At 37.3% G+C, this 72089-nt stretch overlaps 2 protein-coding genes across 3 annotated transcripts in view; both read left to right on the top strand.

Moving 5' to 3' along the window:
• DEPDC1 (DEP domain containing 1) overlaps positions 1-9213 on the top strand; it is a 21669-nt gene extending 12456 nt beyond the window's left edge. Inside the window, exons 8-12 of one of the 2 annotated variants that reach the window (XM_002924660.4) lie at positions 225-1073; positions 1530-1702; positions 3453-3629; positions 4980-5165; positions 6068-9212. In XM_002924660.4, the coding sequence (XP_002924706.1) occupies positions 225-1073; positions 1530-1702; positions 3453-3629; positions 4980-5165; positions 6068-6208 (1526 nt within the window). In that variant the 3' untranslated portion in view covers positions 6209-9212. Of the gene's footprint in view, positions 1-224; positions 1074-1529; positions 1703-3452; positions 3630-4979; positions 5166-6067 lie in introns of both variants that reach the window. The other variant, XM_034653673.1, reaches the window with a different exon arrangement.
• Positions 9214-42039: 32826 nt separating this feature from the next.
• On the top strand, positions 42040-61844 carry RPE65 (retinoid isomerohydrolase RPE65). Its single transcript, XM_002924661.4, has 14 exons — positions 42040-42085; positions 43169-43251; positions 44899-45049; positions 46588-46695; positions 46798-46939; positions 49476-49623; positions 50841-50922; positions 51149-51281; positions 51389-51528; positions 52077-52206; positions 59336-59450; positions 59531-59625; positions 59733-59844; positions 60977-61844. The coding sequence occupies exons 1-14, from the start codon at positions 42075-42077 to the stop codon at positions 61126-61128; spliced, it is 1602 nt and encodes a 533-aa protein (XP_002924707.1). The 5' UTR covers positions 42040-42074; the 3' UTR covers positions 61129-61844.
• The last annotated feature ends 10245 nt before the right edge of the window (positions 61845-72089 follow it).

Below are 72089 nucleotides of genomic sequence, written 5' to 3'. Positions count from 1 at the left end.
AAGTTATTTATATCACAAGTTGGAAAACCTCTAGTCTTGCACTTTGTAACAATGTTGCATGTGTCCTATTTAAGTGGCTTCTGAATTAAGCAACTGCTATTTGTACTATACTAACAGTATATACTATAGTGATGCTTTATTTTTTTAACTTTACTATTGTTTTTGTTTTATTTTTGCCCACTGTCACACAGTTGCATCTTAATTGTTGTTTCATTTCCTGGTAGTTGTTTGTGGCTACGTCACAGTTTCAGATAGACCCAGTGGGATACATAAAATCCAAGATGATCCACAGTCTTCAAAAATCCTTCGCTTAAACAATTTGAATTCCTTCAAATCAACTGAGTGTCTTCTTCTCAGTCTGCTTCATAAAGACAAAAACAAAGAAGAATCAGATACTACTAAGAGACTGCAGATAAGTGATCAAGGATTTCAAGAAAAATGTGCTAAGAAAATGCAGCTAGTTAATTTGAAAAATAGAAGAGCCAGTGCTAATGACATAATGGGAGGAAGCTGTCATAATTTAATAGGCTTAGGTAGTATGCATGTTCTATCCTCTAACATCAAACCAAGGTGCTATTCTTTAGAAGGAATTATAGACTTACCAGGGAGTTCAAGTAAAGAGGTCTTCAATGTCTTCCATCAATCTGTTCTGAATAAAGAAGGACAAAATAATCAGTTTTTAGAGTCTAAGACCAAACAGGAATCCCTAATGAATCTTCATTCAGAGGAAAGTAATCAAAAGTCACTCTGTGCTGGTTTTAAGAGAACCTCTACTTTGACTGTTCAAGACCAAGAGGAGTTATGTAATGGGAAATGCAAGTCAAAACAGCTTTGTAGATCTCAGAGTTTACTTTTAAGAAGTAGTACAAGAAGGAATAGTTATATCAATATGCCAGTGGCTGAAATTATCATGAAACCAAATCTTGGACAAGGCAGCACAAGTGTGCAAACAGCTATGGAAAGTGAACTTGGAGAGTCTAGTACCACAATCAATAAAAGATTCTGCAAAAGTACAATAGAACTTTCAGAAAATTCTTTACCTCCAGCTTCTTCTGTGTTGACTGGCACACAAAGTAAGGTTGATGCTTTCAATGCATGTAATATTAACTTTTAGTGTTTACTAACTGTGTTTTGTTTACCTGTCTTTTCTTCTCTGAAACTGCTTTATATTTTTCCTCCAAAAGGAAAGGTTTTTATTGTAAAAGACTTTTTCATGGCATAACCAAGATTTATTCTACTTACCTAAAACACTTATTTTCTTTTACCTCATTTTAACTTATTCTGAGTCACTTTATTTGTAGTAGGTTAAGGATATTAATACTAAAATAGGTTATGAAGAAAGTAATGAGAATCTACCATGCTTTTGAGGAATGTGGAAATTTCTATGGACAGTTAAAAGAGATTAGTACTAAAATATTATTTTAGTATTTATATAACTATTCTTTATGTAATTGTATATGCTCATAGTGTGAAAGCAACTAGTGTCATTGATGATTTTTTCGGGGATGGGGTGTAATTTTGCCTTCTAGGTTTGCTGCAACCTCATTTAGAGAGGGTTGCCATCGATGCACTACAGTTATGTTGTTTGTTACTTCCCCCACCAAATCGTAGAAAGCTTCAACTTTTAATGCGCATGATTTCCCGAATGAGTCAAAATGTTGATATGCCCCAACTTCATGATGCAATGGGTACAAGATCACTGGTAAGTTGATTTCTTAAGGAAAGAATAAGCCCTGGTTCATAAACTTTAAAAAAAAAAAAAAAAAAAAAAAGGCAAATCATCCAAAAGTACTACTTGAGTGATATTGTGGTCTCGAAATCCTAGATTCTTGGGATAGAAAGGCTCTTAAAAGTATCTTTCCTAGTAGCAGAATATTGGTGCATTAATCCTTTGTGCCCAGTATGATAAACTTCCATATCCTGATCTTTATGTTGTCTGAGCACTTTGCCTTTTCCCTCCTACCACATCATAGTGATTGACCTGGATTATCAGACCATACTCCATTGCCTTGTGCCAATTCTGTTCGGTGGGGAAGAAAGAGGAGCTATAGGCACAGTTAAAACCATAAGGACACTGTAACTTTGTAAGGGACAGAATTAATAGAAATATTGTGGTTGAGTGGGAAAGTTGTATTTGATGAAATACATGAATTAGGATACATATCATTGTGGGCAAGAAATTGGGACAAATTACTGTGAAGCAGTCTCAGACTCCATAAAAAGAAGAGGGTGGAAGCATTTTATGCAGATATTGATTGGAAATGAACTCTTAAAATAGTATCTAATCTCTCTCTCTTGCTCTCTCTTTTCAAGAGCTGCCACTTCCTCAGTGCAGCTTCAGATGATTTTCTTATAACAAGGAATCTGGAGCTGAGCTCTGTTCTTCCACTCATTAAGGACAGTTCTTTAGCAATGATAGACCCAATCTGAAGAGGAAGAATTATTCTTGAGTAATTGTGACACCATTAAAAAGCATAGGGAAGTTTGTAGAGGAATATATTTTGAGAAACATGAGTAGAAAGGAAATGAATTCAGTTTTATAGTTTTTGAGTTTGAGTTTATAGGACATCCAAGTGGAATTTATCCAACAGACTATTAGAAACATGAGCCTGGTGAAGAAAGATTAGGGCAGAAGGCAGATTATTTGGAGAGGTAGTAGTTGGAGCTTTGAGAATAAATGAGCTCTGCAAAGCTAAGAAGAATAAAAAGCCGAGGACTGAGTCTTGGAAGGCAAGAGGAAAACATGTCTGACATGTAGGAATAAAACCAAAAATATTTCAATTCAATAAATATGTTCCTTGTCTATTATGTGCTAAATATTTAAAATAGAATTCTGATAACTAATTATTTTAGAATGAAGTGTGTTTGTGTGTCTTATATTTAGTGGGTAATATGGATATGAATGAGAGTAAATGAGTTTTGAAGCACAAAATTTATTCCAGGATTTGAAGACTCCTTATGATGGAATTGAAAAATGTATGTATTAATTGTCTTTAAAGACTGACAGAATAAAGATTAAAAGCTGTTTTCCAGAATTTCAAAAGCTAAATGGTACCAGCCTCATAACCACTAATGTTTACATGTTATGAGTTCTCCTAGTTTATGTTTTATGGGGTTAATTTAATGTAATAAGTCATTGTTCTTTGATGTTCTTTAAGTGGCTTATCTCTATACTAATGGAACCCATTGTGTTTACCAATAAAATTGTGACAGAATTAAAGAAAAAGCTAAGCCCTTTATAATCCTTTGGAATTATATTAAGGAAATAGTAAGTACTTTAAAAAGAATAACATATTCTTACCTTTCGAATGTAATTAATTGTCCTCATTTTTAAGCTGAAGTCTGCTTATCACTTTATCTCAGTACTTCAGCATGATACCCAGAAATTACTGATACTCTTATTTATATAAAACCTTAGGTTTTTAAATTCACATCTTTTAATATGTTTCTAGATGATACACACTTTTTCTCGGTGTGTGCTATGCTGTGCTGAAGAAGTGGATCTTGATGAGCTTCTTGCTGCAAGATTAGTTTCTTTCTTAATGGATCATCACCAGGAAATTCTTCAAGTACCCTCTTACTTACAGACTGCAGTGGATAAACATCTTGACTACTTAAAAAAGGGCTATGTATGTATTGTAAATCTTAAAATTCTCTGCATTAGTCAGTTCCAAGTGGCAAATTCATCTCAAACTAGCCTAATTAAAAAGAAAGACTTTATTAGCTCATATAAATAACCTCTAAAAGTCAGGAATATAGAGAGAATCTGGGGACTCAAATAGCAATAAAACTGTTTCTATCTCTTCATCCTTTATTTCCATTTTGGTCCTATATTTAACAAATGGCTCCTTCACATGATTAGGAGGCATATAGCTGATTAAAGCTCCTAAGTCATAGACTTTCATTTTTAGTGCAAAGGAAAAAAAGAACTACCCCTTTACCTATCGATTTGAAAAGTTCTTCACATGGACTCTGATTGGCCCAGTCTATGCTAAATACACATCCTTTAGGTGGTTGAGGGTGAGTGCACTGGAGACAGGGCCATACTCTGGCTCTACACAGATTAGAGGAGAATCTGCTCTTCAAAAAAAGTGAGGACAGGGGTACCTGGGTGGCTCAGTCAGTTAGGCACCTACCTCTTAATTTTGGCTCAGGTTATGATCTCAGGGTCGATAGATCGAGTCCCCCATCAGGCTCCACACTCAGTGCAGTCTGCTTGTCCCATTTCCTCCGCTTCTCGCACTCTCTCTCTTTCTCAAATATATAAATAAATAAAATCTTTAAAAGGGGGGTTGGTGAAGATAGTGGAGCTGGAATGGGAAGCAACTATTACAAGAAGGAGGAAAGGAATACTGAGTAACCAAAAACAAGATATCTGTTATATTCAATATTTGGCTGCCCAGCACATGTATTTCACTGATAAAATTTCTTCCCATATATATGCCATTCTAATATTGCCCTGGCTTATCATAATTATCCTTACAGTTTCCTTCTGTTGTCAGCAGATGATACAGTATCTGCTCATGCTCCTACACCACAAAAACAGTAGATGAATACTATTACTATGTCAGAACATTAATGTTTTAAACTGAATTAAAACATCACTTTGATTTTTATTGTTTTGTAGTTAAAAGAATAAAATACATGGTTAAGGGCAATAATGATGATGGATGACTTTAATACTTATTCTGTGCTAAGCACTTTATATACATTATCTCATGTAATCCCCATTTTACAGATGAGGAAACAGATCAAGAGAAGTAAAATAACTTGCTGAAGGCTACAAAGCTAGTAGATTGTGGGTCTGGGATTTAGATTCTGGGATTTATCGCTACTCTACTGCATAAACACAGTTTTCTTAAAGTATTAAATGATTGATGGCAAATTAGTAGATACTAAATCCCATCAAAAGAACCCTTAGTAAATAGGAACATGAACAAAATTAATAGACTTGGACTATATCATTTTGTTCACAACAGATTAAAAATCCTGGAGATGGACTGATTGTTCCTTTGCCAACGTATTCATACTGTAAGCAAATTAGTGCTCAGGAGTTTGATGAACAAAAAGTCTCTACCTCACAAGCTGCAATTGCAGAACTTTTAGAGAATATTATTAAAAACAAGAGTTTGCCTCTAAAGGAGAAAAGGAAAAAACTAAAACAGGTAAGAGAATGAACAAGTTCTCAATCATGCAATATTTTTCAATATGCTGTTGCTGATTATTATTTAATAACATTTAGAATCTAATTTCTCATTTTAATATTTTGGATTTTAGATACTATATTATAGGCTATGTATATAGCCTACATTCCTGGCTTTACTCTTTATCCTGAAATTTAAATAATAAAAATAATAATAATAACAGATATTCTTTCTTTACTTCTTATGATTATAGTTTAGATTACCCTAGGAAAACAATAATAATACTTTGATTATAATACATAACTTTTACTAACTCATTAATTACCATTTAGAATTTTTATCTCCATCAAAATCCAGTAGCAACATAATTCTGACAAGTTTAATTCCAGGTCTGAGATACTCAAATATGAAATATACTAGATCATTATGACCCTCATAGGTGTTACAAATGGAAAAGAAGAAGATCTGGAATTTAGGAGAAGAATACATCAGCAGAGAATCCTAGAATATTAATGTTAACTTGTATCTAAGAAATCTTACATTAGGGGCGCCTGGGTATCGCGGTCGTTAAGCGTCTGCCTTCGGCTCAGGGCGTGATCCCGGCGTTATGGGATCGAGCCCCACATCAGGCTCCTCTGCTGGGAGCCTGCTTCTTCCTCTCGCACTCCCCTGCTGTGTTCCCTCTCTCGCTGGCTGTCTCTCTGTCACATAAATAAATAAAATCTTTAAAAAAAAAAAAGAAATCTTACATTATACCTTTCATATATGAGAAAGCAAAGGAAAGGCAAGGATAAATTGAAAGGATCCTCACTCCTGAAATACATGTTTGAGAAAGGCACTGAATTCTTATAAAATGTTGAACACTGGGTTCAGCTACGATAATAAATATAAAATACCCTCTAATTTCTCACCATGTTTTTAAGTTTCAGAAGGAATATCCCTTGATATATCAGAAAAGATTTCCAACCACGGAAAGTGAAGCAGTACTTTTTGGTGACAAACCTACAATCAAACAACCAATGCTAATTTTAAAAAAACCAAAGTTTCGTAGTCTAAGATACTAACTGAATTAGAAATTACAATGTAACACCTGTGGAACTTTGGTAAATGAAGCCGTATCTAAGAATCTAACTTCTAAAAAAGTCTATGTATTAATAAGGTTTTTCTAAATAAAACACATATGTAAAGAGATACCAAAGTAATTTTTTATCAGTGTAAGACTGCTAAGAAACTAATAAGTCTCAATTGAGAGGAAATAACAAAAGTACCAGATACTTCAACCAGAAACAATCTTTTTTTTTTTTAACATGACACCTGCAAACGCTATTATGGTGTGTGCTAAAATTTTACTTACTTGAATTTTGAAAACTGGTATGTTTATCACAATTAAGCTGTAATTCTGTTTTAAAAGAAATTAACTTTATCTGTACATGTGCTTATGAATATTAGCTAAAGTACTAGTTGTTTAGGGGTACTCTTATTTTTAAGTATAAGAATGTGAAGAATATTGGAAAACTCAGTGAATTCTCTGCTAAATGTTGCACTGTTTTGTATATTTTTTCTACTTTTGATCTATTTATATATGTATGTGTTTTTAAAATATGTACATGTAAGTCTTCAGTTTGCTTTAAACATTTATTGTCACTGCTTCAATCGTTCAATTTTTCAATAAATATCTTTTGCATTCTTATGTTCATGTATATACTAGAAGATAGTGGTGTAAAAGAAGTATAAGGCAATCATGCATTCATTCAAAAGATTTATTTAGCAACTACTAAGTGCCTTTTACTATTCCAGATATGGAGAGACAATGATGAATAAAATAGAAAATCTCTTCCTTTATTTATTTTCTAATAAAGGGAGATACACCTATCAGATACTTAAAATAACAGTATATCCCCTGATAATCAAGTCATGGGGCATCCTTCAGCTGAAGACTGACCTCCTTAGTTATGCAAGAGTTCTCTAAGCTAGTGTTCAAACTGTTGCATATTAGAATCACCTGGAAAGTTTTAAAATAATACATGTTCAAGCCCTACCTTATATCAATAGGGATCAGTATTTTTCAAACTCTCAAGGCAATTCCAATATTCAACCAACTTTAAGAATCAGTCCCTAAACCCTTTTTATAAGTATTTAAGTAAATGCCAAGCTGGTGGCACACACATTATTACTTCATTGGAAGAAAATGCAAATTATAAATGCTTCTCATCTTAATACAAGGTCATTCATATTTATGCTTTACTAAGTACAAACTTGAAGCAGTTTTTCTTCCATATTTTACTCCAAAATTGTTTCATATCTATTCTTTATGTGTAAAGATAAATACATAATGTCTGAGATGTAATAGACACTTATTATTCAATAACTTGATTTCTCAATGTAATGTACTATAAAATGACAACGTTTCATTTGAAATTACTATTTTTTATTAAAAACCTGGACAGAAAATGATAACTGTATCTTTTACCCTTAGCTATAAAATTATAAGACCAAATTAGATCTTTTCCCAAGGTTTCTGTATGCTAAAACTTTTCCTCTTTAAAGATGTCTAGTAGGGGCTCCTGTGTTTTCTCAATCAGTTAAGGGTCCAACTCTTGATTTTGACTCAGGTCATGATTTCAGGGCTGTGAGATCTACACCCACTTCAGGCTCTGCAATGGGTGTGAGGCCTGCTTGAGATGCTCTCTCTGCATCTCCCTCTGCTCCTCCACTGCCTTGCACTGTCCTCTCTCTCTCAAATAAATAAATAAGATCTTTTTTAAAAAGATGTGTAATAATGTGAATTCTGTTACATATTGAGATACAAATTATTGTGGGTTTTGTAACGATTTTGTTTTTGTATTTTTTGATATTAAGTATGTAAATATTATAAAGACATAGTAAACTTTCATCTGCAGTAGTGTGCATGCAATTGAGATTACAAAATTGTAACAATTTAATAACATGAATTGTGAAGTCAGGTTTGAATTTTACTGTGTTATTTACTATGTAACCTCAGACAAATTACTTAACTGTTCTAAGTTCTACTTTCCTTATCTATGCAATAAAGATTGTAATAGTATCTCTCTTTTAGGATTGTTGTGAGAATTAAATAGGATAATGCATGTAAGTGTTTAGCACAGTGTCTAGTCTAAAAACAGCACTCTATAAATACTAACAATTATTATTAGAATTACCTCGAATTATAGCACTACAAGAGATCTTAGCAAAAACATAGTCCTGTGTCTTCTCAGTTTCTTTAGGCAGGTATGAACCAAACAACTATTGATTCTTATTAAACTGCTGCTTAGTGATGAGATGAAAGTTCTGATTGTACACACTGGTTGAAAAATTTTAACCTAGTATGAAGGTTAAATTTGATGAAGTGTGAATATCTTCAGAAGCAATATTCTTGAGTATATAAAAACATGGACAGCAGTACACAGTAGAGGGCTTAGCCTTCTGCTAGAGCATGGACAGATTGTATACTTTCGATACTGTCGGAAAAAAGAGTATTTAAGTTCAAATATAGATAGGTCGATTGGTTGATTTGATGTTGATGGCTTATAGAAATTCTCTTCTAAATGCTTTTAGTTTCTTAGGAAATAAAAAAGTCAACTGCAAAGAGTAAAGCAGGATGGGGATGATGATACAGAGGTTATACCAAATCAAATGATGTCTGGTTATTTTATTAGCAGTAGCTTCTGCTAATGGTTGTGTTATAATGATCCACTCTGCCCACATATTGTCCAGACAGTTATGTAACATTCAGAAGTGGAAAGTATATGACATTTCCTACTGACTACATTCTGTCCTTGGGAAACTTAAACTCTGAGTTTCTTCATCTATAAAGTTTGAATAATAACGTACACCTAACCAAGCAGCTTTGGTAATCAAAACAGGCAGTATATTTAAATCTTGAACTGAGCCAAGCCCATGTTCAATTTCTCAGTCCTTTCCTCTTTCCTTATATTGAGCTTAACAAGATCTCTGCTAATTAAAACTCCTTTCCCACCAAATCTCTGCCTTTGCATTTCACAATATGTTTCTATTCTATCAATGGTAATAATTTTGACCTCATATTTAATGGAATTAAAGGTAGTTTGGAATTTTGTATCCTAGCAATCTGTTCCTCTCCAATGGATATGCCACCCTTTGATTCTGAAGATAGAAAATGTGTGTGTGTGTGTGTGTGTGTGTGTGTGTGTGTGTGTGTGTGTGTTATTGAAGCCTTTTAAGGACAGAAAATTAAGGATTGCTAGTTTTAATATTAAACTCTAAATCAAAAGAAATAAAGTCAGTTTCACTATAATAAACTTAACACCTCTGAATATAATCAAGTGTAATAACAAAGAATCTTTTATTACTCAAAATTAGCTTTTTTATTAACTCAGAATCTTATTTTCTAAGAACTGGGGGGGGGGGCGGGGAATGTACAGATTACCTGTTATCTCCTGAAAACTTCAGAATGTGCACTGAGGAAATGCAGAATTTATGAGACAAGTGGAAGTAGTGATGATTTTTCCTCATTATAAAAACAACTTTTGAAAAAAAAATTTGTATCAATGTGTGGGTTCACATATACTAGTTGATCTCTGAATTGTCCTTTCTTCCATAAGCAACTAAAAAATCAAAGTATATGAAACAGTTGTTTCTAGACATTGGACTGTAGGTAATATGGGACTATGATAACAGAAGAGGAAAACAAAGGTGATGAGCCTTATGATTGCCCCTAGATTACCACCTGGAGGCAGTTGCCAGGCCACAGTGAAGGGAGGGGGAACCAAAATAAAGCCCAGTGTCTCACTACATTTAGTAACTAGAGAGTTCAGGATGACTGAGGAAGCTGCAAAACAACAACAAAAAGCTCGAGAGATCTGTAGAGGAGTCTAAAGGACTTGTTGAGTATAACTGGCATGGTGAAGGGTAGAAGTTGGTTGAGTGCTATTCAAAAAGGCCAACAAAAGAATAACAGGAGGGGCAGCTGGGTGGGGCAGTCAGTTAAGCCTCTGACTCCTGGTTTCATCTCAGGTCTTGATCACAGTGTCCTGAGGTTGAGCCCCATGTCAGCTCTGCACTCAGCAAGGAGTCTGCTTGAGAGTCCCTCTGCCTTTCCTACTCTTGTTCTTTCTCTCTCTCACAAATGAATAAGTAAATAAATCTTTTAAAAAAAGAAGAAAAAGGAGAAGGAGAACTGGACAACAATCCCTGGAACTCACTGAGCTGGGAACAGTTTATGTTACCACCAGCAAGAATAGAGCTTCTAATACATGAGGCATTGGGTAGCATCTTCAGAAGAGTTGTGCTTTACTAGTGGGGCCAAATTAGCCCTAAATTAAAACTGCTATGGATTCACCTTAATAAATCTTAAAAATTCCTCAAAATGTTCAAATTGATCAAGTAACTCCTGTGTGCCAGAACAACGTTCCATACTTTTTTTTTTTCATGTTTTTAAGAAAAATTTTTACTAGTTTCAAAGGTAGAATATAGTAATTCATCAGTTGCATATAACACCCAGTGCTCATTCCATCAAGTGCCCTCCATCTCCATAATGCCCATCACCCAATGATCCCTTCCCCCCACCCACCTCTTCTCCAGCAACCCTTAGTTTGTTTCCTTGAGTTCAGTGTCTCTTACGGTTTGCCTCCTCAATCTTCATCTTATTTTTCCTTCCCTTTCCCTAAATTTATCTGTTTTGTTTCCTAAATTACACATGAGTGAAATCATGGTATTTGTCCTTCTGACTGACTTATTTTGCTTAGCATACTACTCTCTAGTTCTATCCACATCATTGCAAATGGCAAGATTTCATTCTTTTTGATGGCTGAGTAGCATTCCATTATATGTACCACTTCTTCCGTATCTGTCCATCTCTTGATGGACATCTGGGCTCTTTCCATAGTTTGGCTTTTATAGACATTGTTGTTTTAAACATTGGGAGGTGGGACCCCTGGGTGGCTCAGTTGGTTAGGCATCTGCCTTCAGCTTAGGTCATGATCTCAGAGTCCTGGGATTGAGTCCCACATTGGGCTCCTTGCTCAGTGGGGAGCCTGCTTCTCCCTCCGCCTGCTGCTTCACCTGCTTGTGCTCTCTAGCTCAATTTCCCTCTCTCTGACAATATAAATAAATAAAAAATAAATAAAACATCAGGGTACCTGTGCCCCTTTGAATCACTATGTTCATATCCTTTGGATAAATACCTAAGGATACAATTGTTGGGTCATAGTGTAGTTTTATTTTTAACTTTTTGAGGAACCTCCATACTGTTTTCCTCAGTGGCTACACCAGGATGCATTTCCACCAACAGTGTAAGGGGGCAAGATTTCTCCAAATCTTCTCCAACATCTGTTGTTTCCTGATTTGTTCATTTTAGCCATTCTGACTGGTGTGAGGTGGTATCTCATTATGGTTTTAATTTGTATTTCCCTGATGCCATGATGTTGAACATTTTGTCATGTGTCTGTTGACCATTTGGATGTCTTCTTGGGAGAAATACCTGTCCATGTCTTCTGCCCATTTCTTGATTGAATTATTTTTTCTTTGGGTGTTGAGTTTGATAAGTTCTTTATGGATTTTGGATACTAGCCCTTTATCTGATAAGACATTCACAAGTAAATGTCTTTTCCCATTCCACAAGTTGCCTTTTAGTTTTGTTGACTGTTTCCTTTGCTGTGCAAAAGCTTTTAATCTTGAGGAGGTCCCGATAGTTCATTTTTGCTTTTGTTTCTCTTGCTTTGGAGACATGCCTAGCAAGAAGTTGCTGTGGCCGCAGTCATAGAGGTTCCCCTCTGTGTCTCTTCTAGGATTTTGATGGATTCCTGTCTCACATTTAGGTCTTTCATCCATTTTGAGTTTATTTTTGTGTATGGCATAAGAAAGTGGTCCAGTTTCATTGTTCTACATGTCCAATTTTTCCAATACCATTTGTTGAAGAGACTGTCTTTTTTCCATTGGATAGTTATTCCTGACTTGTCAAAGATGAGCTGACCATAGAATTAAGGGTCCATTTCTGGGTTCTCGATTCTGTTCCATTGATCTATGTGTCTGTTTTTGTGCCAGTACCATAATGTCTTGATGATTACAGCTTTGTAATACAGCTTGAAGTCTGGAATTGTGATGCCTCCAGCTTTGGTTTTCTTTTTCAACCTTCCTATTCAGAGTCTTTTCTGGTTCCATACAAATGTTAGGACTGTTTGTTCCAGTTCTGTGAATAATGCTGATGGTATTTTGATAGGGATTGCCCTGAATGTGTAGATTGCTTTGAGTAGCATAGACATTTTAACAATATTTGTTCTTCCAATCCATGGTTATGAAATGTTTTTCCATTTCTTTGTGTCTTCCTCAATTTCTTTCGTAAGTGTTGTTCATTTTCTGAGTACAGATCCTTTACCTCTTTGGTTAGGTTTATTCCTAGGTATCTTATGGTTTGGGGTGCAATTGTAAATGGAATCGATTCCTTGAATTTTCTTACTTCTGCCTCATTGTTAGTGTATAGAAATGCAACTGACTTCTGTGCATTGATTTTATATTCTGCCACTTTGCTTAATTCCTATATCAGTTCTAGCAATTTTTTGGTGGAATCTTTTGGGTTTTCCACATAGAGTATCATGTCATCTGTGAAGAGTGAAAGTCTGACTTCTTTGCCAATTTGGATGCCTTTTATTACTTATTGTTGTCTAATAGCTGAGGCTAGGACTTCCAGTACTATGTTGAACAACAGTGGTGAAAGTTGGACATCTCTGCCGTGTCCCTGACCTAAGGGGAAAGCTCTCTATTTTTCCCCAATGAGGATAATATTCGCTGTGGGGTTTTCGTATATACCTTTTATGATATTGAGGTATGTTTCCTCTATCCCGACACAGCACAGAGTTTTTATCAAGAAAGGATGCGTATTTTGTCAAATGCTTTTTCTGCATCAATCGAGAGAATCATATGGTTCTTGTCCTTTCTCTTATTAATGTAGTTTATCACATTGATTTTCAGATGTTGAAACACCGTTGCTGCCCATGAATAAATCCCACTTGGTCATGGTGAATAATCCTTTTACTGTACTGTGGATCCTATTAGCTAGAATCTTGGTGAGAATTTTTGCATCCATGTTTCTCAGGGATATTGGTCTGTAATTCCCCATTTTAGTGGGGTCTTTGTTTTGGGGATCAAGATAATGCTGGCCTCATAGAATGAGTTTGGAAGTTTTCCTTCCATTTCTTTTTTTTGAAACAGTTTCAGAATAGGTATTCTTTAAATGTTTGATAGGATTCCTCTAAGAGGCCATAAGGTCCTGGACTCTTGTTTGTTGGGAGATTTTTGATTACTGCTTCAATTTCTTTGCTGGTTATGGGTCTGTTCGGGTTTCCTATTTCTTCCTCTTTCAGTTTTGGTAGTTTATATGTTTCTAGGAATGCATCCATTTCTTCCAGGTTGCCTAATTTGTTGGCATATAATTGTTCATAATATTCTCTTATAATTGTTCATATTTCTTCAGTGTTGTTTGTGATCTCTTTCCTTTACGATTTCATTTATTTGGGTCCTTTCTCTTTGCTTTTTGATAGTCTGGCTACAGGTTTATCAATCTTATTAATTCTTTCAAAGAAGCACCTCCTAGTTGTGTTGATCTGTTCTACTGGATTTTTTTTTTAATTTCTATATCATCGATTTCTGCTCTAATCTTTATTATTTTTCTTCTGCTGGATTTAGGCTCTATTTGCTTTATTTCTCCAGCTCCTTTAGGTACAATGTTAGGTTGTATATTTGAGACTTCCCTTGTTTCTTGAGGAAGGCCTGTATTGGTATTTAATTCCCGCTTAGGGCTGCCTTTGCTGTATCCCAAAGATTCTGAACTGCCGTGTTTTCATTTTCATTTGCTTCCACGTATTTTTTTAAATTCTTCTTTAATTTCCCAGTTGACCTATTCATTCTTTAGTAGGATGCTCTTTAACCTCCATGTATTTGTGGTCCTTCCAAATTTTTTCTTGTGGTTGACTTCAAGTTTTAAAGCATGTGGTCTGAAAATATGCATGGTATAATTTCAGTCTTTTTCTGCCAGTTGAGACTTGATTTCCAACCTGGTATGAATGTTACATGTGCACTCCAGAAGAATGTGTATTCTGATGCTTTAGGATGAAATGTTCTGAATATATTTGTGCTGTCCATCTCATCCAGTGTGTCATTCAAAGCTCTTGTTTCCTTGTTGATCTTCTGCTTGTATGATCTGTCCATTGCTGTAAATGGGGTGCTAAAGTCCCCTACTATTATTGTAATATTATCAATGAGTTTCTTTAATTTTGTTATTAATTGCTTTATATATTTGGCTGCTCCCAAGTTAGGGGCATAAATATTTACAATTATTAGATCTTCTTGTTGGATAAATCCTTTTCTTTGGATATAGTGTCATTCTTCATTTCTTTTTTTTTTATTATTATATTATGTTAATCACCATACAGTACATTCTTCATTTCTTATTAACATTTCTTTTAAATTCTAGTTCATCTGATATAAGGATGGCTATCCCAGCTTTCTTTTGATGTCCATTAGCATGACAAATGGTTCTCCACCCCTTTACTTTCAATCTGGAAGTGTGTTTGTGTCTGAAATGAGTCTCTTGTAGACAGCATATCAATGGGCCTTGTTTTTTATCCCGTCTGATTCCCTATGTTTTTTTATTGTATCAGTTAGCCCATTTACCTTCAGAATAATTATTGAAAGAGATGTATTTAGTGCCATTGTATTACCTATAAAGTCACTGTTCCTGTAGACTGTCTTTGTTCCTTTCTGATCTTTGTTACTTTTGGGCTCTGTCTCTGTTCAAAGGCTCCCCTGTAATATTTCTTGCAGGGCTGGTTTAGTGATCACAGATTCCTTTAGTTTTGTTTGTCCTGGAACCTCTTTATCTCTCCTTCAATTCTGAATTACAGCCTTGCTGGATAAAGTATACTTGGCTGCATATGTTTCCCATTTTGCATGCTGAATATTATCACACCAGTCTTTTCAGGCCTGCCAGGTCTTTGGACTGGTCTTTCATCTGCTGCCAGCCTTATGTGTCTACAGTTGTAGGTTAAGGACCTCTTGTCCCAAGCTGCTTTCAGGATTTTCTGTTTATCGCTGAAATTTGCAAGCTTCACTATTATATGTCAAGGTATTGACCTATTTTTATTGATTTTTGAGGGGGGATCCCTGTGCCTCCTGGACTTGAATGCCTGTTCCCTTCTCCCAGATTAAGGAAGTTCTCAGCCATAATTTGTTCAAATAAACCTTCTGCCCCCCTCTCTCTCTTAATTTTCTGGGACCCCTATTATCCCAATATTTACTGCTTTATGGAATCACTGAGTTCTCAAAGTCACCCTTTGTGATCAACTAGTTGTCTTTCTTCTTCTTAGCTTCCTTATTTTCCATCATTTTGTCTTCTATATCGCTGACTCTCTCTTCTGCCTCATTTGTCCTAGCTGTTAGAGCCTCCATTTGTGATTGCATCTTAGTAATAGCATTGATGAAGGACAGCTGGAAGAAAATCAGAGAGGGACAATGGGCCCCACCCTAAGGACAAACCACCCTTAAAAAGATTTTACATCATCATGGAAGGAGCCCTCCACCTTTCCCATGTGATAGACAAGATGACAAAAACCTGATTGGATGACAGGTTCATGAAGGTTAATCACATTAAGAAAGCCCACCAACAAGCCCATGAAAACCCATAGACTTAGAAACTCCAGTGTCAACCCTCTCAGGTCCCCTCCCTCTTTGGGAACTGTGTACTCTATCATCCAATAAACTTTACTATCACTCAACAAAACTTGCTTTGCTGCCCACCACTCTGGTCTAGCTCTTCATTCTTTGAGGCATCTTGACCAAGAACCACGGGCACCAATGAAGAAGAAAACCCTGTAAGAGCATTTTTAATTTCTGCCTGATTAGATTTTAGTTCTTTTATTTATACAGTAAGGGATTCTCTAGTGTCTTCTATGCTTTTTTCAAGCCCAGCTAGTATCTTTATAATCATTGTTTTAAATTCTATTTCAGACATCTTACTTATATCTGTATTGTTTAAATCCCTGGCAGTGAGTACTGTCTCCTGTTCTTTCTTTTTGGGTGAATTTCTCCATCTCATCATTATGTCCAGAAAAGAACAGAAGAAAGAGAGAGAAAAAAAAACAATAACAACAACAGAAAAAAAAGAGAAAAAAAGCAAACCAGAAGAATACAAAACAAAACAAAATAAGAAAAAATCAAGCAGGAAACAAAACAGAACAAAATAATAAGCTAGTTCCTGGGTGTACCTTGGTCTATTTGTTAAAAGAAACTAGATCCCAAAAATAGGAAAGAAAGAAAAACTTATATATATACAAAACCAAAATACAATGAAAGAAAACCAAAAGTAAAGTACATATACACATACATATACATATATGTGCATGTGTGTGTGTGTGAATTTTAAAGGAATAAGAAAAGGAATTGAAAAAAATAAGAAAATGGCTGAAAAAAACCCAAAAGACCAAAAAAAACCCCACCCATGAATGCTATGTACTGTTTTCACCAAGAGCTTAAGTTTTGCAGTTCTCTATGATCATAAACTTAGTTCTAGCCAATTGTACCTGCTGGTTTTCTTGGGGAGGGCGTGTTGCACTGATTCTCAGGTACCCTTGCAGTTGTGGAAATGCAGCTCCTTTGCCAGGGAGCCAGACTCAGGGTAAGCAGCTCTGGATTCTAATATGTGGTGTTGTTTTTCTCCCTGAAGGCTTTCAGCACCAATGGGGAAGGATGAAAATGGCAGGGCCCCACTCTCTAGCTCTGGAACTGAAAGTTTACACCCCCTACTCTTTAGTGAGTCCTCACAAAAAAAGTAATCACTTTTTTCTCCCTGGTTTTCGTCTGAACTCTCTGTTCACCCAACTATGACCAAGTGTTTTTATCTCAGCTATGCAACTGAGTTTCAAATCTCCAAATTTTACAGATTCCTGCAGCATGGACCTGCACTGTTCACAAAGTTCCATACTTTTAAAAAGACAGCAAAACTCAGCATTCAACAACGTAAAAGCTACAATGTCCAGCATCTAGTGAAAAATTACTAGACATGACTTACATGACTTATTGCGTGATCATAATAGATACAATATTGAATCATGTTGTACACCTGAAACTAGTATGTCATTTGCCAATATACTTCAATAGAAAAGTAAGAAGAAGAAGAAAAGAAAAATTACTAAACATGCAAAGAAACAAAATATTTTGCCATAACTGGGGGGGAAATTTGTCAATAGAAACATACGCAAGAATGACATAGATGACGGAATTAACAAACACTTTAACATAATTATTATAAATATAATTTAGGATATGAAGGAAATAGGAAATATAGTGATAGAATGGAAGATACAAAAAAAGATCCAAATAGAAGTTATAAAGATTAAAAACACAATACCCAAAATGAAAAAAATTGTAATGAAATTAAGAACAAATTAGACACAGCAGAAGATCTGTAAACTTGAAAAAGCCACAGACACTACCCAAAATAAAGAGGAAGAAAAACTGAAAAAATAAAAGTACAGAGCCCCAGTGAGCTGTGTGAAAGTATGAAATTGGGTAATGTGCAATTAGTGAAGTGTCCAACAACCCAGGTCATGATCTCATGGGTGGGGTGAGGGATGCAGCCCCACAATGGGCTCCACATTCAGCAGGAGTCTGCTTGAGGATTCTCTTCCTCTGCCCTTCCCCCAATTCCATGCATTCACATGTGCTCTCGTTCTCCAAATAAATAAATCTTAAAAAAAAAAAAATAGGAACCTAGGAATGAAAGAAGAAAAATGAAGGACATAAAAATTACTGGCCAAACATAATGGCTACATTTTTTCTAAACGTGATGAAGACCATAAACCCACAGAAGCTCACATAACCCCCAGCAAAAGAAACAAAACTGCATGAAGACACATATAATCACGTTGTCAAAAACTACAGATAGAGAAATCTTAAAAGTATCCAGAGAAAAACATATTTTATACAGAAAAAAGTGATGGTAGACTTCTTGTAAAAATCTGCAATCCCAGAGAATAACTGAATGATACTATCTTAGATTTGCTATCTTGACTGGGAGTTGGTGGCAGTTCAGCACCAATAAACGTTTGGGTAGGGACTATCAGTACTTTACCAGCCACCAGTGATAGTCCCCTCATTATGAGACAGCCATTGAATGATCCAGCTCCAAAACTCTATTTTAGTCACTTTCCTGGACTAGTCTTAGTTCTATTTTAGATCATGTTCCCCGTATTTTGAGACTAATATTTGCATAGGAGCTTACTGGGAAGTACACTCAGGAACACTTGTAAGAAAGTGATGGAGTTGGGATGGGGCAAAAGAAAAAGTTGAACTGCAGTGCAGCTGAAACCATGAGTGGCTGTGAAGGTCGGGTGGCTCTTCAGAATTGTCTCAACTGAGAGAAAGGGGTGGGCCTTTGTACCTTTATGTAAACCAGTCACTGAATATGGGTTGTTTCTGAAGAGGAGGTGTAACCTTAGGTGAAACAACTCCCTTCCGCCAAGCACACAATTCCTAAGGAGGACTGCAGCCAATATTCCTGGCAGCTGGGAGAATTAATGACAGCACTGAATGGAAGTCTATACAGAACACCTCATATTCACCACAGAGGATCCCTAGCATTAAAATGAACAAAAAGCAGCAGGGGATGGGGGGTGAGGGTGGGGAGGATTTGTGTTAATATGAGAGAAAGAGGGACAAAGGAGAGGTGTGAAAATCTGTTTTCAGTTATTTTTTTACTTTAGTGTTTACTAATTCTAATTTCTCTAATTAAAAAGTAATGCCTGTCTGTTGTAGATGATTTGGAAATGAAATTTTAAATCACCCATAATCTTATCAACCAGAATCAACCCTATGAAAATCTTGGAGTTCCTTCTCAAGAACTTTCTGTCTCTTAATGACTCAAGAGAAAGTAGCTCTCTTTGTCTTCTAAAACTTATATGATTGGTTAGGATTAAAGACTGACAATAATTTTTCCTAAAAATTCACGATGAAGCTAAAAATATAAAGACCTGCCATTCTTGCTCATTATGTACAATGTCTCAGACTTGTGTATTTGTGGGTTTTCATCAGCTTCCAGGTTACTTGGAAATTCTAAAGACCACATTCATCTTTAGAATTTAGCAGTCTCAATCTGTCTCATGATTCTTAAGTGACCTGATTTGTCAGGCAGCACCTTATGCTCAAGCAGAGCCCAGTTTCTCTTCCCTAGCTTAATTGATATTCTTGTGTCCCCTCCACAAAGACTTGTATTCCACCTATTGCTAGGCTAGAACATTATCAAGCATTATACTTACTGTTCATTAAATTTCAATGTCAAACAAGAAATTGGAAGGAATTACACAATTTATAAATCACCCAAATGTTGGTTGAATTTAACTTTTGGATTCATTGTTGAATAATTCCTAAAATGACTATCCTTTGTTTCGTTTATTTAAACTATGAGGAAGTTTGATTTTGGTGACATGGGCAGCAGTGCCATCTGCAGGTCTCCTCTGATGCAGCTCTTACTAGTCTTGGGTTCTCAAAAGGGATTTGACTCTACTGAATATTTATGGCTTTATAATGTCAAATGCAAAGTGATATTAAGCACAAATTTAAGAAGCATAAATTTACAGGTACAGATCCCTGTTAGGGATTTTTTTAAATCACTGAGCTAATATCAATTGTCATATCCATATTTATAGCCAAAATATTAAACATAATGTATAGGACCTAGAATGTATATTGAATGAAAATAAATATTGGGATCATAGAGGACTGGGCTCTAATCGTGGCTCTATTACTTACCAGTTGTGTGACATTAAAAATTTTAATCTCTATGACATGAAGTTTCCTTATTTATAAAATGAGAATAATACTTCCTTTTTGACATCTTTGAGAGCTCAAATGAGATAATAGGTATAAAGTGCCTCATGTAGAATATGCATACAATGTGTCCCAGTGAACAGTAGTTCCCTTTCCCTTAAAATTAAAACAAATTAAAAAAAAAGTCTAAAGGCTATTGTCTTCCTCCCCAGTCAGCTTAAGAGTTGTAAAATGTACTATTACCTATGGGGGGAGAATGGAGTTTGAAGGAACTGTCTTCTTAGGTTGCTTATTATCCACCCTGCTCTCGGCTTTCATTTTTACGTCTTTGAAATTTTAAATCTATATAGATATAGACACCTGCAAAGAATATTTCTGCAAGATATTTACAAGAAATTGATAAGCAGTGATTGCTGAATCTGGGGGATATGAAGCTTTAGTTTTTAATGTGTATATCTTTGGAGCTGTTCTAAATTCTATCACGTACATTTTTTCAAATAAAAACAAATAAATATGAATATCTGGAAAAGGAAAATATATGAGATTATCCTTATATAAAAAATGAATAATTCCTTCTCCCTACTCCCAAACCTTTGCTTCTCACTTCTAAATGAAGCAGTGCAGAAAAGGAGAAGGGTTGACTGAACAATTCAGATTTGGGATAAACTTTCTGAAATCATAATATATACTCTCAAGGGAACCTGTATTATGTAGTAGACAATTATTTCTATTCGCAGACTTTTATGCAAAGAATTCAGAAAAATCTTTGCCTGGGGGGAATTTTATCGTCTATGTGGAAAACCTGACATAAGTACAGTTACCTTGCTGAATACTAGATCAAGACAAGATCCTTTACTCACCTAACAATTAGGACATGTTGTAAGCATGAATTATGCTATTATGATCCATCCATAAAGCCCAGGTTGAGCTAGAAGAAATACAGTAAAATCTGTGCTATCTGGAAGATACAGACTAGAATAAGTGGTAATTAATCATTTTACTTCTTGTTTCCAAAGACCTCTGAATCAAATTAATTAGCCTTTGTTAACATCTATTATGTTATTGTGTATTATTGACAGTTAACAGTCACCACTCCCACCCACCCTTCACCTAACTGAATCAGACTGTCCTTAGTACTTAACTGAGGCACCCCCCCAACTAAGTGGCTCTCCTCCTGTGTGTGCTGCCAAAAGACCTCATACCTACATCCAGTACTCAGCTTACCACAATTTGTTAAAATAATTTTTTATATGTCTGTCTCCTTCCATTAAACCATGAGCTTCTAGAGGCTAGGAACTGGCTTGTTCATTTTTATTATCTCTAATACCTATCATGGTCCCTAGCATATATTTAAGAGAGACCCAACAGATGTTAAATGAAATAAATGGCTAGCTGGATGGATCTGTCTTGGGCATGGGGTACCAAAGTCTCTACATGAGACTTTGCAGAGCAGATGTTTCAGAAAATCCCTCTTCTACAGTGTCTATCATTTTCACAGAACCGATCAGTATTCTGATCCTCATTTTTTGCAACTCTGTATTTGCGAACTCGTCTACTCAATAACATGTATTTCTAACCTTCAAATTCATACTTGAGGCACTTTCACAGTCATCCCTCGACACACTCTGAGTGGCGTAATATTTGCATCAGCAACACGTGTGTTTCCAACTGGGGCTGAACAAGGTGACGCTCTGCCTTCTTATTTCAGCTCTCCTGCTATAAATCATTGTCCTTTTTTGGCAGTCTATGTGGTGCCATGTGGTTTTTTTTCTCCATTATTGTGCTTTTTGTCTGTGATTTTACTGTTTATACAAACCCCAAGCATAGAGCTGAAGTACTGTCTAGTATTCCTAAACATACAAAGGCTGTAATGTGCCTTACAGAGAAAATGCATGTGTTAGATAAGCTTCACTCAGGCATTAGTCAGGCACTGTTGGCTGTGAGTTAATGTATCAACAAAATATATTAAATAATGTGTCTTTTATACAAACGCACATAAAATAAGGTTATGGATTAACGGATTGATGAAAATGTGACAAGAATCTCACAGGAACCTAAATCTGTCATTACCCTAGGAGCAAGTCTTCGGTATTTGCTAATTCAGTGTTCATGGTGACTTTATAGAACATTATTGCGATTAATGAGAATCCGCCACATTGTCATATTTTTACAAAACAGTGGAGGTGTCATACCTGATTTTTCCCCTCTACATTTCTATATTTCCCATATTTATTGTAAACATGCTAATTTTATTATAAGAATATATATATTGTTGGAGATAGTGTGGTATGAGTACAAAACACTGATTTCGCAGAGTTACTGCTCTGTCATTTATTTACTAGCCATGTAACTTTGGAAAACTTATTTAACTTTTCACAGCTTGTTTTCCCCATGTGTAAAACAGTGATGATGATATCATGTACCTTGGAGAGTTTTTTGAGGATTAGAAACACTATATCTAAACTGTCTAGCTCATAATATGGTATACAATACACCTCCAATTAAAATGTAGTTATGAATATTGTTAGCTTTCTCCTAGGACCAAATCGTTAGCTTTCTCCTGGGCTGAGGCCCAGACCTTGGAGGCTCACAGGTCTTTGGACAATTGTGTTTCATCCCAGTTGTTAACCCCACTCACAAACACAAGTTTTTTAGATTTAGTACTCATCTTCTCTCCACTTGCTGTGTTCATTCTATCAACTATTTTTTGAGTGTCCACAATGTGCAGGAAATTTTCCAGTGGTGAATAAAGCAGACAAGATCTCTGCTTCCTGGTGTGATATATCACATGATTTAGCCCTTTGTAGAACTACAGTGACTTTGACCTCAGCTTATGTATCCCATCAAATACCGGGATATGGGACCTGGGACAGTTAACTCTAAAAACATCATATTCTAGGAAGAGCTTCCTCTTTGAATCAAGTCCCATCAGATACTTGCTTAGGTACAGCCCCAGCTGTTTGCCTCCTAAACTCTTTAATATGTGTAGCATGATAGTGCTTGATTTTCCAACAACTCCCCAAAGCTTGTTTCACATACTCCCTCCTTTTAAAAATTCATATTCTCCTCTCTCTCTACCAAGCTGGGAAGATTAAAGTAGCAGTACATTTTTAACAGGCCAGTCTGAGATGGTCAATAGGATCTGACTATTGATAAATTTAGCAAATTTCTTAAAAGGAAGCTCTATTTCAGAAAGGAGTTTTTGAGAATTAACTGAATCCACATCTCAGATAAGTTTAATAAGAATGATTTAACTCAGATAACTGAATCCACATCTCAGATAAGTTTAATAAGAATGATTTAACTTGGACATAATCCATGACAAAATGTATGCTTCTAAAAATAAACTCACAATGGGAGTTCCACATGGCCTCCCGTACAGGGGTAGCAGTGTGCTTCTGTGTGTCTTTTTTCCCCCAGTCCTGATCTGTCAACTGTGTTGTCCTGTTCCTTAGTATCAGGGCACTTGAGATGTCACTATCTGTGCACGATGTGTTGTCCAAGAGGCTGAGGTTGTCCACGTATGGTTCAGTATGCCATTGCTGCCATTACTAGTACAGCTTTGCTGACTTTACCCTTTTATCTTGTCTCTGCTTTTATGTCGCATTCTACTTTTCTCCTGCACACTGCAATGTCCTCTCTGTGCATTCTCTTTTCTTTTCCTTTAGCTATCAGCCATGTTGGAGAGACCATTTACCTTTGGAAAATGATTTTCTTTTATCACCAACCCCCTTACCATGTGTTTCTTCTGTAACACACCCTGGATCTTGGGAACGGGAAACAGTAAGTAGTTGGGGTTTCTTTTGTTTTTTGTTTTTTGTTTTTTCATTCCAGAACATCCTGGGCCATAGCTACACAGCAGGGATCAAAGCAAGCACACATCAAAAACACCCCAACGGAGAGGAGCAGCCTGAAGCTTCAGTGCCCCCGGCTCTTGTAAGTATCACTGCCTGTCAGTCATATATATCTCACCTCATCTTTCCCGTTTCCTGTTCCTTCTCCAGTCTCTGCAAGAAATTTGCTCTTTACCAAACGTTCTTAACAATTAAAGATTAAAAACAAAAACAAAAACAAAAAAACCCTCCTTCAACTTTTCCCTCCTTTCTTCCTCATATAATTAGGAATAGATAAATAATTTTAGTGATACTCACTCATTTGACAATTCTTAAGCCCTTTAGTATGCCAGGTACTATGCTAAGTATTGAGGCTAGAAAAATGAATGGCACACTCCCTACTGTCAAGGAGCTTTTGAGTAGTGGAGCAAGGCAACCAACACATAGAGAGTTCTAATACAGTGTAACAAAGTCAATGGTGGATGCAGGCAAAGGGTGATTTGGGAGTCAATAGGAGGGACACCATTTCTCAGATGAGGTGATGCCCCTCACTGAGTATTTTTCCAGGCAAAGGTGCTGGGATGTTGAGAAGGGGTATGCAGGAGCAGGACCTTGTAGAAAGGGGCAAATCTCCATGATGAGAAATAACAGATTTGTTCTGTTAGAGAGAAGTAATAGAAGCAGGATTGCTGAACTATGCATCTGAGGCAGGGAGTTACTGGAGATCTAGCTGGGAAGAAAGAACATCATAAAAATCTATCTGACTCATATTAAAAAACTTGGGCTTTATCCTATAAGGATGAACTTTACTAAAATGCAACTTCCTTGTGTCCAGGTGAATAACAGGCCCCCAAATAAGTTCATGTCCTAATGCCAAAAACCTGTGATTATATGCCTTATATAACTTTAAAAAAAAAAACTTTGCATATGTGATTAAAATAAAGATCCTGAGATATAGCAGTTATCCTGGATTATCTGGGTAGATCCAATATAATCACAAGGATTCTTAGAAAAGAAAGACAGGAGGAGTATCAGAGACAAAGAGATGTGAAGATGGAAGCAAAAAGCAGAGAAGAGAAGATGCTGTGCAGCTGGCTTCAAGACAAGAAAGGGTCACAAGCCAAAGGATATAGGCAGCCTCTAGAAGTTGAAAAAGTCAAGGAAATAGATTCTCTCCTGGAGGCTCCAGATGAAAGTAACCAGTACAACCAATTTAGACTTCTGACCTCTAGAACCATAAGATAATAAACTGGTGTTGCTTTAGTCACTAAGTGTGTGGTAATAAGAAGAAATTAATATAATATAATTCCTAAGACCAAGAGTTTTGGGGTTTTTTTCTTCTGTATCTTAAATAGTACCAGAATGCACCACCCCAAAATATGCCTCTTTGGCATATGGGTTATTTTGAGCCAAAGGCTGAGAACCAGAACACCCAGAAAAAGATCTAAAATCAGGGCACACATTTCCCTTTTGTAAAAGAAATTTACATTTATGAAGAAAATTTCCATTTCCAAAGATGTCTCCCTTTCCTATGCCAGGAAGCGGAGAACTCAGCAACTCACCAATAGAGAAGGCATGACAAATCTGGTTAACAAACCCTATCAAACCTTACTAAACTCTTGTTTACCATAAATTTTCTGGTCACCTTCCCACAGCTTGCCTTTCTTCCCAAAAGCCCTCTACACCTTTATCAACCACCCCCGAAATGTAAAAGCTTAACACAATGACTATTTCTTTAGCTCACAATTCTGCAGTTCAGCCATCTCAGCTGGGCTCAGAAGGACAGTTTTTCTGGTCTTACCTGATCTGGTATGGCCTCAGCTGAGCTGAATCATCTTCATTTCATGTAGTCTCTCACATTCTAAGCAGGCTAGCCTGGGCTTTCTTCATGGCAGTCAAAAGTCCCAAGACAGAGAGCGGAGTTGTGCAATTCCTCCAGAGGATTAGGCCTAGAACTGGCACAGCATCTCTTCTACTGCATTCTGTCACTCTAAGGAAGTCACAGTCCAGCCCACATTCAAAGAGCTAGGAAACAAATTCCATCTCTTGATAGGAGCACTTGTAAAGACAGATTGCATGGGGCATGGATAAGGGCCACCATTTGTCATCAGTCTCCCACATGATCCGGTGATTCTTATCTGTCTTACCCCAGCATCATAACTACTCTCCTTCTGAAATGACAGTAATAATAATAAGCTAACATTTATTGAGCACCTGTTGCCAAGCAGTATTCTGAGCACTTTGTGTTAATAATGTATTTTATTCTCATAAGAACTCTTTGAGGTAGGTATAAGTATCATTGGCACATTAAAAGAGGAAACAGAGTCACAAGGAGGTAAAATAATTTAAGAGGACCTGTCCACCAGGAAAAAAAAAAAAGAAGAAGAAGATGATCTCAGAGGATAAGCCATGTGCAGTTGATGAGAATTAAGCTAGAATTGAAGCTCTCCAGATCATCTGAAGGGATGAACACTTTTCCATAGCCTCCTGTCACAACAAAAGGCATTTCTTTTCCACAAGATTCAGAGGCTAAAAGCACTCAAGAAAATGAGGTTGTCCCACTACTGTTAAAGAGATATTTGTACATCTACAATCTCAAGCCATTGATTTTTTAAAGGCAAATTTTTAAATCATCTTTGATGGAAAGAATTCCTTTGTTTAAGTTTTCTTCACCATCCCTATGGAATCCATTTTTGTTTTAATTCCAGCAATATGAGTCAGGTGACAATGATGACAGACACAGGGAATATCAGGAAATACAGGGACTTATAATTTGACACAGAAGTTAAACTTGAATTAATTAGACAATACTAGAGGAAGCACCAACTAGGTAATTCTAGAGCATTGAGCCTTCCCTCAGAGCCAATAATGTCCCTGAATGACCTCGACTTTGAAGCATGCTCTAACCAACAAGACGAAGGTCCCTGTTTCTGTGTCTGATCTACCTCTGATCTTGCCTTTTAAGCTTTTCTCCCCCAATACCAAGCATTATTTCTCAACCCTGCCTAATCTATCAACCCAGACCTAATGATTCTGAATCTCTCTCTGAAGAGATTTGGCAAACACTACCTTACCTTTCATGTAGCATGATTTTACCTAATATGACTATTTGAATCTAGCATGATTATACTCTAGTTCCGATTGGCCTGACTGAGTCCTAAAAGCTGGATTCATGAAAATTGGTTTCCATGGTAAGGAGTAAATTTTGCCTGTGAACTCAGCATAGGCATTCATATTAGGTATGGTTCAACTGGGAGAAAAGGCCTGGAGCCCCAACCCTGATAATCAAAAGTGACACAGAAGGGAGGGGGTGGGGGAAGGGGATAGACTGGTGATGGGTAGTAAGGAGGGCACGTATTGCATGGTGCACTGGGTGTTATACGCAACTAATGAAGCATCAAACTTTACATCGGAATCTGGGGATGTACTGTATGGTGATTAACATAATATAATAAAATAAAATTAAAAAAAAAGTGACACAGAAAAGTGTTATAATGGGGGCACCTGGGAGGCTCAGTTGTTAAGCGTCTGCTTTCGGCTCAGGGTGTGTTCCGCATCAGGCTCCTCCGCTGGGAGCCTGCTTCTTCCTCTCCCACTCCCCCTGCTTGTGTTCCCTCTCTCTGGCTGTCTCTATCTCTCTGACAAATAAATAAATAAAATCTTAAAAAAAAAAAAGAAAAGTGCTATAATGGCATCCATATGGACCACACATGGGCTGTCAGAAGTAAACATTCTCTGATGGGAAGAAAAGATTAAGATTGATAAATATGAAAACGAATATGCTTTAACATACCCTAAATCTAGTTGCTATATTCCATACTGAGGCCATCTCAATTGTGACTAAATTGAGAGTAAAAGCAGTGAGACTTCGGGCTTTTACTAATAGGTTAGATAAATAATCTTTTTGAACTTTAATATCCTAACATGTAAAGTGGGAGGTTTTACTAGATTATCTCTAAGATCCTTTATACTAATCTTGGATTCTAAGTCTAGTCTAATGATAGTCTAAGTCTATACTAATCTAGTCTAGTCAAAATATAACAAGTCACTGGTATGACTGAAATGTTTATTGAATTGATCGTAGTTTTACTATACTAATCTGAATGGTTAATTCAATAGAGACCAACAAATCTATTTATTTCTGTGAAGCCAGCTAATATTTCCAACTATCCAAGTTTGGATATGGGTCAGGGAGGAAGAAAGAACTCCTTGTCACTTCCTTTTCTGTTCACCTCTTATCTTTCCAGAACCTCTGAAAGGGTCTGGTGGTCCAATGACTGATTAGTTTCATCCATTCCAAAGTAGAGAAATTCATTTACTGCCCTTCAGAGAAGAGATCACACCCCTGTTTCTTCTACCCTATTTCAAATGTGAACTTTATACGGATTCTTTCAAATCTATGATCTGCTAGTTATGAGTTTCACAGCCATAATAATCTAAAATAGATCTTTTGAATATAACAGTTAAAATGTAATTTCAGTGCAATTGGAGCCTTTCTAATTGGTTATTAAAAGAAAGTCCTAAATAAATAAAACACCTCTAAATAATGAATATAAATAATAACACATTAAGCACTCAGAAATGTGTCCTTATGCAAAAATATATTTAAAAAGTAATTTAATGGGGCACCTGGGTGGCTCAGTCAGTTAAGCATCTGCCTTCAGCTCAGGTCATGATCCCAGGATGCTGGGATTGAGTCCCATGTCGGGCTCCCTGCTCAGAACAGAGCCTGCTTCTCCCTGTCCCTCTGTTTCTCCCCCTTGCTCACTTTCTCTCCTGCTCACTCATTCTCAAATAAATAAATAAAATCTTTTTTAAAAATTAAAAATTAAAAAATTAAAAAGTAATTTAACTAAACAGGAGATGATTCAAGCAAAAAATTTAAAGTATTTATTCAGAAGAATGAACACTAAAAATCAAAGTGATTTTTGAATCACTAGATTCTTTGAATAATTGCCTCTACTATAGACAACCGGGCAGTTATGATTAATTTAGCTAACAAAAGATTATGAAAGATTTACAGTGGGGGGAAAAGTTAGCAAATCTGATTGAATGTGAATTTCTGCATTTATGATTGATGCCAGAAAAAGACACTGTAGTAGCTTCATGGAATATCTCACAGCTCTAATGCACATTTTTGTGCCATTATCAGCAACATTGCAAACTACTCATCAAAACTTGCACGGTAAGCTATTAGTACCTACTGATTTGGTTATTTTTACCCCTCAAACTACTTTTTTTCATATGTGAAATTAGCAGAGTTTGGAAATAAGTAATTCAACAAGTCTGATTTGAGCATCTTTAATGGATTCTTTTCTGATATTTCACCTTTTCATAATTATATGTGATGTCTTATCAAATATTTGGCCAAATGTTTATTATAAAATATCATTAAAGCTCCATAACTTATACACACCTTTACCATCTTTTCTTTTATGCATGGCTTTTCTCCTTCTCTTCCCCTGCATGCCCTTGTACTATTCTGTTGATTACACGGAAGGGCCTTTGGAGAAGTAACTTAATTCTGGCAGAGGTTTTCAACCTGACATCTCATTTTACAAACTTGATTGGAATTCAGGGCATTTTTTTTAATGATTTTTTTATTATATTATGTTAGTCACCATACAGTACATCCCCGGATTCTGATGTAAAGTTCGATGCTTCATTAGTTGCGTATAACACCCAGTACACCATGCAATACGTGCCCTCCTTACTACCCATCACCAGTCTATCCCATTCCCCCACCCCCTCCCCTCTGAAGTCTTCAGTTTGTTTCTCATAGTCCATAGTCTCTCATGTTTCATTCCCCCTTCTGATTACCCCCCTTTTCTTTATCCCTTTCTTCCCCTACCGATCCTCCTAGTTCTTATGTTCCATAGATGAGAGAAATCATATGATAATTGTCTTTCTCTGCTTGACTTATTTCACTTAGCATTATCTCCTCCAGTGCCGTCCATGTTGCAGCAAATGTTGAGAATTCGTTCTTTCTGATAGCTGAGTAATATTCCATTGTATATATGGACCACAGCTTCTTAATCCAGTCATCTGTTGAAGGGCATCTCGGCTCCTTCCATGATTTGGCTATTGTGGACAATGCAGCTATGAACATTGGGGTGCATATGGCCCTTCTCTTTACTACGTCTGTATCTTTGGGGTAAACACCCAGTAGTGCAATGGCTGGGTCATAGGGTAGTTCAATTTTTAACTTTTTAAGGGACCTCCACACTGTTTTCCAGAGTGGCTGTACCAACTTGCATTCCCACCAACAATGTAGGAGGGATCCCCTTTCTCCACATCCTCTCCAACAATTGTTGTTTCTTGCCTTGTCTATCTTTGCCATTCTAACTGGCGTAAGGTGGTATCTCAGTGTGGTTTTGATTTGAATTTCCCTGATGGCTAATGATTTTGAACATTTTTTCATGTGTCTGTTAGCCATTTGTATGTCTTCATTGGAAAAGTGTCTGTTCATATCTTCTGCCCATTTTATGATTTGTTTATTTGTTTCTCGTGTATTGAGTTTGAGAAGTTCTTTGTAGATCTTGGATACCAGTCCTTTATCTGTGGTGTCCTTTGCAAATATATTCTCCCATTCCGTGGGCTGTCTCTTAGTTTTTTTGACTGTTTCCTTGGCTGTGCAGAAGCTCTTTATCCTGATAAAGTCCCATAAGTTCATTTTATCTTTTATTTCTCTTGCCTTTGGAGATGTGTCGTGAAAAAGGTTGCTCTGGCCGATGTCATAGAAGTTGTTGCCTATGTTCTCCTCTAGAATTTTGATGGATTCCTGTCTCACATTGAGGTCTTTCATCCATTTGGAGTTTATTTTTGTGTATGGTGTGAGAGAGTGGTCAAGTTTCATTCTTTTGCATGTAGCTGTCCAATTTTCCCAGCACCATTTATTGAAGAGACTGTCTTTTTTCCACCGGATGTTTTTTCCTGCTTTATCAAAGATTAGTTGCCCAAAGAGCCGAGGGTCCATTTCTGGGTTCTCTATTCTGTTCCATTGGTCGATGTGTCTGTTTTTGTGCCAGTACCATGCTGTCTTTGTGATCACAGCTTTGTAGTACAGCTCGAAATCCGGCATTGTGATGCCCCCAGCTTTGTTTTTCCTTTTCAACAGTTCCTTGGAGATTCGGGGCCTTTTCTGGTTCCATACAAATTTAAGGACTATTTGTTCCAGTTCTTTGAAAAATGTCCTCGGTATTTTGATCGGGATAGCATTGAAAGTGTAGATTGCTCTGGGTAGCATGGACATTTTAACTATGTTAATTCTTCCAATCCATGAGCATGGAATATTTTTCCATCTTTTTATGGTCTTCCTCAATGTCTTTCAAGAGTGATTTATAGTTTCTAGAATATAGGTCCTTTACTTCTCTGGTTAAGTTAATTCCAAGGTAATGTATGGTTTTTGGTGGAATTCAGGGTATTGAATCATGGCTTGAATAGTTCGGGCCGAGCTAAAGCATTCTATTGCACAAATACCCTAAAAAAAATCTGCTTGCCTATTTTCTACCGTGGCCCACGGCCATCTGGGTCTAAAATATCTACTTTATTGAACAGGCAGGTTTTTTTTTTAAATGGGTATTCTCTTCACAAACCACGATAATAACATCCTCATCAGATAAAGATACTACCTTGCTAAATAGGCTTACCTTTTCCTTTTGTTCAGTTATGCTCCCAGAGTCATTTTGACATGGTGAATTAGCCTTGAGAAGGATGAGGTGTTGTTCATTCATCTCTTCAGTCATTCATTCCTAGGTATTGTTCTAGGTCCTAGAGACCCATACAAAGATCCTGCTGTCTAGGACATGGTCCACAATTACCTGCTGCCTTTTTAAATTTTATTTATTTATTTATTTATTTATTTATTTATTTATTTATTATTTAATTTATCTATTTATTCATTCATTCATTCATTCATATTAGAAGATCATAGAGCTACCTTTGCCATATTATGAAGTAAATACTGGATATTGTTCAAGTGCACCTATAATTAGCTTCTCACTTGTTTGAATTTTGGAAGTACTACTGTTCATTTGTTTAAACTTGAAGGCAAAAACAAAAACAAAAAAAACAAAACAAAAAAAAAACCTTGAAGTCCTCATAGAGGACTTCATATACTGAGCACACATATTGAGCACATAACCCTATTATTATTACACACCAACCTCAGTTGGACTTGAGAATAAATATGCTGGCTATTTTGATTGGTAGGTATCAGGGCAGTGACCTAAAAGTAACCAAAAGATCCATTTATCCAAAATGACTTCCTTGACAGTCAACCTTAATACAGATAATTTATACCATTCATTCACCTATTTCTCCATTCATTTATTCACTTAGTAACAACAGCTATATGCTCTGCATTGTGTTAGACAGTGGGGATAAAAGGCTAAATAAAATGCCCTAATCTTGATGTAGAGAAGCTGACAGACTGGTTAGAGAAACAGATAAATAAATTGCCAATTATAATATTATATGGGTGCTATAACAGGGAAATACAAAACTGTGAGGTAATACATATCATATGTTGCATATTCTTGGGGTCATGTTGTCTATCCTAATGAAATAACATCTCAATGAATGCAAAAAATAATAAATTAGGCAATCGAACACTTGTTCTCATGCAAACTGTAATGATGTTTGATGAAGAAAGGGACTTTGTCTTTTGATTCACCATCATATAGTGTATGACACTATTTATATCTTACAAGTCTTACATCTTACAGTGGCCTTTTTTAAGTTTCTTGCCTCCTGCATTACCTTACCTCCATTATCATTATATTAACCTAATGCTATCATTCATAAAATTCCATCATCTCACTTTCCCACTTCCAAAGATATGCAACACAAGCCCCCCCAAGCTGTACTATATGAAGTTCAAGCAGTTCCCTAAAATTTATTTCAAAACAAATATTTATCAATTGGTGAACCTCAGTCCCAACCAAAATTAAGCACTAAAGACTAGATTTACCCTCTTGCCTGAAATAATAAAAAAATTAAAACAACAGTATCCAGGACATTCGACATCATCCAATAAAAAACAATGACCACTAAACAAGGTAAGCCATCCGACTGTACCAGTTTAGTGCTATGAAAGGTTTCTGTGCTGTGATGCTCTGAAAGTGAATCTAGATAGAGCCTAGAAGATTCTCTGAGTTGAGAAGATGAAGCTGAGAATCTGGGGAGAAGGAGGTGACTTAAAGTTCACAGGAAGGTGTCTTATAGAGGGGGGACTCTACAGAGAGAGAATTCTGAAGCTCTGCATCATGTCTCCCCATAAGCATTCTGCTGAAATATTTACCAGTGCTTTTATGTAAGCAAATTACCCAAAGCCAAGAGAATCACCTGACTAGATTAGAGGTAACATTGCTAGTCACCCACACAGAGCTGAGAATAGGACCTATTTATTCCCACCATGCAGACTAGAAAATCTCATTAGTGATGGAGAATTTGGTAGACCACACAGAAAAGTTCAAAAATTGGCCTTACACTGAGCACTGCTTCAATCCCACCTAAGAAATCTTAAAAACAAAACTCAAAGGGACCTGTTTCCAAAAACATTGAGTCCCAGAACAAAGCACAAGACCATTTAAAGGAATACAAATAAATCTAGCAACCAATGAGGTAAAATTTAAAATGCCTGGTATGCAATAAAAAATTACCAGGCATGCAAAAAAGCAGAAAAATATAACCCACAATCAAGATAAAAAGCAGTAAATTGACACTGACACATATGTTCTAATTACCAGAGTGGTATATTAAAACATTCAAAAATTTAAGTAGAGATATGGGAGATATAAAAAAGACCCAAATAGAAATTCTAGAGATGAAAACTATACTGTCTGATATGAAAGTACACTAGATGGTATTAATAATAACAATAACAAAAATTGATTAATCCAAAAGAAGGCAGCAAAAAAAGGGGAGGGGAGACAAAGAACAGAGAAGAGGAACAGACAACAACAAGATGATAGGCTCAAATTTAACCACATCAATAGTCACATAAAATATGAATGGTCTACATATCCCAACTAAAAGGCACATCTTCTCAGATTGGATAAAAAAGCAAGACCAAACTATTTTCCACCAACAAGAAATTCAATTTTAAACATAAACACATAAATAGGCTTTAAGAGATGTTTCTTTGAGATGATCAATAAAATTGATAAAACTCTAGCCAGATTATCAGTGAAAAAAAAGGGAAAAGGTACAATTACCAATATCAGGAATGAAAGATGCACCATAACTACAGATTCTATAGATATTAAAAAATAATATGGAATTTTTATGCACATTAGTCCAGTATATTCACTAACTTAGATGAACTGGTAAATTCTTTGAAAGACACAAATTAACAAATCTTATGAAATAGATATCTCAAATGAAATAAATATATAACCTAGACTCCTATCTCTATTAAAGAAATAGAATTTGTCATTAAAACCCTGTAAAAACAAAAACAAAAAACAAAAAAAAAGCTTCAGGTTTAAATGGCTTTACTGATGATGTCTACCAAACACTGAAGTGAAAAATAATAGTAATTCTGTACAAAGTTTTACAGAAAAGACCTGATAACAATTTCCAACTCATTTTTCAAAGCCATCATAAACTAGACAAAAATATTAAAAGAAAAAATACAGTATAGACCAATATCCTACATGAACATAGAGGTAAAAACTCACAAATAGAATCTAAAAGTTGATAAAAAATGATAATACATGTTTCTGGGTTATCCTAGAAATGCAAAGCTGGCTTAAAATTCTGAAAAAATAAACATAATTCACCATATTAACAAACTAATAAACAATATTCATATGATAATGAATATAGAAAAGGCATTTGACATAATCTAACAGCCATTCTTGATTCAAAACCCTCAATAAATAGAAAATTTACTCAACCTGATAAAGGACATCTATGAAAAAAGCTATAGGTGAAAGCTTTATGGTGAAAGACTCAATATTTTCTAAGATTAGGAGCTAGACAAGGATGTTCTTTCTCATCTCTTCTATCCAAAACTGTCCTGGAGGTTCTAGCCAGTGCAATAAGACAAGAAAATAAAAGAAATAAAAAGCATCTAGATTTGGAAAGGAAGAAAACTGTATTCATAGCAACATGATCTTCTATTAGAAAATATGATGGAATCTACTTAAAAAGCTGCTAGAGTAAATGAGTTTAGAAAGATTGCAGGACACAAGATCAATTTACAAAAATTAAATTTATTTATTTATTTTCATATGCTGGCACCTAAGAAGCAGAAATTCAAATTTAAAAACTACCATTTACAATAGCATAAAATATTTAGTAACTACTTACTAAGTCCTGGGCTTTACCATACAATGACAAATAAATAGGGGCACTATCTCAAGTATCTCTCTAAGTAAGGAAACAAACACAAAAACAGATAATACACTGTGATAAGTAAAGGAATAAAGATATGTGTGGACATTCAGTCAATTATTAACAATTTTCTCCTATCAGTAAACTTATTTTCCCATTATCTGAGAATGACCCATAAACAATCTAAAATTTTGTAAACTGGATTAGCACAACCAGGATTCCTCATGCTATTAGAATAGCTCTTTTTCTGATGTTCATGTGCCTGAAATTAAGAGGATAAGTCATTCCTAATCCACGTTTAAGGTTCTTTTGTCCAATAAACCAGTTCTCCGGCCCAGAAAGGGTGAAAAAATTCTGTTCTAAAAGATTTCAGCTGCCCATTCTTCTTTGTATTTGTACCAACTGGCAGAAACAGAGACTTCAAAGGGGACTAAGGCCTTAAATAGCTGAGGCACCATTAATCCACTATGGCTGGCCCAGATCCTCTTTTGTGCTTTCTGCATGTGTGTGAATCAAGAGCTAATTAATTAAAATAAGACTATAATCAAGATTTTAAGGAAATATTTTAAATTCTTTAGAGAAAACAAACCCAAATCCTTAAGCACTCACTTATTAGCACAATATTAAGATATTCTTGTGCTCAATTCAGTAAAGCTGTTCTTTTAGTGACCTAAACTAACTTGGTTAAACAAATAAGCTTTATTGAGTTCTTATACTGATGCCCTGAGCATACAGGGTCTACATTTTTAAGATATCAGATGTCAAAACATAGCACACCCAAGCCAGGGACTATGAACAACTTAAACTATTACTCACATAGGTATGTGCAAACAAGGGGGATTCCCTGAGCGATGAGCAGGACCCACCAGTAAGAGGGCAGTCTGATATCTACTAGAGAGGAGAGAAGACAGAGTGTGCATGGTCAGGGGACTTGATGCATGTCTCCTTCCCCATGACATTTTTTTTTAAGATTTTATTTATTTATTTGACAGAGAGAGACAGCCAGTGAGAGAGGGAACACAAGCTAGGGGAGTGGGAGAGGAAGAAGCAGGCTCCCGGCAGCGAAGCCTGATGTGGAGCTAGATCCCAGAATGCTGGGATCACGCCCTGAGCTGAAGGCAGACGCTTAACGACTGCGCCACCCAGACACCCCTCCCCATGACATTTTTTAATGATACCAGGGTAGTCTTAGTTTTGGCAGTAATGGGGAGACAAAAGGGGCAAGATAAGTTGCCTCACATGTGATTTATGGAGGTGCAGCAGAAGCAAATGCAGAGCTTTTGCTAGTCTATTGGTTTTCACGCTGGGGGAGCAGCTGGGGTGGCTTTCAGTTTCTATCCTGACAGGTGTTGAATGGTTTGGCCAAATGTCATTGTGCTGGGTGATTTAATTTGTGCTGCAATAATCAGGAAGCTTACAAACTGAAGTGGAAGACAGACATGCTAACGAAACAACATAATGTGATATATACAAAAGTGGACTTATATAAAATTTTCCCAAAAGGTACAAAAGAGAGCATTCTACCTGAGACATCACAGGAAGGTGATGCTCTATCAGGGTTGTGACAGAAACCAGGCATTTACCAGATGGGCAAGGGAAGCAAGGGAATTCCAAGCAAAGGAGCTAAACTGTATAAAGAAAGGGAAACATGAAATAGTACATGATTGATGAGGAGCAATGAAGAGTTTGGTACTGCTGGAGCACAAATGAAAGAAGAGAGGGGCAGATGAGGACACAAAGACATAGGCAGGGATCAGGGTGTGGGGGATTTTATAGCTTTGCTAAAGTGCTTGGACTTCATCCAGTAAGTAATGCAGGCCTCTCAAAAGGCTCTAAGAAGGGACATGGTCTAATTTTCCTTTAAGAAAAATAACTCTGGTGGTGTTGCTGAGGAATAGTTGAAGACACAGATTAGGGACAAGTTAGCTGGGAGCTTCCAGGAACATCTATCTACAAGGAACACTAAAATATTATGGAGCATGTAATAAAATCGAGAAAATAATATTTACCAAAACTTACACATTTAGTTGAAAGTAATACTTATAAGAATGCAGACTGGAATCAGTCTGCAATCACAGACTGCTTTGGTTTGAATCACATCTCCACTGAGCAAGCAAGTTCCCTCAGGGTAAGGAGGATCAGAGGTGCTTTACGAGGGGGGAATGGACAAGTCCTACGGAGCAGATGAATATCTTACAGCATCTCAAATTTAGTCAGAAACTTGTGACATACCCATTTCCACTCAACCATTCCTCCCCTAGTCTTATAGAACAGTCTAATTCAGTTGCTAAAAACCCTATTTAGTTCTCCTATGCATCCGAATACAAAACAACCCAAATTCTTCATCTCTCCCTGTATCCATGACCTTGCTATGTGACACTATAGTTCTCACTGAAGGCAGAGGCTACTTTCATAACCCTTGAGATATGGGCTGGTCTCATGACTTGTTTTGGCTAATAGAAGATGGTGGAAGTGACAGTGTTACCAGTTCTGAGCCTAGCCCTTAAGAAGCTTTTTGTATTTCTACTTGCTCACTTTCATCTCTGCCATAGGCAGGAGAATATGCCCAGGTTACCCTACTGGACAAACACGTGTGGTAAAGCCAATTTACCCCACTCATCCCAGCTGAGACCTGGGGATTAGTCAACAGCCAGGCAAATCCAATGATGAGAGCAAATCCTGCCGATTTCAGCAACTCTACCTAGCCAACCACCCCAGGCACTGGTTGTTGTAGGACACTGAGGTTTGATGTTGAGTTTTTATGTTATAGTAGATAAATGATAGGCCCCATGACTCCATTTTCTTATATCCCAGGCATATCAATTATATAACACAAAACCAGATCTCAAATCTATCCACTTTTTTCCATCTGCATTGCTCCAGATCTCAAATCTATCCACTTCTTTTTCCATCAGCATTGCTCCAGTCTAGACTAAGATCTCAAATCTATCCACTTTTTTCCCATCTGCATTGCTCCAGTCTAGACTAAGAACCAACACCACCTCACCAGAACTACTACTGCTTTCTCTGCTTCTGCTCCACTTACAATCTGTTCTTCAAATATCAGAGAGAGTGATGTAAGTCAGATCACCTCAGTCATTCCTCTGCTCAAAACCCTTTAATTTCTTTGTATTGTTCTCAGAACACAATCTAATCCAAGCTCTTCTCCCTGACCTCGAAGCCCTGCATGGTCTGCCATGTGCCAGGATGAAAAAGTAGCTTGTATTATACTCTCAAAAATGGTTTCTTCAAAGAAATGTGGAATTGGTTCCTATTAAGAAATCTCTGCTTGAAGAAACGTGCTTTACTGTTTCAATTCATGGAACATTATTTTGGTAAATGTACCAAAATATATCAAAATGAAACAGTTTCAATGGAATATTAATTAGCCATCAAAAAAGTAAAATCTTGCCATTTGCAATGACATGGATGGAGCTAGAGTGTATTATGCTAAGTGAAATAATTCACTCAGAAAAAGACAAATACCATATGATCTCACTCACATATAGGATTTAAGAAAGAAAACATGAACATATAGGAAGGCCGGCGGCGGGGGGGTGGGGGGGTGAGGAGCAAGGGAAACAAACCACAAGAGACACTTTAACAGTAGAGAACAAACTGAGGGCTGATGGAGGGAGGTGGGGGTTGGGGATGGGCTAGGTGGGTGATGGGTATTAAAGAGGGCACTTGTTGTGATGAGCCCTGGGTGTTGTATGTAAGGATAAGTCACTGAATTCTACTCCAGAAACTAATATTGCTCTATATATTAACTAAAATTTAAATTTAAAAAAAAAAAACGAAGGTTTCTTTGGCAGACCCATAAATTGAACACGAAGATCTGATTTTTCCAAACAACAACAAAAAAATTAAGGTGGAAAATAAGAGGAGAGGATGAAAGAAAAAGTAATAATAGATTGGTGATCCAGGGTATAACAATGAAATACAGATAGACTTGAGAAAGAGGTCCACATTTGGGGCTTTAGAAGCCAAGAGGTCAAAACAATGCTTTGGAAAGGATATAGCCCAGCTGTTCTCTGACTTCACACCAAGAGAGAATACAGAGAAATGGGTTGCCCTAAGGTAAGAGGTGTTAGCTAGAAGATTAGACATGAAATCAAACTCTCTATGAATGAGCATTGGTAAATATCACTTAATACTTGTATAGGGAGTACTTTGTGCTAAAAAATGCTTTTGCATATTTTCCTTGTTTTATACCTGAAGAACTCAGGGTTCCATGAGGGTCAGTATACAGTAATTAGCTTTCATTCTGACTTTAATCAAGCATGCTAACTTGATGACTCACACAATCCATGAGCCTATATGTCTTCGAGGAATGAATTACTATGATTTGTATTTTTAAAATGACCCTCAAGCCACTGACCTCTAGGATTGAAATAGGTTGAAGAATAAAGGCTACCAAAGATGCAAAACTAAATGCAAACATCACCAAAATCAATTCCTGCAATTAAGCAACGTGGTTATGGCACCAGAATACAAGGGCAGCTCAGGAATACCTATGAAAGGCATTTGGTACAGTCATGGGCACCAGTCAGGTTGGTTTTCATCTCCCAGAAAATGCTCCTCAATAGAAAACGCAGTTTGTCAATGATTCATCACTCAGCTGGTATAGGTTTTCTAGCACCTGGCTGCCACAAAGCCTTCTGCTTTGGTCCCTTGCCATGGGAGGTGAAAATGAAGAAAAGCAACTGGGTTCTGACATTCTTGGAATTTCTCTTTAGTGGACTGACAGTGCACAGGTATCACAACACGGCCCATAATTCTATTCAAGAAGAGACACTTCAAAGAGAACAAAATCCAACAGAAATAGTGCAAGAGATAGACATTCCTTTGAACATTGCCTCCCAAACTGCCTACTCTGCCTTCTCTCACTCTGCTCTGTTCACCAGATATCCTCTCCATCTTCTCCACACCCTGCCTATCCTTCTATCCTTCAGATGCCAACTCGCTCTCCTTCCCTATGAAGCCTTCAAACTATTACAGCCCGTCACCTCTTTATCTCTTTAATAAATTTATCATTCTTCCTTCATCTCTAAATCATCTCTCCATCTCTCATACACACACACATACACACACAGAGTGTGTACTTTCTCAAGTATTTGTACTATATTTCAATCCAGAAACCAAGCGGTCATCCTATCTCTACCTTTTATTTCCTCAATGTAATTCCCTTCACTTGTTTTGTCTCTGATTTATCTTGCCCAAATCTCCCATTCCAACATATTATATACAATGTAATCAAAGTAGTCTTAATAAAATGCAAATCAGATAGTGTCACACTCTTCTGAATAACACATTCAAGTGATTGCCTCTGCTCTCATAATATGGGTCTCAATTTCTTTACATACTTTACAAAGCTCTACAAAATCTGGCCTATGGTTATCTCAGATCTGGCTTCACCTTTTGCCATTTCCCCAAATCGCATTCACTTCTAGACTTTGGTAAATGCTACAAGCTACGTCTGAACACCCTTCTCCCCGCCCTTTGACTAGCTAACTTTGACATATTCTTTTTATCTCAATTTAGAGACTTCCTCAAAAATCCCTCTGGGACCTCCATATACCAATATAGATGTTCATCCTATGTGATACTACAATATCCTATATTACCATCATTTTATAGAGACAGAGCTCGTAGTTGTAAACAATGAAATCAATTTCAGTTAATCAAACAGCTACACAGCTAGTTTAAATATTAGGTAGCTAACAGAATCTCTGAGATGGCTACAGGATGGGATTTGGAAAATACCAGCCCAGTGATAATACTCCGGGCTGCGCTGTAGAATGGCTCCATGGAGACACGAGGACAGCCTTGGACGGGCAGAGACCTAGCTGGTGCTGGGCACCAGGCACTACTAGCACCTCTGCCTCTTCCTCTGACTGGTGAAGCCCCAGTCACATGCCTGTGCCCTCACTGCAAGGCAGCCTGGGAAATTAAGCTCCCGTCTTCTATCTTGGGGATGCTCAGGTTGTTTTACCGAGGAGCTCTAGGCTGAGCAGTCCTAACCACTTCTTAAATTCAAAGTGGATAATGAGTTTCTCAAAAAATATTAAAGTCAGCTGGTATAGTAGATATTTTGTCTGTTTTCAGAGACTACTGGCAAACAACTAATGCTTATGGAAATGTGAAGGAAACAGTGCTCTCTGCTCTTGGAGGGCACCACACATACCAATGAACAGGATGGTGAGGTGCAGAACAAGCGAGCATTAGTGACAAGCAAGGATATGAAAAGGGTTTCATCCCCAGCAAATCAAAAGGACATAAAATCCTTAGCCTCATTGTAACTAGGGTGCTGAATAGGGCCAATAAGGCAATAAGGCGACCAGAGAGGGTTGGGAGTGCTACAGTATGCTTCCATAACACTCCATATTTGTTCCAATCATAACACCTATAAAATGTTATTGAATTGTTAGTTTCCTGTTTTCCTTGCATCACGTCTGTGATGACAGGGACAGTGCCCATCTGTCTGGCCCATAGGCAATATGTAATAGATGTTTTAAAAAATAAGTAAATGAATGAATACATGAGAGTGAAGATAAGGGCACAGAGGTGGTAGAGGGAGATGAGTGCCAGAGAATGATGCCAGGTTCCAGTGGGGTGACCCAGATCTGCTCAGGCCTGATGCTAGCCACTCCCACACAGCTCCTTTCTTTGCAATCCACTTGTCATTCCCTTTGGGAAGGATTGAGGTCTCTGGAAAACAGCCAAAAAACTGTTATGGGAACGGCAAGCCCAAATAATGCTCAACCATCAGGAGGATCTGAGTGCTGAAAGCCACTTCTGTTCCCCTTCTCTCAGCCGAGGGGGTGGGAAAGCCCTAACTCCTTTCAGAGAGACTTAGAAGGCATATAAAGGCCCCTGGTTGAGGACTTGCTTCCTCATTCTGCACTTGGTGCCAGAACTCTCACTTCTCCACTGAGAGAAAATGTCCATCCAGTAAGTATCTCTGGGAGGTGTTTTTAAATGCCTTAGCGGGTCGACGGTAAATGGGCTATTTCAAGAGGTTCTGAAGAGGATTGATGGCCTGTTTATGGGAGGCCTCGGGTCTTGAAGGGGAGAATTTCTTCCTATTTACATATTGCAGTAAATATCTAGAATTGGGGTCTATATTACTGTTTGATTTTTATGAATGGGCCTTGAAAGCAGTTGTGAGCATGAAGATTGTAATGAGGCAAGCCTAGGTTCCAGCCATTTCCTAGCTGTGTGATTTTGGACTTAACTTTTTGTAGTCTATGTTCTTCCATATACAGAATGAGCATAAGAGCAGTATTTTCCCCATTGTGGTATTGTGACATTTAAATGAGTTAATAGCGTGCAAAATTCTTTTTATGGCGTGTGGCACGTAGTAAGTGCTTAATAAAAGACAGCTATCATAATTAAGGAGTCTGGTCAGAGTTCCCACTCTAAGAAGTTATAAAATGAAGCCAAAGTGGGGAGGCAGGAAATAAATAAAAATATGAAACCTGAATCTCCTAGCCAGACTATTTTTAAAGAGTAATGTAGCTCTTGGAGATGGGCGAAGAAATAGGATGATAGGAAGAGATGATGGTATAATATGAATAACAAAGAATGAGTTACTGACCAAAAAAGCTGCCATCTCCCAACTCTTGGAGGGAGAGGGATGAGGCAAGAGAATCAGTGATACAGGGCACTTAGAGTAGGGACAGGGCGGAGTAATCCTGGGGAAGACAAGAGATAGCAGAGGCATTAGTTGCTTTGTCATCAGAAATGTGGGAAGACTGCAGAGGGTAGAATTAAGTTCTCTGTGACATTAAAAGGGAGGTCATTTCCCCTGACATAGAAGGTAGAGCACTGACCCAGCCCCCCTCCCGCCACCAGCAAACCTGAGGATATTTCTATCCCTCCAGCAAAGTGTGTGCTCCCAGCAAAGGCTAGACTGGCAGTGGTGCGCTGCCATTGAAACCAGAGAATACCTTTTCTCCTGGAGCTCTGCCTCTGTCTCAGGAAACTTCTCTGAATATCAACGTGGGCTTCTTCCCAATTGTTCCACCTTTTTAGAGTTGAACATCCTGCTGGTGGTTACAAGAAACTGTTCGAAACTGTGGAAGAACTGTCCTCGCCACTCACAGCTCATGTTACAGGTTGGTCTCATCAGTCTTGAAACCCTCTTCCCTTGTTTTGTTGAGATCCCTCTTCTCTGGCTTTTCATTCATTGGCATCTCTCAGTGGTGGCTCCGCCTGTTGGCCCCAGAGAGGGAAATCTGAAGGTGTGGGCCTTTTATGCCAGAAACCCATTTCCTCTCATTTACCTTTTATTTCCCTAATGTAGAAACATGCTGCCTAACTGGAATTCCTTGAGGACTGGGACTACATCTTTGTCATCTTTAAATTGTCAGTGCCTAACTCAGTGCCTGGCACATAGTAAATGTCCTAGAAATGTCTGTTCCATTATCCATTCCAGTGTCTGGGTAAACGAAGACCTGATGACAAGCATCTGGAAATATTACAATAAAGGGTGGTAGGTTTCCTGCCTGTTGTATTGCTTCTGCAGTCAGACAGATGTGGGTGCAAATTGCAGCTCCCTCATTTTACTAGCTGTGAATCTTACAAGTTACTTAAACTTTCTGAGTTTCAGGTCCCTTACCTATCAAAAACCAAACTTTCGCTCATGGGGATGTCGTGAAGATTGAATAAGATAACCGAAAGATTCACCTAGTATCTAACACAAAGTGGGCAATAAGTAGTCGCTATTATTAATATTGTTAGCATTATCCAAAGACATCATATGATCCATACAGTATCCTTGCTTGGACATGGCAAGTCTCTTTCCTCCCACTTACTCTTATGTAAAATAAAAGGAAGGATCCAAATGTTCTTTTTCAGCTAGATTCTGATGTTAACAATTTAGGTTCTAGCAATCAAATTTATGTTGTGTTGTTAGTTAAGTCATGCCTTCTTAAAGCTTTTATCAGAAATATGCATTCTTATGATGCAGGCTGCTGAAATTGAACTACAGGAAATAATCCATTTGTTTAAAAAGAAATTGCTAAGGATGAAGCAAACACTGCACTTTTCAAAGGATACAAGGGCACAAACCTAACTGCTTAAACTGAAAGGCCTTACGGCCTTTGTTGTGTACTCCTCATTTTGCAGATGAGGACACTGAGCCCCAGAGATGGCACATAGCAAATCCTGAACTAGAATCCAGGTCTCTGACAGCCAGCCCTGTGCAATTTCTCCTTCAGCAGGTTAATCTTCATCTGGACAGTAGCCCATACCCTCAAAGGAATATAACTCTAGATTTTAAAAAGCCAGTATTCTTGTTGTCACTTAAATGATTTCTTCTATAGAAACACCTTTTTTTAGTGTTTTGATCCCTGTTCCTAATCCACCTTTCCTACCCCTCACTCCATCAAAATACATCAAGAAATTTGAAATTCTTCTTAAAAGTGAGATGCTAAAATGCAGATGTATTGGTATCTGGGGAAATCTGTTAGGTACAGAATCCCATTTTCCTCAAGATGCTTTTCCTTGTCTCCTTCCAACTGTTTATCCAAACAGGCATTAAGACATTTCCCACCACTTGGTCTCCTAGTGGAAGGAGAGTCAAGTCAGCAGGCATTTTGTAAGAGCTGCCCAGGGTGAGAGCTGGGAATGAAAATCATTGCCAGCTTTACAAAGATGCTGCCCAATTGGGCTGCTAATATAATCACCACCCCCTTACCAGGGATGAGCCCAGCAAAAGGCAGGGGTAAGAAGCAATGTTCTATGTCTCACCTTCATCACAGGCAGAATCCCCCTCTGGCTCACTGGCAGTCTCCTTCGATGTGGGCCAGGACTCTTTGAAGTTGGATCTGAACCATTTTACCACCTGTTTGATGGGCAAGCCCTCCTGCACAAGTTTGACTTTAAAGAAGGACACGTCACATATCATAGAAGGTAAAGAATGCCAGGTCCTACTGCTCCTAGGGGTGGGACCTAGCTCAGCTCCTCCTCCTACGTGCTTCTCAACCTCTTGAACCCAAGAGGTGACTTATAGATTTGCTTCCTCTCAGAATCCACTGGCCCAGGACGTTTGCAGAGATATCTGGGAGCTATGCTATGATAAAGAAGAACCTAAGAACTAGGACTTTCGGGTCCAACATGCCCAGCTTCAAATTCTATATCTACCAGACACCACTTTCCTAAATGGACAACCTTTGGCAAGATGTTAATCTCTAATTCTTGGTTTTGTCATCTCTAAAATTCTACTTCAGGGCTCATTACAAGGATTAATGAAGTACCTGGGAAATATTCAGTAGTAATAAGTTGCTATTATCACAGTTATTGTTATAATTATTAGATCATTGTTTCTCTTGACTCCTTTTTTTTTTTTTTAATAATTAGAAAGGCCCCTGGGTAGGAGGGAGGGGTGGAACAAAGAGGGAAGGACAAATTTATGTCATAATGATACAAGAAAGAGAAGTTTTCTAAGAACAGAAGATTGTTGCTAAAAGGCTCCAAGGCCTAAGCCATCACTCCAAGTACCCATTAACACCACAATAAGTAGTTTGCTTTTGCTTTAATATTCGGACCTGTTAGATGCTTTGTTGACCACCACAGGTATCAAGAACTCTGAAGAGACACCAGAAGGAAGACCAAATGGAAGCTTGAAGTAGTCAGGATAACTCAGACTGTAATAGAAGAGAAATAGAGCAGATCAAGCAAAAATTTAGCTAAGAAGTCAGACAAAGCTTTCATATGTCCCTAAAGACCTTGGCACTTTTTTCCTCTTCATGACTTTGTTTCTTCATCTATTAAATTTTAAACCTTATTATATGGATTGGAAGAAGTGCAAAATCAGATTTTAATTGGCTTTCCACATGAGAAATCCTAGGCAACGTATGGGATATGGTTGCGGAGTTCCGTCTGAGCAAGATACTGGATTCAAGAACACCTACTTTTAAGACTTGCAAAATACATTTTTAAATTGAGGGAAAAAACCAAGAGTGACATAAGGGAGATTGAAAAGAATATAATTCAGCACACCATGTTCTGTATTTCTCCACTCAGTGTTAGGTTGATGGGTTATGGGCCACAGGAAGTCAGAGGTCCTATGTGAACCACCCTTGGAGGCTGCATGGTGTGATATGGAGAAATGCGTGTTTCCTGGCCCTGGCTGACTTGAGTTCTAACCTAGCTCCATCACATATGCCAATCACTTAACTTTTCTGCTTGGACACGGCAAGTCCAAGCCATGAGCCTCAATTTCCTCATCTTTGTGAGGTTTATAAGACATAAATTTAAGCTCATAGCACATTGTCTCTTTCTCTCTTAGTCGCCCTGAGAAAGTGACCTGACAATACTCTTCATTCTTCACGTTGTGGCTTTATGATTCGATCTTGTTAAGGAAACACAGAATGACCATTCTCAGTTCCATATGGACCACACTGATTGCCCCTGCCTATGACCCTTTCCCATGTCTCCATGTCCTTCAGGTTCATCCGCACTGATGCTTATGTCCGGGCAATGACTGAGAAAAGGATCGTCATAACGGAATTTGGCACCTGTGCTTTCCCAGATCCCTGCAAGAATATATTTTCCAGGTTACTGAAACTTGACTGCATGTTATTAAAGACATTTTACATTAGCTCTTTTCTCTCACGGCTTGAAAGTTACTGGATTGAAAAATCCATTTGCTTCTGCAGGTTTTTTTCTTACTTCCGAGGAGTAGAGGTCACTGACAATGCCCTTGTTAACATCTACCCAGTAGGGGAAGATTACTATGCCTGCACAGAGACCAACTTCATTACAAAGATTAATCCCGAGACCTTGGAGACAATTAAGCAGGTAGGACACAACGCTCAGGCAACACTGCCCAAGAAGTTAGAATTCGCAGTTTAGAATTAACTGCAATTTGGGGGAAAGGACTTGAGAGCCAGATAGATGACGTTTCACCTACTTGCTTTGTCATCAACTACTAGCTATGTGACATAGGGCAAATTTTGTTTCTTCATCTATGAAATTTTAAACATTTGTTGTATGGGTTGAAGGAAAACCTTATAAAATGCCTAAGATACTCATTCATTCATTTGTGACACAAATATTTATTGAGTCCCTTCCACGTATCAGAACTTATTCTAGATGCAAAGGATATATCGATAGGTAAGACAACCTGGGTAAGAAAAAATTTGGCATAAGTTGTTTAGCTAATGGGAAGCTACTGGAAGTTTTTGCTTGGAGAAATGGTATAAGCAGAGCTGTGCGTTAGGGTGTTTAATCTGGAAGCCAAGCGCGAACTGTGTGGGAGGACAAAAGAGATAAGGGATAGTGAGGAGACAAGTTAGGTGGAATTTAAGACCAGAACTAGAAATTCAGTGTAGTAGAAATAGAAAGGAAAAATAGTCCCCACCCTAGGCCTCAATGTCACTAGCTAAGTTATGATTCTCAGAGGACTATTTACTAAGGCTTAACATATCCTCATCAATAGCTCTTTCTTGTTTTTAATGTATGTTTGTAATCACATAAGAGTATGTGTTAGATCATTTAGAGAAGAAGTGAAATTGAATTCTAAACCATTCATTTAATTCTGATGAGTGAATCTGTGCTCAAATTGCTATGGTAATACAATTGCAAATGTAAAGTTCATGTACGGCTCCAAAATAACCTTCATTAGGGGGTCAAGTTTCATTGTGAACATCACTGTGACTTGACTTCATAAAACATACAGTTTTAAAACTTGAGATTTTTTTATTACTGTTACTAAAATAGCCTCCTAAGCAGTGCCTTTGCCTCCAGCCTGATTCTCTTAAAAACGACTTCCCTAATTCAGCAGAAGCAATTTTTCTAAAATACAAGTATAAATGTGTTACTCTATCTGAGGCACCCACAGTTCCCAAGATAAAGTCCAAATGGGGCTTTGTGGCTGTCTGGCTCTTATTTCTCCTCCTCCACGCATGCCTTTCACAGCAGCCATGTTCGATGACTAGTAATCCCCAAATAGCACCTGCTACTTCACAATTCAAAGCTCGTACATTAGGGTTCCCACTCCCTGAAACACCTGTCATCCTTCTCCACCTGGCTAATTTTACTTGTTTTTCAAGCATTAGTTGGAGTCATTGTCCTTGGGAAGCCCGGCCTAATCTCCCAGTCTGGGATAGATGACCTTTCTCTCCAGATACCATTTTGCATTACCAGCAATGCACTATATTATACACCAGCGTATTGATCTAACAGTGCTATCAAATAGAACTTTCTGCAATGATGGCGGTGTTCTATATATGCATTGTCCAAGTGCCGTTGAGTACTTGAAATGTGGCAAATGTGACTGAGGAACTGAATTTAAAATTTTATCTAATCATCATCAATCCACATTAAATTACATGTGGCTACCATATTGGACAGCACAAGTCTATACTGAAGTTCTTGACCCTGGCACAGTAATAATAGAAGTTCAATGAGTACTTGTTGAATGATTGAATGATTGAATGAATGACTGTCTTGACTATTACTTAAATAAGAACGCTAAAAACTCAATTTAAAACATATCTCCTAATCAAATAGAAAGAATTTTGGTTAAATATATACCTCATCAATTATTCATTCAATAAATCTGTATTGAGCAGGTCATAGGTAGAAAATTCTAGTGCTAATTTTGCCAGTGTGTGGCTCTGTATCCTTGAAAAAGTCACTTGACCTCTCTTGGACCTCAATTTCTCTTTCTGTAAACAGAGAGATTTATGCTAGATTTGTGATTCTGAATTTCTTATGAGACTCTAAATTGAATTAAAGCACTAAATCTTTTCTCCAAAAACATTTGCATTTAATTCCAGAAGATTCATAGTTCTCCTGAAGTCTATTTGGGGTGACTCTATACTAAATAGAATCCTGGGGTTTCTTTCGGTTCCAAATTTATACTCTGTGCAAGCCACTGGATTTGGTATTTAGGTTATACTATACAAAATGGCCATTTTCGTAAAATAAAAATTATTGTATATCTCAGCAATTTCACACAATTCATCTAATACAATAAGGGGGATATAAAGAAATCCCAGGATTCACATTATCAGCTTGAAGACAATCTGCATGTGCAAAAGGAAAGTAACTAACCAGAGCAGTGAATGGTATACACTGAAGAACACAGTCAGGAAGATCTCCAAGATTTCAGGGGTGTGGGGGGTCAGCATGAGGGGCAGAGGAGAGAGAGCTCTGCACTGAAAACAGGAATTCAGGCAGATTTGAAAGACGGTAGAACCCAGAAAGATGGAAAGAAAGAGAAAATGCACTTTGGGTGAGGGTACAAGTGGTAGCAGTAAGGTCAGACCTATGGACAAGGGGTAATACGGTCTTTCTCTTTACATGAATGACATCTGCTCTCCTTCCATAGGTTGACCTTTGCAACTATGTCTCTGTCAATGGAGCCACTGCTCACCCCCATATTGAAAGTGATGGAACTGTTTACAACATTGGTAATTGCTTTGGGAAAAATTTTTCAATTGCCTACAATATTGTAAAGATCCCTCCACTACAAGCAGGTCAGTTTACCAATTTGACTCTTCTTAAAACAAGTATCTATATTGTGAGAAAATTACTAGAAATGGGATACCAGATCAGAATATCAGGATCACACTATAGCTGCACGGTTAAATCACTTTCAGGTTGTCCTTTGCCCCTATCCTACCATGGACCAATGCCCAGAAGCACCGTAGCAGAAAATGACAACTTGAAAATATGGAGAGCAAGTGGCCAAATCGTATCCTACAATGTTTCAAAAGTGTAGTGTGTATATGATATTTGACCAAATAAGAGTTAGAATCAAATTCAGGAAATATTTATCAAGCATATATTCACGTGCCAGGCAAAATTAAATTTTTAAACAAATATATGTGTGTGCATAATAGCACACATGCATATATGAGAGGGTACTAAGTATTTTGTGTGTGTTCAATTCCCAAAGCCACAAACAAACCTATTAACTCATATTAATATTATGGAGAAAGAATATTAAAACAGGAAACAGAGTACTCTTTAGAATTCTCCATTCATCCTCCATTCACTGCTAGAAATTTGATAACCATCTTGGTGACAGAATTATTTGAATACATATGGATTTTTGTTTAGTATTGCATAGCATGGATCTCAAAGTGTAGTCCCTGGACCAGCAGCATCACTTGGGAAGCTGCTAGAAATCCAGAGCCCCACCTGTGGTTGACTGAAGGAGGAATTCTTGGTGTAGACCCACAATTACTATTTTAAGAAGCTCTTTATGTGATTCTGATGCACATTAAGGTTTGAAGACCACTGACATAGTAGGAAACAAACTTTGCTGTGCTTAAGAATTACCATACAGAACTAATGACACAAACCCACATATACTGTATTTTACAGGTAACTTAAGGGATTATGAAAGGCATTTTGACCATACTAAAGTTTCGCCTTACTCACCGACTTAGCACCTACCACCTCCAGTTGTTAAGACGCATGCAACTCCACTGTCCTCTGCCTGCCACAAAACTGTTTTGAGTACACTTTTCCAAATCTGCTGCTGTTTGGATTTTCCTGGGTGACTGCAGCTTCACATGAAATTTCCCTAAGAAATCCCAATGACTGAGAAAATGAAAATAAACCCTAAAAAAAAAAAATCAAGATCTGAAAATGTATTTCTTTACTTGCATAAGCTGTTCTAAATGCTTTGTATTAAAAGAGAAAAAAAGAGGCTTTTCCAAAGCCTTTTAAAACCGCTTTATTTCAGACAAGGAAGATCCAATAAGCAAGTCAGAGGTCGTTGTACAATTCCCCTGCAGTGACCGATTCAAGCCATCTTACGTCCATAGGTAACTTGAAGGCCTGCTATGAATCTTCAGGAAAACTCAAGTTTAAAGATCTGCTTTGCCTACCTTTGATACCAATCCTGATCACAACATTTTCTTGCAGAAACCTAAATTTAAATATAATTAATTTCATGTAGGCACTGTTGATTCAAACCTCATGTGCACATATTTCTTTGTGATTTGAGAATCAGCCCTTCACATTCACAAGTCTATTTGTATTCCTAAACAGTTTTGGTTTGACTCCCAACTATATTGTTTTTGTGGAGACGCCAGTCAAAATTAACCTGTTCAAGTTCCTTTCTTCATGGAGTCTTTGGGGAGCCAACTACATGGATTGTTTTGAGTCCAATGAAACCATGGGGGTAAGTCATGCATTTATTTGTCAGGTTTAGGATTCTGAAGAAGGCATTTTGTAATGTATACTGTCTTCCTTTTTAAATGCATCAAAATATTTTCCTCACTTTTCAAGGTTTGGCTTCATATCGCTGACAAAAAAAGAAGAAAGTATCTCAATAATAAATATAGGACCTCTTCTTTTAATCTCTTCCATCACATCAATACTTATGAAGACAATGAGTTTCTGATTGTGGATCTCTGTTGCTGGAAAGGGTAAGAAAGAACACTGGATAATGTTATATCTCCAGTCATGCCTAGAAATTAGGGGCCTTTTTCAGAGAAGCTGCTCTCAGTATTTAATCTGAATTACAGCTAAAATAAGCAAAAAGTATCCTTAAGTCGTGGAATATAATTGAAAAATCAGGAGGGAGGTTAGGTTATCAGAAGCACTCACAAAATGAACATCAAAACCATGGTTAATGATTGAAAACTGATCAGGTCTATAAGCCTGACCTGAAAATAAAAGGTGGTATGATCTGATAAGTGAATTTAAACTTAACCTCACTGCAACTTGCCAAGTTCTCCTGGAGGGCCTTGAACTCTGCTTAAGACTCTCTCTCCCTCTGCCCCTCCCCCCTACCGCTCCCCCCTTCCCCGTGCTTGTGCTCGCTCACCCCCTCTATCTCTAAAATAAATAAATAAATCTTTAAAAAAAAAAAAAAACAGAACAGGCAGGTACTTGTTCTTTTAAAAGGCATGGATCATCTGTCTGAAATTATTTGCAATTGTCTGTGCTCATATCTGACTTCTTACTTTTGCAGATTTGAATTTGTTTATAATTACTTATATTTAGCCAATTTACGTGAGAACTGGGAAGAGGTGAAAAAAAATGCCAGAAAGGCTCCCCAGCCTGAAGTTAGGAGATACGTGCTTCCTCTGAATATTGACAAGGTAACCGCCCCCTACACAGATTTCAGATATATCCGGATTTGTTCTCCTGCCTTATGTTTATACATAAAATCTTGAAATTTCAGAGCTGGAAGGAACTTTAAAAATACACTAATTCAACTCCCCTCATTTAACAAACAAGGAAACTGGAGCTCAGAAGAGTGACATGACTTAGCAAAAGCCAACTGCAGCAGAGCCAAAATGAAAACCTGGTTTTGATGCTAAATCCGCTGTTCTTTCATTTGCAAAAATCTTTTCAAAATTTATTTTCTCAGTGAATAGTGCAGACCACTGATTCCTAGGATCTTCTGTCAATAATATGAATAATTTAATTTAAATAAGTTGAAATTCTAAAGAAATAAAGCGTTAAAAAGTAACCCTTTAGGGAAATCAGTCCATGATTTTGGTTTTCCGCAAACCTAAAGATATCGGTAGAAGACAAACATCATTAATAGCCTTTGGCAGTAATCTTTTTATTTCTACTTCTTCTTCCTTATATTCAGTGGCTGTCTTTCTAGAATGTTAGAAGAACATCAAGAAGTTTTTGTGTGATAGAATGCCAGTCAAAATCAAGACAAACAGAATTTTCACAATAGATACATGAGCATACGCTGCCATTTATGTACATATGAGATATATACACAAAAATGGGTAAGGCAGCTACATGGAATGTAAAACACTGTACTCAAAGCCAGAGCAAATATAGTGGAAAATAAACCCAATTTAGAACTAGACACTACTGCTCTTAAGCAAGCTTGTAAGCTTATAAGCTCTTTGAGGGACAAGAAAGGAGGGGGGGGTTGAGGTGGGGCATTAGGTAGTCAGGTAAATGAGCTTCTACAAAGGCAAGGAGGTGTTAAAAAGGCAAAATTAATATAGAAATATGAGGTAGCTGGAGGAGCTGGTACATTAGGAGCAGAGGAGGAGAGATGGGCACTGGGCAGAGAGACTGGAAGGAAGGTTGGAATGATATTGTACAAGGCGTTAAGCACTCTAACTTTCCCCTTAGGAAACATGTATCTGGTACATAGTTGAGAGTCCACAAAATACCAAATAAATAAGTCCAATGATTTTAATAAAATATTATTTTACTAGTGATGAGAAAATCACAGTAATCTTTAAGGAAATAAGATCATTTAATTTAAATATCCCTTACGTCACTCTCTTCACATCCAAAAAGAGGAAAAAGGAAAGCTTGTCCTAAATGTGTAGTCATCACTACCTGAAGAAAAACCACCCAATTATGAAATAGAGAACTTCAGTGATGAAAAAATGTCTAATGTCACTCGAGGCCCTGCTTTAGCTCTCTCCCAATAATTATGAATTAACCACTGTAACACAGCGTCATACGAGTTATTTCAGTGGGTACGTCAACAGGATATGCTCTTGTTCTCCTGGAACTCATTACCTAGTGTAGTAGGGAGGAGGAAGGTGATTTGGTAATGATAACACAATGAGATAAGTAGTGGGAGGGAGGCATAAACTGCTTTGGCTATTCAGAGAATGGAACAGTAGCACTTGTTTGGGGAGATTCATGAAACACAGTCATTTGCAATATTCTGGCAGAAGATATTGAAGCAGATCAACCTAAGACAGGAGGAATAGTTTGAGAAAAGACAGAAGTGGAGAGGGGCAGAAGAGCAGAGGGAACTGACTGCAATCCAATTAGTTAGAACATAAGATTAAGTAGTAGAATAAATGGGGGGGGGATTTAAAAAAAAAAGCTTAGGGGCGCCTGGGTGGCACAGCGGTTAAGCGTCTGCCTTCGGCTCAGGGCGTGATCCCGGCGTTGGGATCGAGCCCCACATCAGGCNCTTTAAGGCCAGGCTAAAAGGTTGTACTGTCTTTGGCAGTGAAGGTTCCTAAACAGAAGAAAACCATATTCAGAGGCTGGTGGACTGGGTACCAAGTGTACTGACTTTCATGGTTTTCTCTTCTACTAAATGTATGGCTTCCCCAAGCAAGTTACTCAATCACTCTCTATCTATAAAGAGAACCATTTAACATTCTTAAATTTCCTTTTCCTTACCTGCATCCATCTCACATGGTTGTTGTGGCGGCTACACGAGTTGATATATGTTAAGTATTAAATATAGCCCTTGACACAAAGTAAATATTAAATAAATATCCCCTATCATCATCAACAACAACAAAATCAGTATCAAAACATCTTAATGAAAGATGCCTCATAGACTTTCATACATCAATGAAGGACATTGTGAGGCCAATTAGGGTCAATAGTTACTGATGTTGACATGATGATCAAATATATGAGAATAGATAGATGAAATTGCTAGCAGGGAAAAGTCATACTTTAGAATACGTCTTCTAAAAGAAACATACACATTTGCTTGAAGAATTTGATAGCCCAGAAAATGCTAAGAGAGGAAAAGATGGCCGGGCACAGAAGTTTGGCAGGTCTCATGTACAGAAAGTACAAAAAAGAGAAGCCAGAGAGAGAAAGTCACCAAGGAGCCCTAGCTAGAGCAAAGAGAGGACAATCCCACATAGGATAGGGCAAGATGGTTTCATCAGTGCCCACTGCTATGGGCAAGTTGAAAATGATGAAGACTAAAAGTCAAACATCAGATTTGGTGATCTCCAAGGGATGAGGATCAGAGAGGGAGACATCAGGACTCATGGCACTGAAGGTGAGCAACTGGTAGGATGTGGGAGCAGTTACTGTAAGTCTACACTTTGAAAAATTTGGCAGTGAAGGGAAAAATCGGTCATAAATTAGGAGAAGAGGTAAGAAAGAGATTGAGGGAAGGGCTAAGGAGAGGAAAGAGTAAAGATTGAGTGAAGTTTACAGTTTACTGATTAAGATAATGGTAGTATCCTTATATCGTTATATTTTTTTGAATAAGCGGTGCATTTAAATGGTCAAAAATCAAAATGGTATGCAAAGGTACACACTGGGAAATCTCACTCCACACTCCCCCTGTATCCAGTCCATACCATCCCCATTCGCTTCCTATGTTTAACTTTTCATGTCTTTCCTTTTCTTTGGCTTGTTTATGCAAGTACAAGAAAAAATATATATACAATTACTATTTCCCATTCTCATACACAAAAAGGGACTTTCTATATCCACCATTTTGTGCCCTGCTTTCTTCATTTAACAATATATATGCTAAAGATCTTGCTGTTTTCAGCTACACAGTCTTCCTTCTGTGAACATACCCAAGTCCCTCACTGCTGCACAACAGAATTGTTTCCAATCTTTGGCTATTACCAATAATGTAATAATGAATAACTTTGTATGTATGGTTATTACCAATAGTGTAATAATAACTTTGTATGTATGTCATTTCATACACGCACAGATATATGAATAGATTAGATCCTCAGAAATGAGATTTAGGGTTAAAGGAAAAGTGCATCTGTTAAATAAAAAAGTGGGTGGGGAGTGAAAATGAGGAACTAGTTTGTTGGGGAAAGCAAAAGTAATGTTACAGATTTCTTACATAAAAAATTTAATTTAATAATAGAAAAAATAAGATAGAATGAAGATAATCAATTTAAACTTACTTAATACGTCTGATGTAGGCATTTGATCTCTTCTTCCCCAAAACACCACAGAGTGCCTTGAGGCTCCATTTCACAAAATCTCAGAATTCTCATCATTTCTGTGTTTTCTCCTTACCTCCTATCCCTTTCCTATCCTAAGAATCTTCTATTTCCTCTTAATTCATCGTACACCCCCAGAAAAATCTCTTCTATCCTCTTCTCAAAATATTCCTTTCACCTTTTTTTTTTATTTTTTTTAAAGATTTTATTTATTTATTCGACAGAGATAGAGACAGCCAGCAAGAGAGGGAACACAAGCAGGGGGAGTGGGAGAGGAAGAAGCAGGCTCATAGCGGAGGAGCCTGATGTGGGGCTCGATCCCATAACACCGGGATCATGCCCTGAGCCAAAGGCAGACGCTTAACCGCTGTGCCACCCAGGCGCCCCTCACCTTCTTTTTTTTAAACCAAAACCTGGGGGCACCTGGGTGGCTCAGTCAGTTAAGCATCTGCCTTCAGTTCAGATCATGGTCCCAGGGTCCTGGGATGGAGCCCTACGTTGGCCTCCAAGCTCAGCAGGGAGCCTGCTTCTCCCTCTCCCTCCTGCTTGTGCTCTCTCTCTCTCTCAAACAAATAAACAAAACCTTTAAAAAACAAAAACCTGGCACTGATCTCTCCAGTCTCTTCCTACAGCCTTTATACCACTTGACCTTGGGTTGGGGTAGGTCTTCTCTGTGTTCCACTTCTCTGTTTCCAGATTCATTGTTCCTTCCATCCACTCTTAAAATATTCCAATTTTAATCTCATTTCAGCTAATTATATAGCCAAGTGTTATGTACATAATATACATACATACACCCCTCATTACTGTTGTTGTTTATGAACCACCACTCACTCACTTCCCTTCCTAGCTCAATGTCACACTTCCCAGATCTACTGACTCTCAGTCATTTCCATATAAACATCATATGTGATTCTTCCCACAACCTGGCCTCTCAGTTCCTTGACCTCTTCCACTGATCTTGTCTTCTATTCTATGTCAGCCACTCACTCCCCATAGTCATACATTTGACCCTACCATTACCTATGACTGTGCTTCTTCCATAATCTTAGTTTCATGCATGATATGCTCCGACTACCACCTCCTATCTTTCAAGATCACTTGCCCTATTGCGATTCCCACAAGAAACCTCCAATCCACTGAACCTACTACCTTCTCACTATACCTCATTCCCCTGAGAACTTACTTTCCCTCATTACTTAATTAAAATTCCATTGTCAACAATTTTAATCTTATATAGATCTTCACTTCTCTTGCCTCTTTCTTATTTTATTGAACTCATTTGTCAAAACCACAATCTCCCCTAGTTAAGTTCAACTCCCCACCCACTCTACACTTGTATCTCTGAGGATGAAATTAAGTGCTGAAAACACACAATCATGTTAATTGGTTCATTTTTAAATACATGACCACAAACCTCACTGTTACATTTCTCAACTGCATTTACTCTCCCACTTTGCTAGTTATTTCACACCGTCCTCTCTTCAAACTTCTAACACCTCCCACCTCCACACTCATACTCAGCTGATTGCTCTGCTTCCTATTTTATTGAAACAAATGAAAGAAATCAAAAAAGAACGTTAGACTACTGCCACCACATCTACCCACCCACCAGCATCTGTACTTGTATTGAATTATCTATCATCCCACCCAGAACTAGTCCTTCCCATTTTCCCTTCCTTACCCACTTAAGGACGTCACTCAAGCAATTCTTCCCCCTCTCCTTTATCATTACTTTCCCTTCTTTTTCTTTGGGTCACTCATATCATGCTATTATTTTGCCCTCTTACAAAATCCTTCTCTTGGCTCTTCTTGTCCCCATAAACTATCCTCATTCTTTTTCTTATAGACCCCTTAATGTTGGAGGGCACCAGAACTCAGCCCTTCATTCTATCTTCTGTTGGTACATTCACTCCCTTTGTAAGGACTCATGCTTTAAAGCAGCCTACACTTACATTTTCAACTTACCTTTCAACTCAAGGTTCATCTATGCTACTGCCAGTTCCACGTCTCCATTTGGATGTCCAACAGACCTCTCAAGCTTAATAAGATGAAATCTAAATTTCTTCTCTTTCTCTACCAAAAAAATTTACCCCACCTGCAGTAGTCCCCATCTTTGTTGTGACAGCTCCAATCTTTAATCGTTCAGGCCAGACACCTTGGAGTCATCCTTGACTTCCATCTTAATTTCATGCCTCTTCCCTACCCCATAGCCTATCTATCAGGAAAACCTCATGGCTCTGCCTTCCACTTCTCAGTGACTCCAGTGTTACTAGCCTAGTCTGAGCTATTATTTTCTTTGAGTAGACCACATGACAAACTGGTGTCCCCAATTCCATTCTTGCATCCCCTCTTACTCCCAAAGGTAGTCTCAAGAGAACAGCCAGAGCAATTATTTTAAATATTATCCATGTCAGCCCTCTGCCCAAATCATTCTGTGGCTTCCCATCTCTCAGAGTAAAAGACCAAGTCCTCACAACGACCTATAAAGCTGTACACAATCTCTCATCTACCCTCCTCTCCTGTTCCTCTTCCCCAGGCTCAGTCAGTTGTAGTCACACTGGTCTCTTTAATGTTCTTCGAGCCCATTTGGCATCCTCCTACATTAGGCCTTTGCACTGTTCGCTCTCTTTGTTTAAGTGCTCTTCCCTAGACATCTGTGCTGTTGATTTCTTCACCTCCTACAAGTTTTGTCCCAAATGTCACCTTTTAAAGGAGGCCCACCCTGACCACCTCTTAAAATTATAACTCATCTACACTTCATAGTTTTGATCCTCCTAAATCTGCTGTATTTTTAAAGTGTATTTTTAATACACTTTATTAATTATATTTATTGTTTATATACCCAAACTAGAAGGTAAGCTTCATGAGGACAGGAACCCTATTCTCTGAATTACCCCAAATGCCTAGAATAGAGTTGAGCACAAAACATATACTCAAGTATTTGACACACGTATTAATAAATAAATGTGTTCTTAGAAAGAGCTCATGGTATCTATTCCTTTCATAAAAGAATCTGAAAACTACCAGGTGGGGTAAGGGAGTGACAAGAGATCTTAGTGACAGTGACAGTGACAACATCTGACCCGGTAGTTTTACTATTTATTTTTTTCTTTTTGATAACAGAACCGTATGATTTTTTTCAAGCAAAATCAAAACATATCCTAAATGTAAGGAGATAAACACTATAAATGAATCCATAGAGGTTGAAGTCATTTGTTGTTCTACTAAAAAAAAATTTCTTTTTTTCTCAGAGGCCCTTCCTCAGAGCCCTAAATTTTCTTTGAGGACAATCTCATTGTAGAGATGAGAAGCCTGAGAAGGCCTAGAAGGCCTAAAGGTTACGTGACTTTCCCAGTGATACACAGCCAGTGACTGACACAGGCACAGCTCACTTCCCCAATCTATTGCTGGGCTTACCTTTCTATAGCTTTCTGCACTGCTCCTCCCTACACATTGACGTAAGAAACAACGCAGGAGACAAAACTCAGGAAGACTGCGTTTATGGCTGCTTGATTTTTCTTTCCTTCTCACTGAGGTGTCTGTTATCCTTTTTCCTTAGGCCGACACAGGCAAGAACTTAGTCACACTCCCCAACACAACTGCCACTGCAATTCTGTGCAGTGACGAAACCATCTGGCTGGAACCTGAGGTTCTCTTTTCAGGGCCTCGCCAAGGTGAGATGATTTAGAGAGGGAACAAACTGTTCCATTCAGAGATTAACTGAGTTTTCCTAAGCATGTCCTCTATTTTGTAGCATTTGAGTTTCCTCAAATCAATTATCAGAAGTATGGTGGGAAACCTTACACGTACGCATATGGACTTGGTTTGAATCACTTTGTTCCAGACAGGGTAATGAATCCATCTTACCTAATACTAGAATAGTAGTTTGAGTCATATGCTAGTCAAGTCAAGCACATCGGCTGATTAATTGATTGATTTTTCTTTCTCACAAGCAGCTCTGTAAGCTGAATGTTAAAACTAAAGAAACGTGGGTATGGCAAGAGCCTGATTCATATCCATCAGAACCTATCTTTGTTTCTCACCCAGATGCCTTGGAGGAAGATGATGGTAATGAAAGCAATAGATGTGTCTGCAGATTTTCTTTTTACTGAAGTTCTATATGCTAGTGCATTAGAAATCACACGGATTACTCCCTAATGTTCAGATATGATCCTTAATACTACTGAATTTAATGCAGCATGAAAGAATTCAAACTTATTGGAAAATAAGCCTCATCTTGTGGCCAATCTCATTGATTACTCAGGGAAAAATGTTAAAGCACCATCTCGTGTCGTAATGGAACATCAACGTCTGCTCTAGATGAAGGAGGGAAGGATGAAGAAAGAACAGCATGAATTCTAGGTTTTTGCCTTTCCTGACCTAGATAAATTTCTGAAAAAGGATTGAGTTCAAAGGAGAGAAATTGAGTATTATAACGATCAAAGAGAATGAGAATAAGGGTTTTGTGCCTCTGCTTTGGTTTCTTCTTTTAGTAAGTTGGAGCTATAGCCTGTAACAGCAACTCAGTGGCAAAGCATCAGTCTTTGTTAACTATTAATTAGCTGGGACAGGAAGATAAATTACACTCTCTGGGATTAAAATATGGAAAATCACAGAGAAATGAGTAAAATAAAGAATTACAGAGCCATTTCGTGCTAAACAATTTTACATACACAGCCCATTCAGACAAAACTGCAAAAGGTTTGCTCTCGTTTTGTTGGAAGGAAGAAAGCTTCTAACTAGGTCTTGGAGAGTATATATACAGAAATAATATACCTTACTGTTTTCAAAGTCTTTTAATATATATTTTTCATTTGATTGTCACAACATTTTTTTTACAGTAGGTTATGTTAAATCTTATGTTACAGATAAGAGCACAGATCCATTCATCAATAAGAATTTAATGAACTCCCACTATGTCCTAGTAATTGTAGTAGCTTTTGGGATACAACAGTGGACAAGACTCATATGGTCACTCCCTTCCTGGACCTTACAGTCTAGGGGACATAAAGAGTTTGAAAGACCCCTTCAGGGTGGTCACGCAGCCAGATGGTGTAAAAATCAGAACAAGATATCAAGTCATATGATTTTCTTTGTCAATGTAATACCTCCAATATTATTTCAGTGACATTTAATCTATGGTCCTGGGCTTTTTTTTTTCTTTTAATTTAACATTGCCTTACTTACTTTTGATTAACAGGTGTAGTTCTGAGTGTGGTGGTGAGCCCTGGGGCAGGACAAAAGCCTGCTTATCTTCTGATTCTGAATGCCAAGGACTTGAGTGAAGTTGCCAGGGCTGAAGTGGAGATTAACATCCCTGTTACCTTTCATGGACTGTTCAAAAAATCCTGAGCACATTCTAGCGCATAATATTGCTATTGACAAAACCAAGAAAAACAGTCAGGTCTGCAGTCAAATTCTGTTCAATTTTAATCTGCTGTATTACATCGTTTTAACTTGCAGATGCACACAATTTTGCAATATTTTACAGAAAGCACAGAGTTGAGCAAGCAATTCTTTAAAAAAAAAAAAGCAGCATATATTTAGATAATCATACTTTCTCTGTGAGACAGGCAGACCATAACTAAAAACTCTTTATATATTTAGCAATCAAATAGAAAATGAATGTGGATTTATTAAGCCTTTTTTTCCCTATTGTTAAGGTATATTTTAGGTACCCATCTTCTCCAATTATTTTTTAACATTTAAAAGCCAAAGTTCTCTACACCTGATTTGTATGTGGCTTCACTGAGGCAAGGCAGTACCATGCAAAAAGGCTTAATTACTAAACGTCAGACCAAACTTTTTCACAAACCAGGGACCATCATCTAAGAGTAATCCTAGTAATAAGTGTGCGCATATATATATTAACTGTTCCGAGATCCTTAAGCTTTATGAACTTTAGCATTTCCATTTAATATAGGCAATTATTGATTATTTCTGACTTTATAATAAGAAAGCCTATCTCTAATTGACTGACAACTCTAACCAAATAATATAGCAGAGACTAAGTCATCTATTAAAAGCTTACATAACATCAAAGCAATTACATATAGTAGTGACTATAATTTTTTAAATACTCACAAATATAATTTCTACTTAAAATCAGACTATAAGATAATGTCAGGGGGTTATACTATGTTGCCTCATGTTTAATTATATTTAAGCACTGTGCAATCAGCTGACCTAAGCAAAAGACGAAGAGAGAGAAAAAGAGAAAATATTAAAATTAACATTCAGATATTAATACATTTAAGTACTTTTATTTTTAAAATTATTCTCTTATCACTAAATGTTGTAAAAAAATGGAGATTGACAAAAAATTATATTCTGTATCTTAATCCTGGTATTTTATGCTAAGAAGTATTACATATTATTGTACTTAAGATAATCAGCATTGTGTTTGACTAAGTAAAAATAGCTTGAAGGAACAGACTGACTAGGGTACTTGATGCATCCATTTGATTTCTTTATTTAGATAAAATACAAACTCGTTTTAGAATTATAAATACTCATTGAAACATACTTCTCAAAGAAAACTTAAAATTACAAAAAAGTAGAAATTTTAAGGTAAAATCAGACAGAGCTCATCTAAGTTCAACTATTATTAAGATTGAGTACTATTCTTTTCCATCTTTTTTCCTCCTGTGGATTTTAATATAATCATTGTTTCATTGTGGCTAGTTCCTAGCTAGAACTAGAAATTTCACAAAAGAAAATGCCAGAGAATAACATGGAATGTGTGACTGTAGATAAATATCAGCCTGTTAGCTTTTGTCTCTAGACAGGATTCATGAACATAATTTCACAAAGAAGGATATTTACTCATTTCTTTTTAAAATGCAGAAAATAAATTACTGAATAATTACTAAGTTTTGTGTTTAATAAAATCTCCCAGTTTAAGAAAATTCCTAAAGCTGCCCCTTCCTACATTTGCCAATCACTCCCTACCTTATTCCCATTCATTTTCCATGAAGCAAGTCTCGTAATTTTGTGTGCCCACTTCTCCTCCTTTTGCAGGATCCCATTGTGAACACTGTGCTCGGTGGACCCCCACAGTGTTTGTTAAGATAGGTGAAAGGCAGATCTAACTAAAGTAACATCTTGCCAATACCATTTCACCAAAATTGGAATTCTCTATGTAATCATTGCTGATATCATACCAAAAATGGTTAGGAGCTGCCTTTTAAGACCAAAAATGGAAGATGGCCTTTAAAATTTTTAATTAGAATAACGGAGGTTTAAGTCAGACAAGAGGGACTAACTTGGAAATGCAGATTGAAAAAAAAATTAAGGAAACTGCTAAGAACCAGAGCTACGCATTTGGAGAATCTAGAGAACCACATCCCATCTACAAACAAATAAATCTGTTTTAAGGGAAAAAATTCAACTGAATTAAGCCAAATAAACCTGTTGATAAGTAGTTATTTTTAAAATAACAATTTGTTTGAGACCTTTATTTTTTCCATTTTTATCATCTTATATTTTTCATAGCCAAGTCAATAAACTTTTGAAAATATCATCAAATTAAAAACTGAAAACTGTCTTACGTCAGACAATCTAGACAGAGTCCCTGTGCTATATTCTAAACCAGAAAATACCAATAGACAACAAAGGCAGCCTACTTTCCTAGAATTCTGTAACGATATCATTCCATGATCCCACAGTCTGGTTAAAGAATATAAAATGCAGTGTTTTCTTTTGTAAACTTGATAGGAAGAGTATCAATGATTAGGGATTGTAGAGAAAACCTGCCCTTAAGGAATCCCTGAAGAACATCGCAGTTGAACACCAAATCTGGTAAAATTCAGCCTCAGTGGGAAAACAATCTCTGAAGGATAGGAAGAAAGGAAGAAACTCACACTCTTTGACTGCCTTTTACTTTTAGAGAAAAGTGAAAGTCACTCCTAATGCTATACCCATCGTGGTACTACCTGTACCATCTTAAAGATGAGGAAAGAGAGGCCAAGTTACGTTTTTAATGAGAAGCAAAACTTAAACTAAAGCCTAAACCTAACAGTTCCTCTTGAAAATTTATTTTCTGATACCTTCTGAAATATTCCTACTAACTGAAAATTTTATTTCAAATATAACTACTATCATACTACTTAGTCATCAAGTCTGGGTGCAATAAAATCTTTGGTCGGTAACTCTTACTATTGATTAGTAGGCCATAATGTTCCTTAAATAATAGTGACTGTATACCAAGTATTTATTATACCAGGGATTCTATTCATCAATCTCTGTAAAATCCGATGTGTAGATTTGATAATCCTGTGTTGCAGGTGAGGAAAGTGAAGCTCAATAACTTTAAGTATCTTGGCGAAGTTTCCAACACAGAATGGTGATCTAATTCAAAATACGATTTGTATCTGTTGGACACAATGAACTACTACCTGGAGGTAGTTCACAAGTTCAACATTACGTTACAACATTCTTTGGATAATATCCAAAAAGTAGACATGCAGGAAATATTTCCCAATTCATTCAGGGGCCAATATTACCCAAATAGCAATTCCAGACAAAAACATCACAAGAAAACTACACACCAATATCACTTATGAATTTATATGAAAAAAATGATCAATAAAATATTAGCAACCCAAATTCAATAATTCACAAAAAGGACTGTATCAAGTGGGATTTATCCTAAAAATTCAAGGTTGGTTTAACATCCAAAAATCAATAAATGTGGGTGGCTCGGTTGGTTGAGCGTCCGACTCTTGATTTTGGCTCACGTCATGATCTCAGAGTTGTGAGATCAAGCCCCACATTGGGCTCCATGTTGAGTGTGGAGCCTGCTTAAGATTCTCTCTTTCCCAGGGCACCTGGGTGGCACAGCGGTTAAGCGTCTGCCTTCGGCTCAGGGTGTGATCCCGGCGTTATGGGATCGAGCCCCACATCAGGCTCCTCCGCTATGAGCCTGCTTCTTCCTCTCCCACTCCCCCTGCTTGCGTTCCCTCTCTCGCTGGCTGTCTCTGTCTCTGTCGAATAAATAAAAATAAAATCTTTAAAAAAAAAAAAAAGATTCTCTCTTTCCCTGTACCCCTGCGTCTTCCCCCAACCACCTGCACATGCATGCACACTCTCTCTCTCTCTAAAAAAAAAAAAAAAAAAATCAGTAACTGTAATGCACCACATTAATAAAGGACAAAGCCACATGATCATCTCAGTAGATGCAGACAAAGCATTTTAAAACATTTAACAACAATTCATGGGGGAAAAAAAGAAAAAATATTACAAATAAAAAGGAATTTGTTCATCCAAATGAAGAGCATCTATGAAAAACCCACAATTCACATTACACTTTATTATGAAATATTGAATTTTGCCCCCCAAGATCAGGAACAAAAGAAAGATGCCTGCTCTCCCCACTACCACTCACCATTGTACTGGACCTTTCAGTCACAGCAATTTAGATAAGGAAAAGAAATAAAATGTAAAAGGAAGAATCAAACTATCTTTATTCACAGATGACATGATTTCATATCAAAAACTATTAGAATGCGAATCAAAAACTATTAGAACTAATAAACAGTTCTGCAAAGTTGCAGGATACAAGATCAATATACAAAAATTAGTTGTATTTCTGTACGCTATCCAAAATAAAGACAGCAATCTATTTACAAAAGTATCAAAAAGAATAAAATATTTAGAAATGAACTTAATATAAGAGTTTCAAGACTTTTACACAGAAACTACAAAATACAGTTGAAAAAAAGTAAATGGAGAAACATCCCATGTTCTTGGATTTGAAGGCTTACTATTGTTAAGATGGCAATATAATCCAAATTGCCCTACAGATTCAATGCAATTTGTATCAAAACCTGAGCTGCCTTTAAGCAGAAATTAACAGATGGGTCCTAAAATTCATATGGAAAAGACCAAGAATCGTCAAAACAATCTTGAAAACAAAGAGCAAAGTTGAAGGACTCATATGTTTCCATTTCAAAAGCCACTATAAAACTACAGTAATCTAGACAGTGTGGTACTAGCATAAGGATAGACATACAGATCAAATGAACAGAATAGAGAGTTCAGAAAACAACCCTCACATTTGGTCAATGATTTTCAATAAGGTACCAAGAGAATTCAATGAGGAAAAAATAGTCTTTTCAACAAATGGTGCTGTGAAAACTGGATAGCCACATACAAAAGAATCAAACTGGACCGTTACTTCATATCATATACAAAAATTAACTCCAGGGGCTCCTGGGTGGCTCAGTCAGTTAAGCATTGGCCTCGATTTTGGCTCAGGTCATGATCTCAAGATGCTGGGATTCAGTCTTGCATTGGGTTTCCGGCTCAGTGGAGAGTCTGTTTCTCTCTCTCTTTCCCTCTGCCCCTCCCCTGTTCAGGCTTGTGCTCTCTCTCTAAAATAAATAAATAAATCTCTAAAAAAATTTTAACTCAAATTTGATCACAGAACTAAATGTAAGTGCTCAAACTTCAAAAGTCCTAGAAGAAACCAGAAGGGTAAATATCTGTAACCTTGGTTTAGGCAAGGTTTCTTAGATGTAATATCAAAAGCACAAACAACAACTGAAAAAGATATAAATTGGACTTCATAGAGATTTTTTACATTTGTGCCTCAAGGATACCATCAAGAAAGACAACCCACAGAATAGAAAATATTTGTAAAAACACATAAAAGCACCTGGGTGGAATAGTCTGTTAAGCCCTGGACTCTTGGTTTTGGCTCAGGTCATGATCTCAGGGTTGTGGGATCAAGCCCTGTGTCAAGCTCCATGCTCAACAGAGAGTCTGCTTGGGATCCTCTCCCTCTGCCGCTCTGCCTGCTCTCTCTCTCTCTCTCTGAAATAAATAAAATTAAATTAAATTAAAAAAGAGAAAGGTGTCAAAGTCTTGGCAGAAAGGTCTTGGGAATTGGGAGGAGGTTGGTGAGATCATGTGGACTTTTCGATTGCAGGTAATTGAAGAATTGTAAACAGAAGTGTGACATGATCAGGTTTACACTTTCATAGCATCTCTTAGGTAGCTCTTCTGAGACTTGACTGCAATAGAACAGAGTCAGAAATAAGGGGGCTCTTAAAAGCTACTGCAGTACTCCAAGGGAGAGAGGATGACGGTTTGGACTAAAGAAGTGGTGGTGAAGCTGACAGAAGTGGTGGAACACTGGATATATTGTGAAGATACAGCCAACACAACTTCCTACAGACTGGGCTTGGGGGAGAAAGTGAAGAGTCCAAGAGAACATCAAATCTTTGCCCTGAGCTTTTGGAAGGTAGAATTATCATTAACGGAAATATCAGCATGGGAAGCTGGTTTAGTGACAAATATCAAGAATAGTTTTTAACATGTTGAGTTTGAAATGTCTGTGGAGATCTACATGACATATCAAATAAGTTGCTGGTTATAAATTTCTGGCATGGAGGATCGCTCAGGGCTGCAGATATACATTTGGGAGTTATAACTTCATAAATGGTTTTTAAAGCCATTAAATTAAATAGGATCATCCAGGGAAGGGATAGAGATAGGTGAAGAAAGAGGTTTAAAGACAGCTCTGGGGCATTCCAACATTTAAAAGTCAGAGAGATGAGAAGAAATTAAGAAAATAGAAAATAAGTAGACAGAAATAAAGGAGAAAAAAATAAACAACATGGGTGTTAGGGAAGCAAAATGTTTTAAAAAAACAAGTGAGAAGTCAACGTTGCACATGTTGCAATAGGTCAGGTTAGAAAAGGATTGAGAATTGGCCTCATCTTTTCATCTAACTTAGCATTATGTAAGTCACTGGTTGACGTGTTAAGTGCAGTTTCTGCACTGTGCTGGGAAAAGATACTAGATTGGAATAGGTACAAGAAAGAATGAGGAATAAGTTGAAAATAGAAAGCAGAGAACATACCTTCAATAAGGTTCTCTGTAAAGAGAAGGAGGGCAATAAGATAATAGGGGGAGTGGTTGGGAGAGACGGATCCATAAAGTTGTTTGTTTGCTTTTTATTTACAGAAATTATAGCACATTTAAAAACTGATGAGTCTGATCTGGTAGAGAGGAAAACATGATGATTTAGTAGAAATGAAGGAAACCTTCTGGGGAAGTGTCCTTAAATAGATAAGAAAAAAATGGGATAAAGGGCACATATTTATTGGATAAGTTTAGGGAGCTTAGTATCTATACAAAAAACTATTATAATGAATAGTCATGGATTTTAAGCAGAGTAAGGCAGGAAGTTGGAAGATCATAGGTCAGTGGTCATGTAAAGTCAAATTATTTTGGTAGGGAAAAATAGGAGATAGTGGATACACAGTAGAATATGTGCAATTGAGATTATAGAGAGTTTGCAGTAAGGGATAGGGCATCAGAATGAATGGACAAAGAAGGGTGAAGGACGTTAAGAAATCTACAGTACCAGAGGAAATGTAAAATCTTCTAAATGAATGTTGAATTTCCCTCAACTTATGGCAAGAGTGGTGTTGGATGGGAAAAGAGTTGAGCTAACAGATAAAATGTTCAAGGACTAAAGATTAACAACCTGGGAAGTCATAAGATGATTACATTAGGAGGGATAATGAATGGTAAAATCTGATAACAAGGGATTCAAATGGGATCTTTTTTATGAAAGAGAAAGAGAGGATGGCCTGAAAATTCCAGGCCTCATGGTGTGAGGGGTTTGGGGAAGGAAGCATTTACCACTTGAAAGGCTGCAGAGATGCACTGTTATCAGGGTAGAGCCATGTTTTTTGGTTTGGTTTGGTTTTTGGGTTTTGGGGTTTTTTGTGTTTTTTTTGTGGGGTTTTTTTTTTTTTTGAGCCATGTTTTGGTTATAGCAAAAGAAGACAACGTTCACAAATGAGATTGAAGATAAAGAGGATCTAATTGACGATTCACACAGAATTCTAGGGTTTCAGAAATGGGCCTAGGGAAGATGAGAACAGAAAAGGCAATGCGTAGAATCCTAGAATTAGAGTCTAGAGTATGAGAGAGACCTGGGAGTCCATGAGCAGTGATAAAGGATATCATAGCGTTACTTCTGATGTACCAAAAGCACAAAGTGATTGAGAGGTTATAAGTGTTCAGGGAGAGGAAGCAAAAACTATTGAGAACCTCACACCTGGTTCCTACTGATGGAAATGAAGAGGCCTGTAGAAGAGCATCTTAGTGTGACACCAACACTCTCTTGAGCCTTGCCGATGATGGTTTCAGTGATGGTCTCACTGGACACTTTCTTGATCCTTACAAAATGGCAGCCTGATACAGGAGTCATCTTACTTACTCACTTCATCACTCACTTTCTATGTATGCACTTTCTATGTTCTATGCATTTGTCCACTCATTTAATCCTAATGATTAGATCCTAATGATTAGATAGCAATGACTAAATGAAGTAGATACCACTTCATTACAAATAAGGAAACTGAGACAGTGAGAGGTTAATGAACTTGTCCAACAGCTGGTAAGTAGCAAAAAACAAGATTTGTACCAAGACAGTCCGGCTCCAGAGTCCATGACTTCAATCACACTCTAGTGGACATTTCAGATGATGAAAGAAATGGGAAAATGTAAAGACTTCCCTCAAGTCCACCCATCGACTTAAAAAGCCAGAATTATAACAGATTGCAGGACTCTCAGTAGTCCTTGTTTCTTTGACATCACCCATGTCTTCCCTGAAAATTATGTTACTAAAACTGTATCTACTTTTACCTTGGATTGATTGCAGAGGTAGTCCCGACGCCGGACCAGAGCCTGAGACCGGAGGCATTGAAATTAATATTTCTATCATCTTTCTTGGGCTGCTTGTAGAATCTAGAAACTATTTGGAATTGCTTCTATACTGTTCAGTGCTTGGGAAAACAATAAAACTCATTTTGTGTGACCCAGTATCCAAAATATACCACATCCGTTCCCATGGCATAGCTTTTTCTCCCAAAACAACCACCAGTGGCCAGAGTTAACTTGGGTACAACCAAGTTAAACAACCATCATAAAAGTCTGGGCTCTCAACCTCTGGAAAGATCTTCCCCAAGGAGGATAGATTTTAAAAAGGAATTACATTATTACACTGTGTAAGGCCTACTCTTCTAAGAAATCTTTGTGGGTATCACTGGGCCAAAAACAAAATAAGTAGAGAAAAGCAAAACAAAACAAATTTTAATGAAAAATAAATCAGCATCAACAACAAAAACAAAACAACAAAAAAAAGAATGCAGTAAATAAGAGTATGGGTTAGAGGAGATGATTTTTAAAAATCTCTGTACAATAGAGGATCAGACAAAGGAGGTCACTTAGGAGCCATACCTGGAGTGCGTAATATATAATTAACTTTAATGCACAGTACCATAAATAACTATACCAATAATAAAACTGTTCTTCCTATGTGCCATGCTAAGGGATTTACATGGTTTTGCATGTCTAATCCTCCTAATAAACTAGAAAGATTGGTATTAATATTTTTATTTCCCAGTGGAGGAAATTGAATCTCAGAAAGCCTAAGTAACTTCCCAGCTACACAAACAGCTAGGGTTTGAATCTGAATCTATCCAGTTCCAGATCTTATGATCTTAACCTTCCTGAAGCATGAAGAAAATTCTTCAGAGGAAAAGAAAAATAAAAGCTTTAATATAACAGTGTTAGCATGATTTCTTTTTTACTTAAGAACATATCTAATTCTTCCAGAGACTAAGTAACAAGGTGACTTAGACACTATCTTATTGATGGAGCTAATAAAAAAAGACCTAAAATATAAATATTACCTATGATTTTGATAACAAATCCATCAGGGATTTTTTTCTGTGACTCCGTCTCAAAGAAATTAAATTGAGCTTCATGCAGGAATGGAAATGTCTCCTCTGCTCATTGTTTATCTCCTAGTCCAGCCACAAAACTACGTATACTGAAACTACTCGGTAAACATTTGTTGAAGGAAAGAATGCAAAAAGATTCCATGGATTCCAAGTCAAAAAGTATCAGAAACACTTATTTTGCTGAAGTTTTAAATAGAAAACACAGAAACCCCATTAATTGCCAAGACCTAAGCCTTTTTTAACAGCATTTTAGAAGTCCAAGGTGACGTACCTGTGAGACTTGCTACATGGTGATGCTGTGGGGTGTGTTTGGGAGAAACAGAATCGGGATGTTTCTGTGACCACACAAATTGACAAAGTTGCTCCCTTTAAGAGATGCCATCATTATTTGCCACGATTCCAATCTGATGTCTGGTAAAAGGAAAACACAACATGACCCCTTAGTCTTATGCAATTTCTATTTCTGTTCTTACCACTGCCAGCAGCTTTGAAAGTACATGCTGAATCTTTACCCATGAACAAGGCTGTGTCAATCCGCCTTGCCCTTTGTATATATCATAGAAAAGCAACAGGAAAACAAAAACAACAGCAACAACAACAACAAAAAAAAACCCTGCAAACTCCATTTTAAGTAAAATATATAAATATATTTGCAGACTCCAAAATAAGCATAGGGCTAATAAAAGCAGCTGGGATGGGGCAAAAGGGAAGAAGGGAAAGAAAAAACAGAGTAGAAAGAGTTCTTGGTATTCAAAATATCACACATCCATTTGCATGGCTTGTATGGCAAGCACAAACTTGCAAAAATCAGGATAAAAACTAAGGTAAGAAGGGCTGGCAACCTAAACCTTCCTAGATTTGGTAAAAATCAGCTAAAAGGTACGGCTAACACACAGTCAAGCCACATTTGTGGAAAATATCTGTCTCAGAAGGAGGAACAAAGAAGAGCGTCATTACGGCATGAAGCTAGCATGCTACGTTGGCCCTCCGCCAACTCTCCTCAATACATAAAAATAAATCCCCTGAAAATTGTTAATCCAGGAAAATCCAATGCAATAATTAATCCAACTCAACTAGGACCGCCATAACACAGTACCACAAACTGGATAGCTCCAAATAATAGAAATGTATCATCTCATAGTTCGGAGGCCAAAAGCCTGAAATCAAGGTATCACCAGGACCAGTTTCCCTCTAAACTATGAAGGGAATTCTTCCTTGCATCTTCCTAGCTTCTGGTGGTCCCAGGAGTTTCTTGGCTCTGACAGCATAACTGGGATCCTCAGTCTTCAGAAGGCATTCTCCCTGTGAATCTTTACATTAGCTTCCCTCTATGCCTGTCTGTTTCTGTGTCCAAATTTCCCCTTTTTATAAGGACACCAGTCATATTGAATTAGAACCCACTCTAATGACCTTATTTTAACTTGATTACATTGTAAAGACCTTATTTTCCAAGTAAGGCCACATTCAGAGGTATAGGGGTTAGGATTTCAAAATATCATTTGAGGGGATACAATTCAATCCATAACAATGAATACTAAGAGGAAACTA

The sequence above is a fragment of the Ailuropoda melanoleuca genome, chromosome 2 (genome assembly GCF_002007445.2).
Source record: "Ailuropoda melanoleuca isolate Jingjing chromosome 2, ASM200744v2, whole genome shotgun sequence".
NCBI classification, from domain to species: Eukaryota; Metazoa; Chordata; class Mammalia; order Carnivora; family Ursidae; genus Ailuropoda; species Ailuropoda melanoleuca.
Note: the sequence above shows the minus strand (reverse complement) of the source record. Positions and strands in the feature narration are given on the sequence as shown.

Coding starts and splice junctions, on each gene's coding strand:
- RPE65 (XM_002924661.4), top strand. Junction 43,252..44,898: donor ACTCACAGCTCATGTTACAG/GTTGGTCTCATC, acceptor CCTTCATCACAG/GCAGAATCCCCCTCTGGCTC. Junction 52,207..59,335: donor TTCCTCTGAATATTGACAAG/GTAACCGCCCCC, acceptor CTTTTTCCTTAG/GCCGACACAGGCAAGAACTT.